Here is a 72,089-nt window from a genome sequence, read left to right as displayed (position 1 = left end):
AATTAGGTATCAGTAGAGTTAATTAACTTTCCAATGTCAAACTGATAAGTGTCAAAACAGAGATTTGAATTTTGGTCTTCTGACTTCAGATGTTAGAAACAGACTTTTAAAAGAGCCAAGGTTTAGAAATCTAAGTGGTTACCTATTAAGTAAGTGAGATTAATTTCAGTTTTTCCATCTGTTATATCTAAAGAGTGGATATATGTATGTGTGTGTGTGTATATATACATATACATGTATATGTATATATACACACACACACATACATATACTTACAAGCATATCTACATCTGCATATATACATCTACGTACTTGGTTTTGTGTGTGTATATATGTATATATATATATATGTATATATATATGTGAATATGTGTGTGTATGTATATATATATATATGTATCTCCTTTTTTTTTTTTACTTTCTTTGTAGTCTCATCATTAGAACAGTGCCTGGCACAGAGTAGGCACTTAATAACTAGAGAGTTTGAAGATCCACCAATAGAGATCATCTCATTCAGTTCCCTTCATTTACCAGGTGAGGAAAACAGAAGCAGCAGAGAGTTATGACTTGACCAAAGTCACATAGCTAGTAATTGGGAGAGATGACTTTCAAACCTCTACCACTATATCAAGTTCCTCTTGGTATTTAAACTCTAAACAATTTCAATCCAAAATAAAGATAGATAAATATAAAGAGACACATTAAGTAATTTCAGTTATTCCAAAGACAAAGTTATTCTTTTTTTAGCAATAGAAATGTCAGCATATTTCTTTGATATGAAATGCTTATAATAAACACAATTTAGTCAGAATGATGGACTAAATGAACTAAATAGCTAATGAGCTAAAAGGCTCAGTGACTATATGTTGAATTTTTGTCTCTGAGGAAACACTATTATGGTATCATAGGATTTCAATTAACATTCAAAATAGATTCTGTATTTTGCCTCATTGCAAGATTCTTTTAGTTTATTGTACACTTATGTAAAAAGAAATTGATTTTAGACAATTGATTATTTAAATGTAGGATATAACCTAAAGATTAAAAGATTTAGAAGACTCAAATAGAACAACTTTGTTGTGAATACATTAAATGTATCCAATGCTTCAAATTTTAAATTAAATAGATAATTAAGGTATTGATTAAATTGGAATTAAAATTGGATGGCATTCCCACAATTATTTACTTCACATAATGTTTCAGAATAGACATGTATATGCATATATATATATATATATATATATATATATATACATATATATATGTATATACATACATACATATATTAAAAAGATTTAACTTTAAAGAAAATATATTGATGCAGGGTGTGGGGTAAGACTCTAGGGGTGAGGAGTCTGCGGCCTTGAGGCCACATGTGTTCCTCTAAGTCTTCAGATACAGTCCTTTAACTGAATGCTAACTTCATAGAACAAATCCCCTAATAAAATGATATGTTGCATGAAATTTGGATTCAAAGGGCCACACTTGAGGACCTAATAGGCCACAAAGGATATGGGACACATTTGAGGATCTAGAGGGCTGTATGTTGCCTCAAGGCCACAGGTTCCCCACCCTTAAACCATGAATTCAGAAGTTCAGATATTCTTGCTTCTTTGGGAGAACAGAAATAGTAGCCTGTATAGTACTACAGTGAACATTAAGTTAAATAGAATAATAGACTATGTGAGTTACAAATCAAGAACACTGTATTAGATATGACAGCTTTTTTTTTTTGCTTGTGAAACTTAGAGTAAATGTTAATCTGTTCTCTGCATCTATGTTTTAACCTCCCAAAGTACCTTGGCTTCAAACCATGAGGCAGTGTGGTCCAAGGAAGGAGCCCTGCATTTGGAATCACAAGACCCCAACTTGGACTACTTGCCCCACTACTTATTACCTACAAGACTTGGGCAAGTTACTTAACCACTAAGGAAGTAGTTGGACTAGGTAATTTGTGAGGTCCTTTCTAGCTTCAAGTCTATGATACTACTTTAGCCATTTGCAATGGGGATCACATCTTAGACCTTACTATCACTTGGAATTTCTTTACTGTCTAGATGAAAGGGAATGTGATATAAAGTGAAAAAAGATTTTTTTTTCAGTAAAGTACACTGAATCTGAAGGATAAAGTCCTGACTGGAATTCCTACTATGACAGTTTTCTTAGATTTTTCTCCTATATACTTTTTGAGCCACAACATTTTTTCTTGTTTTTCCTTGCATTTGACACTTCATCACTCCTCTTAGGGAGGGCTTTCCTGGTTCTTATCCTCTTCCTTAATCTTTCTACCATTACTACATTTCCTCTGAAGTTATTTTCCATCTTTTCATCTACTATAACTATATACTTGTGATAAATATGTTTCTGTATATCTGTATCTACATCTGTATCTCTGTATCTCTATCTATCTATCTATCTATCTATCTATCTATCTATCTATCTATCTATCTATATATCTGCGTGTATAATATATGTATATGTGTGTATACACACCCACAATTGTTGTTCAGTCATTTTCTGTTGTGTTTGACTCTCCATGACCCCATTTGTGGTTTTCTTGGCAAAGATACTGGAGTGGTTACCCATTTCCTTCTCCAGCTCATTTTATAGATGAGAAAATGGAGGCAAACAGGATTAAGTGACTTTCCCAGGGTTGTACAGCTAGTAAGTGTCTCAAGAAAGATTTGAGTTCAGGAAGATGAGTCTTTCTAATTCTAGGCCCAGAACTCTATCCAATTAGCCACCTAGCTGCTGGATATGTGTGTATGTGTGTATGTATGTATATATGACATACATGTATACATATATTCATACATATATACATACACACATATAGCTATATAGTTCACCGGATGAATATTTAGTATGTGTATATATGTATATATGGGTATGTATATATGTACAGATGTGTATGTGTGCGTGTGTGTGTGTGTGTGTGTGTGTGTGTGTGTGTGTGTGTGTGACACTAAATATCCATCTAGACTAGTGAACTATCTGGTGAGCTCCTAAAGGACAGGGACCATATTTTTGTCTTTCTTTGTATTCTGAACACTTAATACCATGGCTGGCACAGAATAAGCTCTTAATAAATGCTTATTGATTGTTTGCTCAGTGATTGGCAAGTAATTTAACCCCTTTAAGCCTCAGTTTACATATCTATAACATGAAAATCTTTGACCCTATGATCTCCACAGCCCTTTACTTCTCTAAATCCTATGGTTTTAAACTATGTAATGTCCTCTCACCTCAATATCTGGTCCTTCTATCCCTGTCCTCTCACTCATCCTTTACCTAGAGTGAGACAATATCCACTATAATTTGTTATGGTCAAATCACATCTACAGTATAACATCCAATTTTGGGTATCACATTTTTGAAGACATATTTATAATACACAGAAAAGCTACCATAATGCCATAGTATAAGGATTAGTTGAAGAAATTAGGGACAATTAAACTGTAGAAGAAGAGTTTTAAAGGAGTTGAAGTATCTGATTTACACATTTGTTATAATTTCAGTAAAGGCTTCTATAGAATTAGAACTATTTTAAATGGATAAATGGACTTTGGGGGGAGTAAATTCTTTAAATTGAGGCAAAATATTAAGTTATTGTGGATAAGATATAGGATTTAAGATTCTGTAATTCTTCATTTGTTATCCTGATCTCCAAATATTTTATTCCTCTTTGTTATAATAGTTCATCATCCTTGAATGATGTCTTGGCCCTATCGTTAGCCATTTTAACAGTTTAGTTTTCTGTGATCTTGATTCCTACTTCTCTGTCACCTGCTATTCTTGCTCTTCTAACCTTGGCTAACCCTCCAACACCAATCTTCTATGTGCTTACTCTTAAACTGACAAATACTGCTAGAGTATTACACAGATTTCTAATGAGTAAGTTCAGCTCAAGTCAAGGCTGGCTCACTGAGCCCTCACTTCTTCAACAATACTGTAGTCCTTTAATTAATCTTCTTATGGACTCACCAAATTAAACATGGTGGATGTTTTATTTTTCTTCTCAAAGCCCCAAACACACTTTCTTCATCCTCAGAAGCTGATATCCTAAAATATTTAACTGAGAAAAGTGAGACTTCATGTGACCTATTTCAAGTATTCTCTACACTTTAAATCATTGGTTTTTTCATAATCATTCTATCTGAGAAAAAGATGAACTACCCTATTGCCAGCTTGGAACCTTTACTTGTGATCCTATCCTTATTCCATTTGTCATCTGTTTATTCCCTCTAATTTTCAATGCTTCCCTCTCTATAACCGTCTAAATTTCTTATCAAAATTCTCAGTTCTCTCCTGGTCAAAAACAAATGCAAAAAATTACCTTCTTTCCACTCTGCTGCTACCATAAATATGCATCCTATCTTTTGCCTTTTTTGCTGCTAAATTTTGGAAAAGAGTAATCTATACTTGCCTTTCCATTTCCTCACTTTCTGGCAAAATTCATCTGAAACCTAGTCTCAGTTATCATTCTACTCTAATTGTCATATATATGTTCATCAGTGACATTCTTTGAACATTCATTGAATAGCCAAATTCAATCACTTCTATGTCATCATTCTGATCAAACTTTCTGCAGCATTTGACAACAAATTCATCCCCTTCTTTTTAATGTCTCCTCCTTAAATTCATGAAACTGATGTTTCCTGGGTTTCCTCATTCCCACTGCAGGGACAGAGACTAGGATTATATCTATGTTTTCATTCGTACAGGGAACTCCAGATTAAGAAATTCACTTCACCAATTCAGGTCAGCAACTTCTCTACAATTTATATAAACTTCTAGAAATAACTAGAATACTGAGAGGTTAAGTAATTTACCCAGTTTCACCTAGCCTGTGTTTGTCAGAGATGAAACTTGATGTAAAGTCTTCACGATTTAAAGATCAACTCTATAATCACTATGCCACATTGATCCTCATTCTCACTCTAATTTTGACACTCATCACCTCTTGTGTTCTGCCTGGACTGCTAGAGCATGCTCTTATCATGACGTAACAGAGTCCCTAAATAAGCATTTTATCCCAGAACATTGTCTCTTAATAACCTTCCTGCTGCGTTTCTGTAATCACCAGAATATTAGCCTCCCATGATGTAAAAAGGATTCTAAGTTCTGCCAGAATACAGTAGACATCTAGAGAACAGACATTTAAATACAAGCATCTTCCTGAGTTGCCTTCTTGTACACTGGAACTAAACAAGACATGTTCATAGCATGTTCTACCTTAGGAAACTGTCTAAAGGAAGTGTTATCCTAATCAATAATCAGAGGTTCTAGATTTGCGACCACAATTCAAACTATTTCTACCTATCTATCTATCTATCATATAACTGTATCTATATACACCAAAGACAGTTAGGTGGCAGGTGGCACAATGGATAGAATGTCAGATTTAGAGTCACGAAGAGCTGAGTTCAAATACAACCTCAAACACTTACTAGCTATGTGACCCTGGAGAAGTCTTACTTAATGTTGTTTGTCTCAGTTCTCATCTAAAATGAGCTGGAGCCCCAAACTTGTCTAAATACCTGTAAAAAAATGGCTCTAAATAAATTCTAAAGCAGCAGAACCAACAAAAAGAGAGAGTGAAATAATTTTTGCTCAAGACAGCCTGGATGGTTGATCAGAAAGGTATATTGTGCAGGGTGGGAAGAGGAGCACAGTTCAATGAGAGCATACATGCAAAATAGGCCTCAGTGAACCTGGACCAAGCCTCAGAGGACTGAGTTGCTTGCAGCTGAGTCAGTTTCCAGACTTCTCAACCCATGGACATCAAAAACAACTAAGAAGGTCAGTGGGAAAAGTCTGTGACTGAGGTGAGAGAGAAGCTCAATCCCAGCCCCAGTTTCCAAGCATGGCCCCAGGGCTGCAGCTGCCTCCAGAACTTTCAGCCTACATACTGAGGGGGAATCTGCTGGCCGGCTGATCAGAGAGGGATTTCAGGGGCCTCTGTGCTGGTGCTGAGGTAGGAATCTCTTGCTTTGCCCGTGCTTAGATCTGAGTCACAGTTCTGGGTGGTGGTCTTGGGGCAAGGAGGAGCACTGGTGTGATGTGGTGGAGCTTGTAGTGGTGGGAAAGAGAAAATCCTCCTCGCAATTCCAAGGCAGAAAAAGAATAGTTGAGGTCACTCATAGACCACAGCACAGGCCAGGACAGGAATAAACACCTCACCCCTTATTATACCACTTTGGAAGAACTGAAAATTTACAGGTCCCTAGAAGTATTTCTGAAAACAGCTACACAAAACCTTAACAAGGAGTTTAAAACTCAAGTAATTGGCCGAGATCATGAGCAAGCAGTGCAAAAAGAGTTAGACTATATTATCTTATTTTGGTGAAAAAGAAGATCAAAATATACAACCAGAAGAAGACAACAAAGTCAAAGCTCCTACATCTTAAAGCCTCCAAGAAAAATATGAATTAGTCCCAGGCCATGGAAGAGCTCAAATACTATTTTGAGAAACAAGGAAGAGAAGTAGAGGAAAAACTGGGAAGAGAAATGAGAGTGATGCAAGAAAGTCATGGAAAACAAGTCAACAGCTTGCTAAAGGAGACCCAAAAAAAAATATAGAAGAAAATAACAACCTCAAAAATAAACTAACTCAAATGGCAAAAGAGATCCAAAAAGCCATGGAGGAGAAAAATGTCTTCAAAAGCAAAATTTGCCAAATAGAAAAGGAAGTCTAAATGTTTACTGAAGTAAATACTTCCTTAAAAATTAGAATAGAGCAATTGGAAGCTAGTGACTTTATGAGAAATAAAGACACTGTAAAACAAATCCAAAAGAACAAAAAAATAGAAAACAATGTGAAATATCTCATTGGAGAAACAACTGACCTGGAAAATAGATCCAGGAGAGAGAATTTAAAAATTATTGGACTCTCTGAAAGACATGATCAAAAAAAGAGCTTAGACTTCATCTTTTAAGAAATTATCAAGGAAAACTGCCCTGATATCTTAGAACCAGAGAGCAAAATAGAATTTGAAAGAATCCACTGATCACCTCCTGAAAGAGATCCCCAAAGGAAAACTCCTAGGAATATTGTAGCCAAATTTCAGAGTTCCCAGGTCAAAGAGAAAATATTGGAAGCAGAGAGAAGGAAACAATTCAAGTATTGTGGAAACACAATCAGGATAACACAAGATTTAACAGCTTCTATGTTAAGGGACTGCATGGCATGGAATATAATATTCTGGAGGGCAAAGGAGATAGGACTACAACCAAGAATCACCTACCCAGCAAAACTGAGTATAATCCTTCAGGGGAAAAAAATGGTTATTCAATGAAGTAAAGGACTTTCAAGTATTCCTGATGAAAAGACCAGAGCTAAACAGAAAATTTGACTTTCAAATATAGGACTCCAGTGGAACATGAAGAGGTAAACAGGAAAGAGAAATCATAAGAGACTTATTAAGGTTTAACTCTTTACATTCCTGCATGGAACGATGATATTTGTATCTTATGAGACCTTTGTCAGTATTAGGGTAGTTGTAGGGAAAGAAATTATATGTATGTATATATAGATAAATATATGGATACAGGGCATAGGGTGAGTTGAAGATGATATCTGGAGAATAAAATTAAGGGATGAGAGTTAAAGGGAGAGGTAGAATGGGGTAAATTATGTCACATAAAACAGACAAGAAAAGACTTTTACAGTGGAGGGGAAATGGGGGAAGGTGAGAGAGAATGAGTGAATCTTATTCTCCTAAGATTTGGCTTAAGGAAGGAATGACATACATACTCAATTGGGTATGGAAAATAGAGGGGGAAGGGGACAAGAGAGCAGGGTGATGATAGAGGGGAGGGCAGATTAGGGGAGGAGGTAATCAGAAGCAAACACTTCTAAGGAGGGACAGGGTCAAAAGAGAGAATAGAATAAATCAAGGGTGGGATAGGATTAAGGGAAATATAGTTAGTTTTTCACAACATGACTACTTTGAAAGTGTTTTGCATAACTACACATGTATAACCTGTATCGAGTTATTTGCCTTTTCAATGAGGGTGGGTGGAGAGGGAGAAAGGGAGACAATTTGGAACCCAAAGTTTTAAAAACACATGTTTAAAAAAATTGCTTTCACATGCAACTGGGAAATAAGAAATACAGGAAATGAGGTATAGAAATCTATCCTGCCTACAGGAAAATAGAAGGGGAAGGGGATAAGAGAAGGGAGCAGAAGAGAGAAGGGTGGGCTGATTAGGGGAAGGGGTATTCAGAATGCATGCCATCTTGGTGTGGGGGGAGGGGGGAGATGGGGAAAAATGTGGAACTCAAAATCTTGTGTAAGTGAATGTTGAAAACTAAAAATAAATAACTTTAAAGAAAAAAAAATAAAATGAGCTGGAGAGGGAAATGGCAAACCACTGCAGAATCTTTGCCACTCAAATCCTAGTAAGATCACAAAGAGTCAGAAACAACTGAAAAAACTGAACAACAATAAAATATACACATAACTTAAGTATATAATGTATTCATATACCATATTTATCATATGAAGTATATACAATGTATTTAAATATACATTTCTATTTATAAACCTATTTTATTTTAAAGTTTTAAAAGTTTCTTAAAAAGGGTACACAGTTTTGCCAGAGAGTCATAGGGGTCCACAATACCAAAAAAAAAAAAGTTTATAAGAACCCCTGACCTAAAGGAGCAAAGTTTGATGATCTAATTCATTCATTTATTCATTCATTTACTTTTAGGTTTCAACATTTGCTTTCATAAGATTTGATTTCTAAAAAATTTTCCCCCATTCTTTCCCTATTTCCTCCTCAAGATGGCATGCAATCAGACACAGGTTATGCATGTCATATTAAACATATTTCCACATTAGTCATGTTGTGAAAGGAGAATCAGAACAAAAGGGAAAAACAACGAGAAAGAAAAAAAGAAAAAATAATACGCTTCAATCTGCATTCAGACTTCATATTTCTTTCCCTGGTTGTGGATATCATTTTCTATCATGGCTCTTTTGGAATTGTCTTATATCATTGCATTGCTGAGAAGAGCTAAGTCTATGAAAGTTGGTCATCGCACAATGTTGTTGTTACTGTAATATTATACTATAATGTTAATATTTTACACCATAATACTATATATACTATAATATTTTGGTTTTGCTCATTTCACTCAGCATCATTTCATATAAGTCTTTCCAGATATTTTTGAAATCTACCTGTTTATCATTTCCTATGAAACAGTAGTATTCCATTACATCCATATACTACAACTTGTTCAGCCTTCCCCAATTGATGGGCATACTGTCAATTTCCAATTCTTTGCCACCACAGAAGGAGCTGCTACAAATTTTTTTTTTTGTATGTGGGTAAAGGTTGGTGATCTTAATTACATTTATGAACTCTGGAAACTTAAACATTTCTTTATCACTGTCTTTATATTTTTGTAATTGCATCTAAGTGCAGTCCATATTTAGAGGCTACTTTTATGTACTGATGAATCATCCATTTGCCCTCAGCTTCACAATCAATGTAGACCATAGTTCTTACTACTTTAATTATAATCACACATCCTTGCTTTTGGGGTAGGCTAGCCTACCTGAAACATCATAACACCCTGGGACAAAGACATATTGTTGGAAGCAACATATTCTGGGCAGGCTAGGCTACCACCACTACCTTGAAAACCATCTCCTTTATCATGGCAAAAGCAAGTTTCAAAACTGGATTCTGTGATTCCAAGTTCAACTTTCATTTTATTACATATTCAGTGTGTATGAAATTGATTAGGACTGGGTGACATAAACTGGGAAATGACCTGAGGAAGTTTCAAATATCTCTCAAATTGCCATATTAATTTGTTTTTTTCATAACCTGACAATGAATATGAGATCATTTTGTGTGCTTAAGTTTGTTTTTTAAAATATTTTAAACTATTAATTACTTCATTACATAATAAATTACAATTCTTGGTGCTAAACTACTTCATATGACAGAAAGTACACATTACTGTTATTATCATTATTATTATTTTTGATTACTCCCATGCTTGATTTAGTGGAATCTTATGACAAATTCACAAGCTATTATCTATTATGTTGAAAAAGAATGAATTTTTCTTTCAGATTTATTATTTTTTTAAATTCAGTTGAACCTTCTCCTGCTTCTACATTATAGAACAGAATGAGTCATGGCTGTCATTTTACTCCTCTATGGTATTCATTATTTTATATAACATTTCATCTCATTACAGCCTTCCTCATAAGCCATTTTTAAAAAAAAGGGGGGAAAGAAATCTTACATTTGTCTATAAGTGCTTTTTGTTCTAGTTTACTTTTAGCAGCCTTCTACTTTCTTCTGGCAGAAACCTTGCTGAGATTAATTGGGAACATAGTACTTAAAAGCTGTCGCTTTCTGAGCCCATTAAAGCTCAATACTCATAGACATTTTATTTTGAAAGAATACATACATCTGGAAGAGGCTCAAGAGATTGATTAGTCTATTTTTCAGTTGCCAGGATGGTTCACTTTTATATATCAATATTTAGCTCATTCATAATGAGCTCTTGTTTGTTAAAAAAATATTCATTCACATTGGTAAAACTATATAGCACACAACTGCTTATTTCCAACTCCACTTTGCATTTGCTGTTCTGCCTGGCTTCAACTCTGCAGAACAAGATATCCCTCCTTGAATAAACTCATCACCTCTAATCTAACTACTATGAAGCTAATTTAAGGGTCTATTGATATAAATTCCCTCAGCTTTCTCTTTACTCTAATTGTAGACTGGACGGCAGAATGCCTAACTCCTCCCAATGCCTTCCTTTATAAAGGGCAGGAATTGGACAAGCTATCTTTCTTTTTATTAGTTGTATCCCCAGCAGTGAACACAGTGCCTGGAACACAGTAGACTCTTAATAAATGTTTATTGGATTGGATTGGATTTTTGACATCTTGCAAGAAATCACCATTATTTATATGAAGTAGAAAATTAAAGATGAGAATGAAAAAGAGAATGAAGTCACCATAAGAGAACAAGAAATGGCACCCAGAATTGAATAGGACAAGAATAAAAGTCTGGTTTGTTCTGGAGAAATTTAGATGTTTTTGTTTGTGTGTTTGTTTTTAATGACCCCAAGCTTCTCACTGAATCAAGCCTCATTAAAAAAATAGTAATATATTCTTCTGGTATAATTGTATGGTTGCAAATCATAGAATATTACAGTCATTGAAGAACTAAAATATGGGAAAATCATCCAAATGGAAATGAAATAGTGTGCAACATTGTAACCCTTCACAAAGAAGGCATTCCAAAACTATTGGTGTAAAGGATACCATCAAAGAAACATTGGAGCATACACATAGGTTGTTCACATGCCAAGATAAAGAAATAACAAATTAATAGCCCTTATGAAACATCAAGAGAATGTGAGGGAGGGATGGTGATGATGTTAAGAAAAAGTGAGCAAGGCCCAGAGTTTGCTGTGGTGAATTCACAGGAGTTTGGGAAGTCCCACAGTCAGGGGATGGATGGACTCTGAGCTGCAATGTTGAAGATAATATCCACATCCATGAGAACACAAATTAATTTTTTCATTTGAGTATTTTAGTGAATGAATGATTGCATGCATGAAAAGCATTTATTAAGTCCTTCTTATTTTCCAGGCTCTATGCTGTGCGCTGAGGATGCACACACAAAAGGGAGACTATCCCTTCCTCAGGGAACTTGCATTGCAATGGGGTGGGGGATGGGGAGAAAAGGAAGAGTGGTAGCTAAGGTGTAAATTTTGATTGACAAGACCTTTCCAGAAACAATAGCACTGTTAATTTGGTTGCTGTTCCCAGAGGGGAAAAAAGGAAGTGTATGTAGAGTGTGAAGAGTGCTACCTTCAGAGTTAGAAAACTTGAGCTCAAGGTTAAGCTCTATTGTTTGTGAGCGTGGGCAAGCCAGCCTACTTTGGGGTGGGGTGACGTCTAAGTTCATTTACTGGTAAAATAATGGGTTTCAAGATATGAGTGTTACATCCCTTTCAACTCTAAATCCAGTGATTAATTGAACTGTAATATAAATACTCATATATAGGGGCTAAGTGAAGGATTATTTCTGCACAATCAGTAGGCTCTGATAATTATAAATAAAGAAAAATATACTGTGGTAGCTAATGATAATTTATTCAATAATTAATATTAAGGTGCCTAATTTCTCCTTCATACTGTGTGTAGAGGAAACCTGTGCTCATGAAGGCTATGTCAGAAGAGAATAAGTAATTCTATGTACTTCTAAGTTGGAAAAAAAATCTTATTATAGTCCAGCAACATATATGTGTTATATGCATGTTTGCATACATGCATGTGCATGTGTTCATTATACAAATATAGGGGGAGCTAGATGACTCAGTAGATAGAACTCTGGGAATCAGAAGGACCTGAGTTCAAATCAGACCTCAGACACTCAATAACTAAGTGACCTTAGTCACTTAACCTCTGTTTGCCTTAATTCATTGGAGAAGGAAATGGCAACCTACTCCAGTGTACTTTCCAAGAAAATCTCATGGGCAATAGGGTCCACAGGATCACAAACAGTTGGAGATTACTGAGTGACTGAACAGCAGAAAATGTATGCGTGGTTATTTTTTAACATGATCAATTTTTTTTTCCTGAAAATTGGCAAAAGTTTGTTATGTTCTGATATGGTATTTAAAAGCCAAATTTTTTGTTTGTGTGTGTGTGTGTGTGTGTGTGTGTGTGTGTGTGTGTGTGTGTGTGTATGTGTAGGAGAAATGGAGAGAGAGACAGAGACAAGGAGAGAGAGAGAGAGAGAGAGAGAGAGAGAGAGAGAGAGAGAGAGAGAGAGAAATGAGTTTGAAGAGTTTGTCCATGTTTGTGTATAGTGACTAGAGAGCTCTCCTTAGAATCAGGAAAAGAAAGGTCCAGTTTCTGACTGGGTGCCTACTGATTGTATGCATGCACAGATGTATGTATGTACACATAGATGTCCACATATGCACATATATACACACATGCACACATGCATGCTTCTGTTCACACAGAAGTTGGGCTATGTCAGAAAAGAATAAATTCCTATTTGTTGAAGTCAGGAAAAATACTGTAGTACCATTAATGATAATACACATAATGACAACATACATATATGCATATATGCATGTACTTTATTTATATATCTGTGTGATAATGCATCTGGACCTATGATTTCATTGGAACTAACTCCTAATGGTAAAAATGCATATATTAAAGGAGTTCAGCAACTTCTGAAACCTAGAGCTCTTAAGATTGGCTTGGTGCACTGAGAATTTAAATGACATACTCATTATCAAGCAGCCAACGAACATACCAGTTATGAACCTTGCTCTCCCTATCTACAGAAACATCTCTCTAACCGCTATACCATGCTACCAATCACATACACGTATATACGTGTATACATACATACGTACACGGACAGGCACATGCATTCTTTCATTACATGTATGCATGTATTTCTGTCATCTTTCTATATGTATATATGTCAGTTTCCTTCACTATAAAATGAAGATAATAACAGCACCTACCTACCAGGGTTGTTGTGAGGATCAAATGAGATTTTGTAAAATGCCTAGCATAAGGCTTGGCAAACACTAGGTGCTTAGTAAATGCATTTCTTTCTTTCTCATTTTACAGATAAGGAAACTGAGGGATTGAAAGGCTCCATGACTTTCTCATGTCTACACACTCAATTTCAGAATCAAAATATTGACATCACTGGATGTACTTGATGAACTTCAAGAGCCCTTCCAGATCTAAATCTTTACCCTGGTATCCAGTCGGGTTCTCAAATAAAAATCTGGTCCCCTCCCCACTGTATAATTTTATCACTCCATGTAGGCTCCTGGTCAGGAGACATTCATCGTTAGCTCCTTGGTCATTAGGTAATGAGTTCTTTCATTGTAGGGGTCCATAAGCATTTCGTCTACTCCATGCTGTAGTTTAAACCTGCTTCACATAGTCTTCAGTGGAAATGGAAGAAAGCTTCTAATCAGAATGCTTGGAAAAATCAAACAAGTTAATAGTGGCATCTACAATATTTCCTCTCAATGTTATAATATAGTTATAGTAACAAATATGAAGAATATATGGAATTATGAAAAATAAACTTTATAAATGCAGAGCAAAACAAGAAGGAGAGAGCACATGGGAATTACAGCCACTTAAGAAGAAAAATTAATATAAATTAATAGACAAATCACCTAACTGAATCTTATATGAAGTGAGTAAAAAGTTGTTATGATACATTATAGGTTGAATTTCATTCATGCAAATAATTTAGTTTCAAAAGAAGTTTATTTGATTGTATTGATATACAATATTATAGTTAACCATATTTTGAAATTTATAAATTAAATTAGAAAAGCATAAAGTGTAGGCAAAACTGTGTAATATACCTGGTTGGAACTTTAAAGATGATCTAAAACCAAACATTTTCTTTATATTTAATTTGACTGAGGCCCACTGTATTTAAAAAAGCAAAACAAACAAACAAACAAAAAACCAAGCAAAATCCTTTCCTAAGTAAATAGTAGAATAGTAGAGCTCAGAGTCTTCTATTCTCCAGTCTACTCCTTTAACCTTCCTTCATAACTCTCCTTTATAATTCTTTAATATAGCTCATAGCTCACTAGGGAACACCTTTCTTCCTTGTTTTCAACAACTCTTTAGGCTTTGCCTAGAACTCTGTAAAACTAGAACATCATTCTGAAGAAAAGTATTTCAGTTCCTCAAATGTACTATCAAGAGAAATGTTTATAATAAAATGAGAAGTTTTATTTGGCTGATAAGATGACAATCCAGTTCTCCTTCTAGAAGGTTCACAGTTTTCAAAAGCCCTTAGGTCTTATCTGGTAAATGTCCAATGTAGTTATTATAACTTCAACAGCTTTAATAATTTGAATTTTAGAGACAAATTGTGCTTTTTCCTTAAATTTGTCTAAAGTGGGTAGGTCTACACTAGGAATGAAAAAATGAAGACGTTAGCTACAGAACAGAGGCGAATCACATAATACCCGAATAACCAGTCTAGCCCCTTACCTCACTCTAAGGCTTCTTGAAGTTTTGGTGTCTCATCCTGCCATCTCCACACCTCCATGCATTTCACATGTTCCATGTCTAACATGGAATACTCCCGCAACTCTTATCATGAGTGTTTATTGAAAATATTTTTCTTTCTCTTTCTTTCTTTCTTTCTTTCTTTCTTTCTTTCTTTCTTTCTTTCTTTCTTTCTTTCTTTCTTTCTTTCTTTCTTTCTTTCTTTTTTTTTTTTTTATAAAAGGTTTATTCGCTCTAGGATCAGGGTGGGTGCTCAGTCTAAGAGACCAAAGCGCATGTCGCCATCAGACTCCTCAGACGGCTTTCTTCTCTTCTTCTCCTCCTCCGCAGCAGGGCCAGCACAGCCAGCATTGGCATTGGCATTGACAGCGATGGCACCACAGGCGGCCATGGAGGCCAGCTTGCTGCTCCCCTGGGTGATCACGTCTCCTATGTTCTTGCCACTCGGCCTCACTGATGACCTTCTTCAGCCGCTCGTAGTCCGTCTCGATGCCCACGCTGTCTGAGATCTTTTCCAGGGCCTTGGAGTCGGGGGAGTCGTTGCCTCCGAGGACGGCCAGGAGGCAGGCCGCCGCGAAGCGCACTTCGGGGTTCTGGGCTCCACTCTGGTCCGCTCCAGAGGTCGCGGCCCAGCGCTGCGAAAACGGCGGGAGCGGTGCTGGCTCAGCAGGTCAAGGACCGGAAAAGGCTATTTCCTTTCTTTAAGGCCCAGCCTAAATACCCTTCTCCATGAAATCTTCCTTGAAGTTCCATAACTAACTCCCAACTGGAAAAAAAGAAAAAATCGCTCTACCTCATATCTCTTAAGTGATTCAGGTTCTCCCCATGGATATACTTAATCACATTCTGACATTATACTAGTTATTTTTGTGCATGACAAGTTTCTGTTACCCTTTAAAAACAAAAACTATTATTTTCTTCCTATTGCACACATGGTTCTTTGCGGGTATCAAATGTTTAATAAAGCATTTAAAAAATAACCAATCTGTTCTAATTTCATAGGCATGTATTAATATGTACTTAAATTTAATATTGGTAGTCATTTGCTATGAATGAATTTTAGACTCAATTTCTTTGGGACAGGCATTATATTTACTAAGAAATGACAAAAATCTCATTTTGCATAAAAGATTGTGAACAACATTTTGTGATAATATTTTAAACAAAATAATTCAAATCAAACAAGCACTTACTTTTCTTAGGAATATGTGAATCTTTCACAAACAAAACACTCTGTGCTATTCTATTTCACACTTCAAGGGGATTCAAAAATTGTCCCAATACTTGCCCTAAGTATGCACTTTTTTTATTACTACATATTTTGTTACAGAAAGGGTAATTATTTGTAAATCTTATCTATTGGGGAAAATAATTCAATACTTCAGGAGTCTGTGGTGTCACTGATCCAGAATACAGATCAATAACTGTTTACTAAGTACCTACTATCTTCCAGGCACTGGGGATACAAAAAGAGGCAAAGACAATCCTGTATTATGGCTCAATGTCATTATTTTTATAGTCAACAAGATTATGGTTTCCTCCAAATTTATCTAGCTTGGTGTGCAGACAACAGGCCTACATTTTGTTACTATGTCTCCCACTATGTGCCAGGCATTGTTGGGGCAAATTATAAAGTCCTTTGAAAGCCAACCAGATGGTTTTAGATTTGATCCTGTAGGTTATAGGGAGAAAATGGAGCTTATTAAATAGTGGGGGTGAGGAAGACATAGTAAACCTATATTTCAGGAAAAGCAATTTACAGCCATGTAGTGGAAAGATTAAAGTGGAGAGAGAATCAAGGTAGCAGAACATTGTAATCATGCAGCTGTGATGTAATGAGGTCCTACTCCAAGGGAATGGCAATGTCAGAGAAGAAAAGAGGGTATACCTGAGACATAGAGTGAAGACAAAATTGACATTACAGGACATCACAACATACATATGTATATATACATACATACACAGTATACATATATATACACACACATATGTAGTATGTGTGTGTGTGTGTGAGATAGACAGAGAAAGAGACAGAGACAAAGACAGAGACAGTAAGAAAAGAGTTGAGGATGCTATCCAGTATCCAGGTTAAGAATGTGGATGATGCCCTCAACTGTTATAGGGAAGTTAGGGAGAGAAGAGGTTTGGTTTTGTTTCGATTTTTAACCTTGGTGGGACCTACTAAAGCTTGTGTTCCATTGACATACTATATCAATATCATCTTCATACTATGATGAAAATATGTTGGACCATACTGACAGAGAAAAGAAATTAAAGATGATAAATTTTCATTAATGTAAAATAAACTTTCTTTAAATTAGTGAGAGATTGGTTACACATTGGTTATTTCATGCTTCTGTGCATATTGCAAAATCCTTTATGCTTTGCTGTCCTGAATAATATCCATATCCTCTCATAAATCCTCTGTGGAGGATCTACCCAATGCATGAGAGAATATCCTTTAGTTTAGTTTCGTTTTTAATGTTTTAATGTTCATGTTATTCCTCACTCTCTCCACATGACTGATCCATTTCCTTTTCTGATCACATTATTTTGTGAATGATATATTTTATACTATTTCTTAAATGTAACACCCTGTTAAAATTTACTTGCTCATTTTAAGCTCAGGAGGAACAATTTTATTCTTTCTAAAGTCCTTTTTCTTCCCTCCTTTCTGGCGTTAGGGAGTTTATTGTATGAGTTTAGTTACTCATTTAATTACTCAAAGCTCCCAGCGGAGGTTGCACCGTCTGCCTAACTTTATATTTATACTATCTCCAGCTAATGTCTGACTTCTTTGGTTGAGGATAAATTCATGTCACTGAAAATATATTGGTAATGAAACTGCAGATTGCATTAGAATGAAGGAATGAATGGTAGAATGAATGAATGGATGAAAAACTATTGAGCACTATCTGCAAAGCGCTCTGTTAATTGTTGAGACTACAAACAGGAAACTTAGTCTCTATTCTTAAAGAGATGAAACTTTGATGGGAGAGATGAAACATAGGTTTAAGCTACCAGTAAGATGGGAAGATCTCATTGTTCTTAGGGCACAATAGCACATTTTCATTAATAATATCTTCAATACAAGTGCATTTACTTCTCATTAAAATTTTAGAAAGATGAGGAATAATGGTCAACAATTACCAATGATCTCAATCCAGAAGAGGAGGAACAACACCAGCTCTAGCTTGGAGTAGGTGAAGAATCTTGAATAAGAAACCACTGACAGAAATTCTCTTAAAAAGCCACAAGGACATATATGAGGCAAAAGTTTTAGAATGCAAAAATAGAACTTTTAACAATCTTGAAATCTTTGTTACATTACTTAAATCATATCTTCCCTTCCTCTAAGCCTGTAAAAGTGTGTGCCTCTGTCATTTCAAAAAGGAAAACTGTTCAAAGCAATTAGACACTGTTTTCCCTTTTTTAACAGGTAAAAATCTCTTTTGACTTATGCAACTGTTTTTGATTTTGTTCTTTTACTTTTTTAAGGAAATAATATCACCCCCCCCCATTTGTTTGGTATCTCTCCTTAAGATAGCTTCCAAAATTATTCCATGGTACTTTTAGTCTTTTATGATGTCTAATTCATTTTTTCAATGTTTTGTCCAGACATTCTTTTTAACTTCCTGTTCTTAACTACTCTTTTTATTTCTTTAGATAGCGCCTTCAGTACTGGAATCTTAGGAACTGAATGTGATGGTTCTACTTATGTCTGGGATGAAAAGAAGTCATTACAGAAATATTGAAAAATCTTCTCTGTTTTTCCTTTATTTTGGTCCCCTAACAACTCAATTATTGTGCAAAATTCTTTATTTACAAAATTTCAAATATTACAAACTCTCTTTCAAGACATAAAATATACTTTATAATATATTAAAAACTATGCAAAAAAGAGAAATTTGTGTAATAAGTTTTTGTGTTGCTGTTGTTTTTAATTTTAAGGGACAAAAATGTCTAGTCTTCTTTTTCAGTTCTTTAATCTTTTTATTTCCTTTTCACTTTTAGTTGTTAACTTCAAAAATATTACATCTAAGTCTATGAACTCTGAATTATCTTTGAAATATCATATGGAAAAGGCATATCACTCATCTGGACCTTGATTTTCTCATCTGTAAAGTTGAGATGTTAGACTATACCATCTGAGGACCTTCTAGCATTAATATTTTTCATTTTCTGTTCTCTACTGGTAATCACTGTGTTTTACTGGCACCTAAGAGAATGATGGATTATTAGCACCATTCTGGGTATGAAAAGTCTTTAAAATTGAATTGTGTAAATCTAAGGTTATGTCCTTGCTGGATATCTCAGGAAAACAGCAAGGGAATTTGCTGAGCAAATTTCAACAAAATTTAATGAGGGCAAATGTACCAAAATAACTAGACTCTCTGAAATTGTGAATTCAAACTCTCTGTGTGTGTATGTATGTATGTGTGTGTGCGTGTGTGCGTGTGTGTATGTGTGTATGTGTGCGTGAGAGACACAGAGACAGAGACAGAGAGAGAGACAATAAGAGAGGTGTATCTGTATCTGATATCAGTAGTTTAGTTTTTATCTAGATTCAATTATTTAGTAAGATGTTTAATAATAAATTTACAAGTTAATTGTACTCTTTAAAATATTTGGTGGTATAAACCAGGGGCAATGACATACAGTTAAAGAAAAAGTTATATGTCAAGAAAAACTCCCTTAACAAAGGGAGTACTTTGAAAACACTAGTAGGAGGAGCCTTGTACTTCTGCCAGGGTGTTAAAAGACAGGACAGTAAAAAGAACAAGCAACATATGATGACAGGGAATACATTTATTATCTGATATGACTTTACCATTAGGTCTCTTCATTCACCTAATTTCATTTTGGCAAAATTCTATTAAGTGCTAGCAATAAAAGACTTATTAAAGATTTGCTAACATCTAATTTTTATTAAATATCAATAGGCATGTTATAACCTATGATCAGGGATTTAATAATTTGGTAAATGTAATGGTTTTAGATCCACAGAATTGTTTATTCAAGGCCAACCTATTCAGAAAGGCAGGGTTGTGATTTTGGTGAAAAGAAAAACCCTGTTTAAACAAAAGTAAAGAGAATCAAGTTTTATGATTTCTACAGACAATAATTATTGTCTAAAAAGTCCTTTCTTGCTGCCACTGCTCTTGTCAAATTATTCTAATAAAACTCTATCATTTCAGGTGGAGAAAGGCATTTTCAAGGAAGTAATTGTCACCTAACTCTATTACTGACTAAGATTTAGAAGATCATAGTTAGTATATTATAACTCTGGCCTAAGACTAATGACTACATTTATTTCCTCAGCACCTCAACCCTGTGCTACAAAATAAAGACCCTATGCCCTAAAAATACTTCAGATGGCAAAACTAAGCAATTGCTGGTTTAGATTTTTTTTTCCTGAATAAGATGCTGATTTTTGCTTTTCTTCTATGTGGCTTCAAACACATAATTAACCTGTTCGACTCTACATTTCTTTTCCTTTCAAGTCCCTTTGTTCTATCACTCTTTATAACTTTTCATCTCACTCCAACTCTTTTGCTCCTATGTGCTACTGGAAAAAATGGAGGCAATCTCATTACTTATCTCAAAGAATACATTACAACTTTATGTCACCTAATGTTGACTTTTCCCTCAATTTATCAAGAAAATCCATTGCTCCTCCATAACTGATTCCCTGTCTCACTTCTCAAAAGACTATTCCTAATAGTCTTTTCTTTCTTCCCTCATACTTTCATCTTCTACTCTCTGAGATAAGGATTTTATGTCTTACTTCACTGAGAAAATTGAGCTCTCTTCATTTCAAAACCATTTAAAATTATCCTTGATTCTTTCTTTTTCTCCCCAACACTGACAATAAAGTGATCCTTCTCCTCACTAATACTAGCTCCTTTTTATATGCCCTTGTTCCCATCTCTTCTATTTTTCCCCAGCAAATTTAGTACTCAATCATTCTTTCCATCCTCTATGGATTTATCTGTGTCTCTATCTGTGTTCATGTCACTCTTTCTCAATCAATCTATCAGTGAACATTTATTAGGTGACTCCTATGTGCCAGGCATTGTGCTAAGTAATGAGAATATAAATACAAGCAAAAAAGAAAGACAGATGGTTCCCTCAGGGAGCTTTTAGGCTAATGGAGGAAGATAACACATAGAAGGAAGCTGAAAGGAAGAGGGTTAGGAATGGCGGAAAAGTCCTTAGTCAGGAATAGACTCTGGAGAATAATGAAGACTTGGGTGGACGTGAGTCTTTTTCTTAAAATGGAGGTTCTGGAAAGAACTGGAAAATCAAAATGAAGGGCCTCAGGTACTTCTATCCTACGTGTGGATGATCCTGTGGCATGGTTTCTCCATGATATTTTAAAACATGTATGTCTCCACCATCATTATCCTAAATCTTCCCTTCCTTTCTCAGAAAAGCTATTTGCTCTCTTTACCCTTGTATCTTTCTTTTGCTCTTCAACCCGTTGCAGTTAGACTTCCAACCTCAACTTGACAGAAAATTATTAAAGTTCTTTTAATAGTCAAATCTATTTTTTTAATCCTATCTTTCTTTATGCCTGCCTCTGATATATCTGACACTATTGCCCACTCTTTCCTTCTACATAGTCTTTTCTCTTTGGGTTTTAAAAAAATACTCTCCCCTGTTTCTACTTCTAACTTAAAATTTCTTTGCAGTCTTCTTTGCTAGATTATGATTCAAATTTATACCAAATTTAATAAATATTTCCAGACTCATCAGCTATTAAAGGATGAGCTAATATAATATGCAAAGTCTGTGGACTTTCTTTTTTTTTATTTTTAAAAACTGGTTCTATTCCAGGTACTTGTTACTCTCTACACACTCTCTTTGTATCATTTGAGTTTTATCATGATCTGTTTATATAGTCCTAGAATCTCTCCTAAGTTCATTCTCTAAATTACCATGTGATTTATAATCTAAGTCTTAGGGAATTTTCCCTTTGAAATTCTATCTGCATTACAAAGACTACTAAAACCTAGATGATATGCACAGGTCAGGCCAAGTCCTCCCACATTCTGTCCCTTGACTGAGATGAGGAACTATGTCATTATTCCAATTAAGGGAACAATTATTTACAATAATGCGGGTAGTGGATGGAATTTCATGTTAAGGAGAGGAGTTAACAATATAGTATGTGCATGAAAGAAAATTATAAGAAAGAAAGACTGGAAAGGTAGGTTAGAACTAGGTAGCTGAGGCCTTAAATACCACACTAAGTGGTATATATTTATTGTAGAAGCAATAGAAATCCACTGAAGATTTTGAGTTAGGGAGTGACGTGGCAATATCTATGTTTTAGTAATAAAAACAATTTGAAAACTATGTGGAACAACTATAAACTCGGGACAGTAGAGAGTTGGAAGTAGAGAGACCAATTAGGAGGCTCTTACAGGAGGTCAGGAAAAGGTGATGATGGCCATAACTGAAATAGTAAGCATTCTTCCTCTGAGACAAGAAAGGGGAAAAAAAAAGAGTATATATTAAAAAACAAAGTGCATTGGAGTTTAGAGCATGGAAGTTAATAGAATTCACGGTCTTAAAATTTTCAATAAATTAATAGATAAGGTCATCCACAAAATTTGAGGGATGTAGAACTAAAGATGAGGTCATAAGGCATACAAAAAACTTGAATAACTGATTTTGGGTATTCACTGGAAGAGGAGGATAAAAGGAATGCAAATCAACAATGGTAGAGCAGTTCAATTGCTCAATAGTTCGACTAACTGACAAATGTGTATTGGGTTTGTAAGTGCTAGGTATACCAGTACAAAGAAGGAAACATTCCTACTTACTAAGAACTTCTATTTGAATGCAGGAGATAAGTATATGTAAAAAAACCTCTATTAATCCACACATGTATACACAGACATATATGTATATAATACAGATATAAATATGTTTATATATAGTATATAACTTAGGTTGAAATATTATATATATGCATACTTTTGTCTCCTATATCCTAATGTAAACTTGAATACATATATGTATATGTACATATATAATATTTAGATCTACATTTGTTATATGTATTTATTTAAGTTATAAGAATATATGCATATGCATATGTTGTTATATATATACTCCATTTATGCGTATTTACATGTATATTCAATATAAATATAAAGCCAATAAGTAAAAATAAATGTTGAATAGTTAAGCATAAGATAGTTTAGAAGGAAGTCATTCATATTTGGAGAAATCACGAAAGCCTGCATACTGAACATGTTGCTTCAACTCTATCTTAAAAGAAGACAGGGATTTTAAAAGGTAGAGTTGAGGAGGAACCCTCCAGGCATGTGGGATAGAAAGTGAAAAGACACTGAAACTTCTCAGGGATTCCTGCAGCAGCCTTAATCTAGGTCATAATTCAGAGCAGCTCCACTTCCAGATCTTGAGCTATGCACAACCTTTGTATCTTCCTTTAACAGTGGCAATTTAGGCCACTGGTTTCTTGCTTACAGAAATTTCCCCAAAGGCCTTCCCAGGTCCTTACGTTTCTTGAACTATGAATTCCCATTTCCTGACCTGATTCCCTCAGGCCATACCTTGCCTGGGCTTGCCTATTATAAGACAGGTCTCCTAGGCTTCACAGAAAACAATGTGACTAGCTGCTATGAAGTTGGATGTTGAGAGAGTTCCTTAAATGGTTGGTTTACCAACTTCCTGAACTAGACCTCTCTTCTGCCAAGGATACTTTGCATGGACTTATTCCTCAAGGTTTAGCATGCCTCTATCCCATTATTCTCTCCCCATCTCAGAGATTTTAAATCCCCAGACTACTAAAGTTCAAACTATTCCTCATACCTGTCTACCTGCTGTCTTACTACAAAAGTTCTTCAACCCTATACCTCCAAATGTCTTACTCCAAATCTACCTACCTCTTCCACTGTGTTCTGTTGTAAACCTAATTAATAATTACTAAACTTGTTTTAATCTTAGTTTTTTTTTCCCTCTTATCTTCTAGTGTTCACTGAGATGTGACCCATTTCTGATGACATTATTTCTTGCCCTACCCTTGTATTTCTGGTATTGTATTACTTGTACTTTCACTCATAGTTCTTGGTGAGAAAGTCAGAATATGCTTTGCTTCTCATCACCACTTCTAGATTCTGTTCTCCCAGATCTACTTTAGCAACATAAGTAATGCTAGCTTTACCTAGGATACAACAAAGCTTGCTTTAGAACCCAACTGCCCCCTTTGCCTCCCTTGACAAGAAATATTTTTAGCCTGTGATATCTTTTTCTGGCATCCTATGGGCACATGAAGACCTACTGTCATGAAGTTGGATCTCAGAAGTCCAGGTGTTTTAGACTTGGCGGATGTCTTGAGATCACATGAGTCCCTACACCCTGTACTGCTGACCAGATAATGTTTCATTAAAGGGGTGGCAGGAGAGTTGCATCTGCCAAAAGTAAGTGCTACTGAAATCTTACTAATAGCTCTTCTATGAATGAATTATTTAGCATCACACAAATGAATCCATAAAGCTGTCTGGTATAGGGAGAGAGAATAGGAATGATACCAAAGGCTAAATATCATTTCAAGGATATTTATGTTCAAAAGGGGCTGGAGATAAGAGACTTGGAGATAAGCAGGTCTGTGATTAGAGAAGTAAGGTTCATAGTTCAAGATCTGGAAGTGGAGCTGCTCTGAATTATGATTTTAGTAGGGAGTAGATACATTTGATAAATTGGATTTTTCTATCCCAGTTGACATAATAACATATATCCATAATAAATGGACAAGTAAGAGAGAAAATAAAATGTTATGGTCCTGAGTGATGTGTAAAGATGAGTTTACATTTATTTCCCAGAATTTAGAAGACAGCTAGCCATTATCAGGTCAAAGTTCAGGCACAAGTTCATTTAAAAATTGAGATACTCTCAGAACAATCACTTATTTCAAGAGAGAGAGAGAAAGTCTGCAGAATATTACTACTGGCAGTAAAAAAGAGAATCATCCACAAAGGAAGAACTCACTACCTGAGAGGGAATCTTTCTTCTAATCTTAGTATGGAGAAAGTGAGACAGATGATGATTTCCAAGGTGTGGCTGTGTGAAAACATGGCTAAAATTGAATGGAAATTAAATTAAGACACTGAGGATATAAGAGGATTGTAGATTAGGGCAATCAGTAAAAACATTAATGTGAATATTCAAGACACAAGGTGAATAAAAAAGAAATCTGTGGGCTAGGTTTTTAAATCATTGAGGAAGTTGAATGTGTATTGGAAATCCATAGATCTTGCTGAGGACACAGAAGAACATGGTGGAAACAGTTGACAGAGACTTCAAAAGATTGTCAAATGATGGTGGTAGAAAAATTGGTATGAAATGTCTCTACAAAATAAAGGGTATACCAATCCATCATCATTTACCAGCGATCAAGAGACTTCATTGGAGCAGCAATGGGGCAAGTAATGTCACATGGGAAAAGTCAGTATTCTATTAATATGACAAGATGAGGTATATGTGAAAGTGACCCTGAATCCAGTGCACTTTGTTTTGAATTGGGTAGGCATTCCATAGAACAGAAAAACAGCATCTGAAAAGTTGCTAACCTTTAAAAAATGAACCTGTATATGACATGTACCATAGAAGATGATCATCCATTCAAAACAGAATGGTAAATAATCTAATAATCTGAGTGCAGCACATCACAAAGGCTTTCAAAGAAGGTCAGAACATGGACTTTAGAAAGATAAACACACGTGTTACTTTAATCAGACATTCTGACATGTCAGGAAGGCAAGACAAAATTTTATCTTTCAAAACAGATGTTCTTGCAAAGTTCAAAGCTTCCAGAACTTTGTATTAATTACCTGTAGTTTCAAAGCCCCTAGCATCTTTTTTGAAGGCTGAAGCAAAAAATAATTACAGAATATCAATACAATCTTTCAAAGAGTTACACGGAATGCAAGAACCATGTACTGTTAAAAGGTTTTTAGGATTTTAAGAGATTTCCATGACTTATTCTGCATTAAGACTTTGGATAGAATATCAAATAGAATAGGAGGATACAGTTTATGAAAGATTGAGGAGGGTTATAAAAGGTGATTTACTGTAAATAATTCATGATGCCCCTCTTTACAACACTAAGAAATCCTTTTCTACAGTTTTTGCTTTTGGACAGAAATAGATGTGTAGTGAAAACAGAATTTTAGAACTTAAAGCAGTTGAGAGGTTTAGTATGTGTGTATAAGTTTGTATATGTGTCTGCATATTTGTGCATAATAAATATGTATGTCATATATCATTAATACTATCATGACTATAACAATAGAATATCTATCCAGCAAAAAGAAAGGTTTTTGAAGTGAAATTGATAGCTTGCTAGAATATCATGATTTGTCTATTAACATTTCAAATAATTATTTTTATTGTTTTCTGACAAATTTTTGGTATACCTAATGGAATGCCAATGCAAAGCATATGTGTGAGATAGTTAAGAATGATGTGGAATTATAATTAGCTAGTAAACAATTATCAGATGGACATCTAGCATTCAGGTATGCATGCATTTGAACCAGCCAATATTATTTGGGTACTTTTATGGTGTTTTGGGTGATATATACAGAAATTTGAAGCTAAGAAATAGTGTGGATGAGTTCATGAAATAACACTCTGTATGGGGACATTTAGTCAAATTCTAGTCTAAAGCATGAATCTCTTTACATCATTCCCATGAAGATGTATGTAGCCTAGCTACCTCTACTGACAAGGAATTCCCTACCTCTCCCAAACCCATCAGTTCCATTTGGACACAATTCAAATCATTAGCAAAATTTCCCCCATATTAAGCAAAAATCTGACTGGTCATGTTTTTTACTCGTGGATCTTCTGGTTGACCAAAACTTGGGGCCCAGCAAAATAATACAATAAGCCTTTAAAATATTTTAATATCAACTTTTCTAGGAGGGAATTGGAGTTTATTTAACCTAGGGAAGAGATAGCTGTCTTTAACTATTTGTAGGGATGTCATGAAGAACAGGGGAAAGATTTATTATGTGCCCATGAAATTAGAACTAGGAATAATTAGTGTATGTCACAAAAAAAAATGTTAGTTATTATGGGAGACAAAGGCACACATGAGATGATAATAATGGTAAGAAAGACATTGTGAATGCCAGCAAGTTATTGGGTTAAACACTGTTTTTATTCCCTTTGAGCTGTTAGAATTTTCATAGATTGCAAAGCATTTCAGAGGTAGAAAGCACCCTAGAAGTAATTTAGTATTACATACTCATTTTACTGAAAAGAAAATTAAGGTCCCTTTGAGTGTTTGAAGTTATATGCATATGTGATCTGGGAATATAGTTTTCATAAAACAGATTTGGGAACAATGAGTAATTATATCTTCTCAATTTCTGTCTATTTCATTGATATTAGGCAAAACAAAATGACTTGTAAGCTGTGACTCTCAACCTAACTAGATTGTGCACTCCATTAGGATCTATGTCCTAGTTTTATTAATAAAAAATATTTTAGTGAAGGTAAGGAAAAAGTCCCATATTGTCAAAGCTATGATTTTTACAGTAATAATGTGTGTGAGAGTTGAACTTTAAAGAAAAATGACTTCCACAGAATCAACACTTTTGAATTGTGGTGCTAGAGAAGACTTTTGGACAGCAAGGAGATCAATTCAGTCAAAGGAAATTGATTCAGACCACTCATTGGAAGGGCAAATACTGAATCTGAAGCTTAGTGGTCACACAATGAGAAAAGAGTACTCACTGGTAAAGACCCTAGTGCTTGGAAGTGTGGAAGGCAAAAGGAGAAGAGGACAGCAGAGGATGAGATGTCTAGATAGTGTCATGGAAGCCATAAATATGAACTTGAATAAACTTTGGGAGATAGTGGAGAATAGGACCTAATGTGCTATGAGCCACAAAAAGTAGAACACAACTGAAGGAGATAGCTCTTTAGTAGATAGTGCTCTAAGCAATGATTCAATAATATTCATAACTAATTTAATCCAAGGGTTTTGAAATGAAAAGAGTGTGGCTATATTGAGTAATAACATTAAGATATCTATTTTGGATGAATTGATGAATGAATGGGTGAATTAATTTTTAAAAGAACATTTATTAAGTATTTAATATGTGCTAATTTTTTTTTTCTGAAATGTTACATGTACAAATGCAAAAGCAAATAAAGCTCCTGTTCTCTAGGAACTTATATTCTACAAAAGAGGAAAACATATGTATATCCTTGGAATGGTGGCCAGAAAATGGTGACTACAAGACACAAAACTTAATGTAGACATTTTTGGGATGATGAGTGAGGTCTTAGGGAAGTAGCTTAAGATAACCCCTTCCGTAATAACAACAAAGTTGATTTGATCATAGTCCCATAACTGGCAAGGGTTTAATATAATTTCTAGCCTTGAGGATTAACTTTTCCTTTTACTACTAGTTATAGAGATTAATGAAGAAAATAATTGTAACAGAGTCTAGTTTCTCACATAAGGAAGAGGCCCCACTCACTTTTGGGGGAAGTTCCAGAATGTTTTAGATATTGACATACAAATCATTTTGAGAAAGAACAAAAAAATAGGGTTGAAAATCTTTGTTATCTCCCTGCCTGCACAGATCTCTGCCCTTAATATGTGGGTTAGTAGGCTCTCGGTCTCTACAGGATTTTAGCTGAGTTTTATAAAAAGTAAAAATTAAAAAAAAATAATTCCTTTAGGTTTTTATATTAGGTAGAATAGGTGTGCCCAGGATTGCCTTGAAGGCATGGCAATTGCCCAGGCTAATGATGGGTATAGTCTTCACCTCTGAAGATCAGCCCATGCCTATAGGTTGTTTTGCTATTATTTTAGTTGTTAACCATTAACCATGTTGACAAGCCATTCTGCTATTATTTTTTACTGTTTTTATCTCTCTCTACTAGCATGAGGAAATAAATTCTTAGTAAATATTTCTGTGAGAATGCTTAACAATGAAGTTTCATTTGAAAAACATTAAGTTGGTTGCCAAACAGCAGCAACAAAATTCCCCCTAAAGCTAAAGAAAACTTTTAGGATAACTTTAACATAACTTTTGAAATATGTATATATGTGCATACACATATATGTACATGCATATGTTTTCATGTATATACATATATGCTTATGTATATACATTAGTGGGCATATGTGTATGTGTACCCACCCAGACTAAATAGTTTCATAAAAAAGTTAAATAATTTCTGATCAGAATGAGTACAGTAGGCAAAAACAATGGAAGATTAACATAGTTGTTAGAAATATTGGCTGTCTATCAGGCTAGGAGGAAGTGTGAATAACATCATATTACTTTCCCTAATATTTGTATAATCAATTATATAGTCCAATTCATTTAAGCCTTAAGGGAAGGACTGATATTCTTGATTATCAATATTACTTTGACTACTCTGTATTCTGAGCTAGGTTGCCTATATAAAATGATTTATGGTCAATTTAATGAGATTATGTTGTGATCCTATGATTTGTATAATAGGTAATGGAAATTTGTGCTTTTCTGAACAAAGTATAAAATTTAATAAAGAATGAAAATTGCAAAAAGTTCTTTTAAATTTCTGTTAAGGTAGTCTCTCATGTTTTTCTTTTCTTTTATGTTCCTTTTTTCCCTCTTTTATTTTCTCTTCAAAAGGCAGCTAGAACCACAAAATTTTACTTAAAGAAAGATCAGTTTTACAAAGTCCTGCCTTTATATAATTATTTCACTAGATTATCCAAAACAGATAGGTCTTTGTTCTTCACCATCTATAGCATCACTGGAATCTAAAATCTCCCATCTTTCTTTAGTAGCTCATCTCAGTGTTCTATACAATTAACAATCAAGGAGTTATTCATGTTCAACACAACTTTCCCCTATTTTTCTCCCATTTTCAGTTAAGTCCATTGACTTGATCAGTCTCAGGACAATATCAGCAGCCCTCCTCCTTATTAGAAAACTGTGTGTGTGTGTGTGTGTGTGTCTGTGTGTGCACGCGCGCGCCTAGCCATTTCTTCTTTAAATTTTAAAATCTCATTATTTAAAAATACATTTTTAAAAATTTTATTAATAGTTTCACTATGAGGAATAAATATTACATAATGTAACCTATTCCACAAACTGCAAAGAAACATTAGATATAATCAAGAGAAATGAAAAGTCAGAGATTTAGGTAGATCAGTATTGATTTAGAAGTTCCATATCATCTGACAGCATTTTCAATACATTTGAGATTATGATGTTTTTGATAATTTAAACATGAACCAATTAATTTCTTAAATTAAACAATTAAAACTATAAATCACATTGTAGCTAATTATCTATTTTGAGGGGGAACAGACTTTTCTCCAAAGACTATTTCTAGGACTTACATGATTAGCAGCAGATTGCATTTTAACTCACAAAAGGCTGCAAATGTCTTAAACATGGTGAATGATGTTTATTCAGTGTTCTCACCGCTGGATACAATATGAGAAGAGGGTCAGAAGAGAATAATAATCGGATGCATCTTGGGGTTTTTCTTGTTGATTTGTTTCTTTTCATAGCAAAAAAACCCGATAGGGCCTGATACATTAATGTTGAAGATAATAATATAACGTATCATTGGAATTTCAATAGTTTCATCTGGGAAATGAAGTTTTGAATTTCAGCATTCTTTCAACATAGTTGTAGTTTATAGAAACAGTCATCAAGTTCTTAAAACTTCAAAAAAAAAGCAAACTGTAATATTTAATTGATGCATATGTGCCGTTTATTGACACCTAAAGAATAAAAAAAATCAGTTTCTTAAAAGAATAATATGCATCACTATTGTGACTACTTTGCTCAGATTGCATACTTTAAAATTAGATGCTCTTTGTTTTAAATCAAATTTTAGATTAAATAGTGTCAAAAAACACCTTTATGACATGGAACAAATGGACTATAAAAACCCTTATTGAGAAGTAATGAAAATGACTATTGAATTAATTAAATGAAACTTAATTTATTAAAATCAAAATTGCTACTTCTCAACTCTTCTTGCTTTATAATGGAAGCAGTTACCAATCTAAGTGAAACAACTGCATGAGACACACTTACCCAAATTTCAGGGTAGGAAATTGAAGGCTAATCTCATTTGTTACTTGCCTGCATGTCCTTAAATGACAATTTTATTATTTTAGCTACTTTTGACTTTAATGAGTAGATAATATATACCAAATGTATTGCACTTACATTCTACAAATATTTGAATTTCCAAATGATGAATTAATGATGTAGATTCATTAACAAGGTGCTCCAGGAAGATGACTCAATAGCAATTTGATTTACAACGTGAGAACTGAGCATGGCTTCTTATTTTTGACTTCTTAAAGGTTTGGTTAGATGTCAACTTGCGAGTAATGCCACAAAATTTAATGACCCATGCACAATATTTCTTTTTGTTTTGGTAAATATTAGCTATTGACTACCTGATATTCACCTGCCTAAAAACAGCTCTTAATAAAACAAAATACCACTAATAGTAGGCTGGGTATGAGATATTTTCCTCAAAGTCAAGTTCTGCAATTATTTCCAATAAATGCAACATTTGGAAAGCAAAACCAAATAAATTGTTTCTGTATCAAAATCTTCATGATAGACTAAAAATTTGAGCTGGAAGATGTAGTGGAAGCTATTGTGCAAAGAGAAGTGAGTCATTCTTATTCTTTGATGTGCAACATACAGAATGTATCACATGAAATTTAAAAAAAAACTTGGTGAAATGAAGAAACAATATAGGGGCAAGTAGAAGACTGCTGGTATTCCATCTGTCAAAGGTAAATGTTTAACAACCAGCTCTCAAAAAATGTATATACAACACACATTTAAGTTACATATGCATTATTAATATTTCCATCACTTCTACATCATTTTCTTAAATCTATGCAATCCACAAATCAACCTCTGATTTGTAACATTTACTGATTTTCCAAGGTATAAATTAGCATACTAAAAATTTAACAATTAGATATTTCAAATTAGTAACAACTTATCCTAGCACTAGTTTTCTCTTTATCATTTAAAAATTCAGACAAAAATACTTTAAACTGATTTGAACATAAAACACACTATCACCAATTTAATTTGGGGTGTGTGTGTGTGTGTGTGTGTGTGTAAACAGCCTGAAATTCAAACCTCAGCCGCAATATATATTGACTCAAAATATAACAAGTATATTTTCAACTTATAAACTTATACAAATTATAAGTGTAATGTGTTTAACACTTTCACAGTTTTAAAAGTAAAAAAAAGTTTAGAATAAAATATGATTATTGTAAAATGACCACAAATTCATTTTCAAAAAATAACTTCATATTCTCATTTGGATTTCTGAAAATCTTCAAAAGGTGTACCTTTTTTCCTCCCCCCCTCTATGGCTGTCTCTTTTGCATTTTTGCTCTGACCTGTGAACAACTCACTATGACAATGATATCTTGGATCCTTAATGAGTTCTACTATTCCTTAGTGCTGGGATAGGTCACAAGTGGTAATGATGAGTTTGCCCCTTGTTCCACTTGTGCTCTTGTCTCTGGATGCTTAGACATAATTACAAATTTAACTAAAATAGTTGAGGTTTCACCTCCAGTGATATGCTTTTGTATAGACAGGTCACCTTCTTGCTTGCTGACATTTTCATTAATAACATGAAATCTCTCAGCTGGGTGACATAGCCACTCTGCAGTATAACACTTCCATCTTTCCTGTGTTATACCAAAAAGAATAATTTTTAAATTTCAACATGATTCAAAAGACTTTATAAGGTATAAGACTAAATGCCAGATAAAATCACCATATAATGACAGTATTACCCAGGTATCATTCCTGTACAATCCCAAATACTTGTATGTTAGAAAATATACAGATAATCAAAATTTCTTATTTTTTACTTGGAGCATATAGGTACAAGTTCTCTTCTCTAAATTAACATTTGCTTTACAATGAATATAAGATTAAGCAGTGATTTTTTTAACCTAAAGATAGAGCTTTCATACATACATATATTCATATATATGTGTATGTATGTATATGTGTACGTATATGTACATATGTGCATATGTGAAATTTACCCAGTTTTCATAGTATACAGACCCATGGACATATATGCACATGCTTGTTTATATAGAAATGAATATTCATGTGTCTGCTTAAAACCCAGTCTCTTACTTATGTGAACTTTGGCCACTCATTTGACTTCCCTGGGACTCAGTTTCCTCATTTATAAAATGAAAACATTTAAAAGCAGACTAAATGAACCTCAAGTACTCTTTTAATTCCTAAAATTAAGAAATTTACTATGCATGTTCTCATTTGCATAACTCAATATTTGAAAGAAGGGTGACTATTCCTCTACTGACCCTGATCATTATCTGTATACACTTTAAAAGATAATCTTCATAGGTGCTAGGAAATATTAATCACCAGTCAATGTGTTGATGATTCACAGATACAGATGGAAGGAGGGAAAATCAGTGTTTTTCATATATTATATCAGATTTTCACAACAATAGAGTGAGCTAAGTACTATTTTTATGTGAAAACTGAAGCTAAGAAAAGTTATATAACATGCTTAGGGTTACAGAGTTAGTGGGTAATAGCTATGACTTCTAGATTTAGATAAGCTATTAAAGCTTAAAATTATACTAAGGCTTTTTTGCTACCCTACTCCTATTCCTTTAGAGGATGTTCAGCCACCAACCCTCAGAGCCCACATAAATATTTTCTGCTATTAATAGAACTCAAGGGAATTCTTTTATCAACTTTATGGCCATGTATGAATTACCTCTAAGAATTTCTTGATTAGCTGCTGAGCCAGAGAAATTTAAAACTCAGTTGTGTTTTTGTTGTTGTTGTCATTTTTGTTTTTTAGAGCTTTCTCTTTTGCTCTTATTCTTTAGGCAGCAAGATAGGATATCAGTGAGGAACAGAGAAAATGTGGAGTTCTTTCTCTACCCTTAAATAATGATGATGCCTCTTACCTTGTAGCATAGTGCCTTGGGCATAAAGCCAGGCTATCCAGTCCTGAGTATTCCTGGTTGTCCTGACTTTTTGTGTTTTCTTCCTTCTTGTAAGTAACCTCATGATATTAATACAGTCAAGGTAGCATCTTCCAACTTGTATCAGCAGCAGGAGAAGGTAGGCACCCAGGAAATTACTTACGTCAGAGAGAGAGACCACAAGTATGAGCAAGGTTCCTCAGGGAACAGGTGAAATACAAAATGTCTAATTAACAGCCTTGCAAAAAATTCTTTATACCCCCTTAGCCAGTCAACTATACTCCATTGTTCTAATTTACCAAATCCTGTTTAAATCATTCCAATAATACATTCCAGTAAGATTCTTCCAGGTTAGGATAGATTTATGCAAGATGGAATCATCTATTTTAGTCCCAATTCATATATATATATTATGGATTGGGTAGTATCCTTCTCCCCTTCCTAGTGAAGCCTTTTGATTTTTGAACCATACTCAAACTATGGTTATCTAGGGTTTTACTACAATTTCTTAGAAGATGAGGAGGTGATAATAAGCTACTGAAGGTGAGAATGGGAAGCTCAATTTCCTAAACAGAAATCAGTCTTCTTCTAGAACTGTACTTGCTATGCAACATGACTGGATGTAAGTCATAGATGGATGGGTACCTTAGCCCTGTGAATGTCAGCAGCAGTTCCTATTTGTTGCAACACATAGATATATTGAGATATAGATATATAGATATATGATGTCCTGGGTCTTCTCTTCTCCCTATACTACTTCGGTTCATCAGCTCCCATGGATTTAATTACCAACTCTATGCTAATGATTCTCAAATATACTTATTCTGTCCCAACTTCTCTGCAGAGTTCCAATCTCACATTTCTAACTGCCTTTCAGATATATCAAACTGGAGGTTAAATAGATATCTTAAACTAAACATGGACAAAACAACTGTTTTTCACTCAAATTACTCAGATTAATGGTTTACAACAATAAAATCAACAAGATAATGATCATATTTCTACTTCACTTTATATTTGCCACAGTGCTAGGTACACACACATAATTCATGGAAGTTTCAAAGGTAAATTTTACTGTACTGTTGTGAAGGGCAATTTCCTAATAATTATGCCTTGATCTTTGATGGTCTATTAGTAGGAGTTCTTAAAAGGAAGATTACATGTAGGTAAATTATAGGGAAATTTGCCATCAAATATACATTATTCCAAATGATCTCTGAAGCCTCCTTCAATTCTGAGAATCTGTTGTTGACTTAATCACACATAAAGTTAGTTTGGGGAGGACTAGGGTGCATTTTGTTTTTTACTTAAGGAGAGACATTTCTCAAGTACCTTAAAATATAGCTTATTTGTGCATTTCACTTGACCACTAAATAATCACACACCAGAAATAGTATAAAAAGATAGAATCTAGAAAATGTAGATAAGGAAAAGGAGGCAGAATTTTAAATTCATAACATTACAATTGGTATGGGTAGATAGATCAGAAATATATTATTTGTTAATTAGAATGTAAACTGAATTCCTAGATGAAGTTATAACAGATAACCAGCCAAAATCCTGAGTTGGTAACCATATTATGTTGAAATTACTGGACAAAGCCCTTCCATGAACAAATGAATGAACTAAACTATTTATCAATTTCTTTCTTTATGCTAGATACTTTATACAGTACTGAGAATACAAATACAAAATCCAGATAATTTTTTAACTAATTAAGGAGCTTAGATTCTCACAATGGGATGAAAACACACTTAGGGAAGCGGGGGCCCAGTCAAGACATTTGGCCTAGGGTATCCCAGGCTTGTTCATCCCTCACGCAACTGCTTGGCATGGCTTTCCCAAAAACAGGCTGTTTTGATTTGATTATTATGCTCAGAGATTGAAATGGATGGGATATAAAATATAGAATTTCCTGGGGCCTGTTAGATATAGTGTACTGAATTGATCAATTAAGGAATTGCATAGGATTTAAGAATTTAAGAAAAGATAATATGGACAAGAATATACAGGTTAAGATGACTTGAATAAGTTGAAACTTGAACCATTAGTGGGGTTGGTTTCATTGATAAAGTACTAGATCCATTTACTTAATAAAAACAAAAGTATTTTATTTTAAATGTACTGAAGAAGCTTGCTATTTAAAATCATTCATTATTAATTCTTTTACAAAATATAGACTCTTTTATTCCTACTAATTCTTATTCTTTAATTCCATTTTTAAAATCTAGATTTCTTTCATATAGGTAATTATTTTCTTATACCCATTTTTTTTTATACTAAGCATGATCTTCTGTGTCAGAAATTTGTCTGGATCCTGTGCAGTTGAGAAATAACTTCCTAGTCTACCACAAAGACCTCTGGTATGTCTACCCTCCTGACTGGTGACACATAGACTGGAGTTTCATTCATATCCATCACACTCATTGCTGTGGTGGTTAGCAGACTTATAACAAAAACAAATATGTTCACTACAGTCACAGGACTTCAGTTCAAAGAAACCTGAGAAGCCATCTAGTGCAGTCCATATATATATACATATATATATATATATATATATATATATAAAGTAACAAAATAAGATCCATATATATATATATATATATATATATATATATATATATATATAAGTAACAAAATAAGATTTCTTTTACAACATACATAACAAGTGGCCATCCAGTCTTTGAGTCCTGCAATTAGAAAACTCTATCACAAATCTAAGCAACCCATTCTACTTTATGAAGCTCTGCTATTAGAGAATTTTTCCTAATTTCACAACTAATTTGCCTTTTGGCACCTTCTGTCCATTGCTTTCAGTTTGCCCCTGTGGAGTCAAGAAAATAAATCTTCCTCTATGTGACATTTTTTTTCAAATATTTGATGAAAAAATATAAGTGCCTCCATATTTTCTCTTCTCCAGGATAAATCTCTTTAGTGCATTCAACTTGTCTTCATATGGTGTGAGCTGGAGACATTTCACCATCTTGGTTGTTCTCTATGGAGGCTTTCAAGCTCATCAACATAATTCTGAAGACCTGGCAACTGAGAATTGATGTTTTCATGAAGTCGTAAAATACTTGATGTCTTCTGACTAGATCAGAATATAGATTGACAATAATCTCCTTATTTCTGCATACTTTGACTCTCTTAATTTAACACATTTACATTGGCTTAATTGACTGCCCTATAATACATTTGATTCAAATTGGACTTCTAGTACATTAAAATGTCAGTATCTTTTTCAGACGTGGAGTTACCCAGGCGTGCCTCCTTTGTTTGTTTACTGTGTTATTTTTTTTTAACCCAAGTTTAAGACTTCACTTTTATCACTTTTCTATTTCAATTTACTTTATTTTATACACAAAGAGTATTTACACAGCATAAAGGTAAAAAGTATAGTTTATCATTATCTGACTAATTTATACTATGTAGAAAGACAAATTTATATTTAAATCAATTCATGTTAAATTATAGGAATTGTTATTAGTGATTTATGGGTAATGTTAATCAGATATTCATCAAATATGCTTTTTTGTCTACTACTTTGTTTTTTTTTTAAGAAAAATTCAATTCAGTTCACAATAATTAAATTCCTATAATGGACATGGTATTGTACTGGGTATTAGGGATACAAAGATGACATATAAGAGAGACTCTTTGGGGCAGCTAGGTGACGCAGTGGATAGAGCGCCGGCCCTGGAATCAGGAGGACCTGAGTTCAAATCCAGCCTCAGACACATAACACTTACTATCTGTGTGACCCTGGGCAAGTCACTTAACCCCATTGCCTAACCAAAAAAAAAAAAAAGGGAGACAGACAGACTCTTCCCTTGAGAAATTATCAATCCACACATAAATGAGTAAGCAACAAAGCAGAGTGTGATAAGAACAAAGAAGCTAGACCAAGTGTTGTGATCAAGTTGAAAAAGGAGAGAAAATTTTCTTTTGAAGCTTTTGAAAACTAGTTTCTAGAGGACATGATACCAGAGTTGCCAATGAAGGAAGGGATGGATTTTAACATAGAAAAAAAAAAGAGAACTAATAAAGTCTGAAGTAAAATGTCAATATGAGCACAATCTACTACTTGGTGCTGGTTAATGAATTACACACATATAGACATAACACAGACTCATTTAAGGGTGTTTATTTCCATTTTTCATAGTTAAATATTGCAAAAGTTGAAAATAGTTATTTTGGTACATGTCAAATCCTTCTGACAGAAAACAAATCAGTATTATTATTTTTTAGTCTGACTTACCAGAGTTTCTGAGATTGCTTTACCTATCCCTCCCTAAACCTGTCACAATATTGCATGGTCTCTGTTGATATATTTTTAACTAGCCACTAATGTGGCATGAGCATTTCCCAACAACAGTGATTTTCCTTGGCATTAACATTACTCAATTTTTACCTTTCCATACATACATTTGGGAAATTTCATCTTGACCAATTTCAATGTTTCTTTAGTTGAACAGATAAGCAGTATATATACACATATGAAAAGAGACATTGTCAAAATTACAAGGGCTACTACTTCCATCTAGTGGCAAAGCAAGGCAATTTAAATAAAATTTCCAATAATGAAGGTGGTGGAAAGATTGCTATGAGGAATTATGATACTTCTAAAAATAATTTTCATAAACATGATGAAAATCTCAATCTGAAAAATAAATACTGAAAGGTTTTATTGGTCTACAAATGTTTTACTTCTTTTTTCTTTAAAATAAGAGAGTTTATTATTCTTGAATGTTACTTTAAGAATGAAAAGTAAGTGAATTAGGATCTACTTGCTATTTAAAACTTACTACTTTGTCAATTTGTTTTCCATAAGCATAAAATATCCTGTTGCTTGAAATGTTCACTGATTTTTATCCATTCAGCTCTTATGACATTCATAAGCATGTTATAATAATTAAATAATGTCAAAAATTGGCTAAATTTTCTAGATAATTGTATGTCAGTTGATCAGATTTCTTCTTGGGGCACCTCTTCTGTCTTTCTGGGCAAACATAGTAATGTACCAAATGGGAATAGACACTCTTCACTGCCCCCAGTTTTCTGAAACTCAATTAGATCAACTACAAAATTCTTTCGTTCCCTGAAAAAAAAAAACCACAGGGTTCACACATAAGAGGTATCAAAATGGCATTATGATTCATAAAATATAATACATTGAGCATTCTCCTTAAATTTGCCATATTAGACTTAGATTCTTCCCAATGGGTTTGTCATCAGAAAGCAATATGAGGAAATGTATGATATACCCGTTTGGGTTCAGACCAACTTGAAAATAGATTTTTTGGCTCCTGTGTAAAAAGTTATAAGATATCTGACATGGCAAATGCTTTTTTCCCCTAGCATCAATAGAAACAAGAATGCTACTAAGAAGTATATTTTTCTTTTACAACCAAACTTATTTTTATTCTCTCTTTAATGTCTGCAGAAATTTAAACTGTACACAGCCTATATCTCTTATTGCAGGAAAAAAATAATCTGCCAGGTTTGGTTATGACAGAACAAGTTTTATATGATGTGTGAAACTCCCTGGTCTGTATGCTAAACATTCTGCTGAAATAAAGACAACATCCATGGGAGGCTGAATATCATCAGTCAACCCTTCAGATATTTTAAGTTTTGTTTCTTTCTTTTTTCTTTCCTTTATACATCATGGCCAAATGTTTTTATTTCAGAAAGGAAGAGCATGCTGCATTAGAGAAAAGGAGTCAAAAACCTCATCATGTCAACATGTAAGCTTACTTGTTTAATTAATTTCACAAATAAAAGTAAATGACTTCAGGACTAATTTATGACAGCAAATGACTTTACCTTTTCAGCTGACTACAGATAAGCTGCCCTCATCATATCCCAGCTGAATTCCCTCTTAGTGTTACAATTGCTATAGTAAGGTAGCTTTAAGTAGTCTTTTCAGCATATTCTTATCACAAGGCATAAGTAGTTGTGTATCATCACAAATGGCATTGTTAGGTCAGAAATGGCTTATTCAATTAATAAGGATATTAATCCAATCTCTAAATAAATATATTGATTACTTTTATATATTGACACAAATATAACATCCCTTTCAAACTCATTTTCTAAAATCCTATTTTGGTCTTTAAAGAAAATCATTAATGTAATTATCCTTACATCCAATTAGGTGCATCGAATCGTATTTATACCAGTGTGGATAAGTGCAAATGTAACACATTAAAATCAAAACATACATACCTCAGATTTTCCTGTTCAACAAAAGATTTTCCTTGAACACTCCCAAGCCTCGAGAGACTGCGGTTCTATATACAAGTAGGTAGTAATCCATCAGGAAGCAATCCAGGTCCCAGTTAAAGTGAATATACATACATACATGCATGCATGCATGCATGCATACATGCATGCATACACACACATACATGCATACACACATACATGCATGCATACGCACATGCATGCATACATACACACATGCATACATACATGCATACATACATACACACATGCATACATACATATATATATATATATATTTGCTGAGAACTTACAGGAAATACATATTCAAGCACATTGTAAATAATAAATATAGCCCCACCAGTCAAAAAGCTTATAATCCACAACTCATCAACAGGCACATGAGTAAGTAATACAAATATACGTGATAACTGGAAAGGACTCACAAAGAAAGTCTGTTTCTGCGAACACATTTTGTTAAGAGTGATAGATAAAGTTGGTTTTATGGAACAGTGTGTAAATTGATTTTGTTAAATGAAATCATGGTAAAAATCATGAGAGGAGATCACCATATAATTGAATCCTACTTCTATAATGAATCATTTCATAATGCAAAATTAATTTACCTGTGTTTTGCATTTAGATTTTTATTTATTGCATTTCTTAAAGTAGGGCATGTCTTTGGGCCTTTATGTCTACGACTAGAGTTACATCTTATGAGTCTCTGATGTTTTTTCCATAGCTACCCTTGATAAGGATTCAGAGTACTGAGACACTCAATGCTTATTAAGCTGTGAAAGAATTGTGTTTTTGCCTTGCTTTCCATCCCCAGAATGTGTACAGTATCTGGCACATAACTGATACTTAATAAATTGTTAACTGACTATTCTCCAAAAGTAATGATATGTTTTAATGATGAGAATAACACTTCTCCTCTCCCTAAAAGTCTTATATAATGTTTCACGTCAGTCAATCAAGACGCTAACCAGTGTATAATAATTATCTACTAAATGCTAAGTTCTAGAATATAAATTAAAAGTGAGATAGGGCCTGACCTCAAAGTTCTTATGTTCTCCTGGTCAGATAAAGCATGTTCACATAAATCTAAGTACAAGATACATGCAAAATAAATACGCAGTGATACTGTAGTATGGGTGTAACTAACAAGTGGAAAAATCAGGAAATGCTTCTTGAAGGAAGGGGCACTTGAACTGAACTTTGAGAAGGATTGAGGGTTCCAAGAGGCACAGGTGGAGAGGGATAACATTCTAAGCATAGGGAATTGCCTGGGTAGAGGCACTGAGAAGGGGGATTGAATGCTATTCAAATAGACTAGTGTAGTTGGACTGTAGAGTACATTTAGTCCGCAAATATTCATAAAGCTCCTGCTCTGTCAAGCAATATAGTAAAGGCCTGGGATACAAATAGAAGAATAAAAAAAAAATAAAACGAAAGCTGTCCCTACTCTTAAGGAGTTCACAGTCTAATAGGGGAGATACAATGTTAAACACACACACATACAATCTATATACAATCTATATACATGCATGTTACATATTATTATACATGTTATATTATACATGTTACATATGTATGGCACATTGGAGATAATCAATAGAGGAAACTCACTAATATTAAGGAGAACTGGGAAAAGCTTCTTGTAGAAAGTGGGATTTCAGCTAACCCTTAAAAAGCCAAGGAAGCTTGAAGTCAGGGATGAGGAAGAAGAGCATTCCAGGGATAGCAGATACACAAGTGCAAGTGACAGTTGTCAAGAAATAGGTTGTTTTGTACAAAAAAAAAGTCTAGTCTCATTGGATTACAGAATTATGGAGAGAAATAAGTTGTAGGGTGATTATAAATGTAGGAAGAAGACAGATTATGAAGGGATTTAAAAGCAAAACAAGAAATTTTACATTTGATCCTAAAGGTAATAGGATAAATGAGCATGGGAGGAGAAGTAAGGTGTAGTCAACCATTAGATGTAGGTGCTATTGTTAGTTCCATTTTACAGTTAAGGAAATTCAGGCAGGTAGAAATTAAATGACTTGCCTAATATTACACTTTTAAGTGTCTCACGTCAAATTTGAATTCATGCCCTTTTTACTTTAGACACAGTGCTCTTTCTTCTTCAGGACCTGATTATGGGTAGATATAATCCCATCATACTCAACTCACACCTGTACCCTCTGTCTATGTATACTCCTAACTGTCCATAAACAAGTATCATCTTCCCATGTAAGAATATAAACAGTTTAACCTTATTGAATCTCTTATGATTTCTTTTTTCTGTTTACCTTTTTATACCTGCCTTGAGTCTTACATTTGAAAGTCAGACCTTCTATTCAGCTCTGGTCCTTTCACCAGGAATGCATGAAAGTTCTCTATTTCATCAAATACCTATTTTTTCCCTAAAGAATAATACTTAGTTTTTGTTGGATAGATTATTGTTGGTTGTAATCCTAGTTCCTTCTGTCTCCCAAATTATAATATTCTAAGCCCTCTTCTCCTGTAACATGGAAGTTGTTAAATCTTGAGTGATCCTGACAGTGGGCTACATAATATCTGACTAGTTTCTTTCTAGCTACTTGCAATATTTTGTTCCTTGACCCGGGAAATCTGGAATTTGGCCATAATGTTGCTGGGAGTTTTCATTTTTGGATCTCTTTTTCAGGAGTTGATTGGTATATTTAATCAATTTCTATTTAATCCTCTAGATCTAAGATGTTTGGGAAGTTTTCATTTACAATTTAGTGAAATATGATGTATAGGCTCTTTTTTTTATTCATGGCTTTCAGGTAGTCCAACAATTTAAAATTTATCTCTCCTCACTCTGTTTTCAGGTTGATTGTTTTTTCAGATGAGATATTTCACATTTCTTCTCCTTTTTTCATTCTTTTGATTTTATTGTATTGTTTCTTGATGTCTCATAGAGTCATTATCTTCCACTTGTCCAATTCTAATTTTAAAGGGATTATTTTTTCCCTGGTGGGCTTTTGTACTTTTTAAAAAAAAAATTGTCCAATCCTACTTTTTAAAGAATTATTCTTTAAAAAAAGGAGGTTCTTTTCAGTGAATTTTTGTATATCTTTTTCTATTTGTCCAATTCTGTCTTTTTAAGGAGTTCCTCTATTCAGTAGATTCTTTGTGCCTCTTCTACCATTTGGCTTATTCTGTTTTTTAACATGTCCTTTTCTTCATTTTTTTTTGTGCCTCCTTTACCAAACTGTTGACACTTTTAAAAATTATTTTCTTGTATCACTCTCATTTCTTTCCCCAATTTTTCCTCTACTTCTCTCATTTGATATTTAAAATCCATTTGAGCTGTTCCAGGAATTCTATTTTTTTAACTTAAGACCAATTCACATTTTTCTTTGAGGCTTTGGGTTTAGGAGTTTTGACTTTGTTGTCTTCTTCTGAGTTTGTGTTTTGATCTTTCCTGTCACCAAAATAACTTTCTATGGTCAGTTTATTTTTGTTGCTGTTTGCTCATCTTCCCAGTCTATTTCTTGACTTTTAACTTTATGTTGAACTTGGGCTTTGCTCCTGGAGTAGAGGGGACACTGTCCAGAGTTTCAGGTTTTGTTTGTTTTTGTTTTTTAGGCAATTGCGATTAAGTGACTTTCCCAGGGTCACACAGCTAGTAAGTGTCAAGTGTTTGGGCTGAGGTCGGATTTGAACTCAGATACTCCTGACTTCTAGGCCGGTGCTCTATCCACTGCACCACCTAGCTGCCCCTGGAGTTTCAGGTTTTGTGTGCAGTTGTTTTCAGAGCTAGTTCTCGGAGTCTATTAGTTTTTAGTTCTTCAAGAGTGGTATAATCTAACATTTTACATTTACATTTACTATTCTCATGGCTTATGCTCTTTTCCATGTGCTAGTACCCCTCCTCACCTTGAGACTGCAAGCTAGGACTGCAATCTGCACCCAGATATAGGAAATGCAACAGAATTGTGCAGCCAGTGGAAGCAAAGAAACCCTTGAAATCTCATTCTTACCAGTTGTCTAATCCCCTTACCCTTAGTGGACTAAAACCTGTGGGAAACACTATTGCCTGCTAATTCAATTGACTCCAAGATCTGCTGCTCTCATGGAAGATCTTCGCCTGAGATCACTCTACTCTGACCCTGGTGTGATAGGTATTTCCTAGAAACTTTCTACGTTCTCTTGGAATGGAAAAAATGTTTCTCTCTGTACTTTTGTAGGTTCTGCCTTTCTAGAATTCATTTTGTGGCATCATTTTAAGTTGTTTGGAGGGAAATTTGAGGGTTCTGGAAAATCCCTTCCTTTTCTTTGCCTCCTTGTCTCTCCCCCCCCACCCCCATCCCCATTAACTCTAGGTAGAATGCCTAGTTTCTTTCAAAATACAAGTAAGGTGTCACATCCTCTCTGGTCCACCTTTTCTAATCTTCCAAGCTTTTATTGACCATCCATTTCTAGCCACACCAAAAAATGCTAATTTTTTGTTTTGTGACCAATGTGTATTGGTCACATACCTTTCATTATATATGTTGTTTCCTTTAATAGAATATAATATTCTTTAAAGCAAGAGCTATTTTTAATTTTTGTCTTTGTATGCTCCCTATCTAGTACAATGCTTGACAAATAGTAGGTAATCAATAAATGTTTTGGACATTAATTGAATTTAGTAAATTTTTGCTATTATGTCTACTTCTTTATCAATTTATTCCATGGCTTCTGGTAAGTTAACCTCTTTGAACTCAGTTGCATGAAGGGGGTGAATTATATGACCTCTATAGTTCTAAGACCTTTAATCCAATGTCCCTAATCTTATTTAAATTTCCAAACATAACGTTGTTTCTAGAGAAGAGCTGTGGCAATGATGTCAAAGCTTAATAGAAAAAATAAATCTAGTTTTACAATTTGACAGAGCATATATAAATGGTCCTTTCTTTTATGGAATATGAGAGACAAACAAAATTATTTGATAACAAACTAAAGAAAAGACTAATTCATCATGAAAATATCTATGCTTCTTCCAAGAAACAAAAACATGGGGAAAGATTGCATGTACCTTTGGTATTGGTGGAATGCAGAGTTGGGCCAAACATGCTGGAGAGATTATCCAGTGCAATTTAGCCAAGTGAAAATATTGACCACTTTTTCATCCAAGGGCAATGTTAACTTTGATTGTTGGTTAAATGAACTCTGAAAGAGAACATAGAATTTCTACAGGAGCTAGTTTAATTTCTACCTGTATTTTATCAAGATTTGTTCTTTAAGTGTGATTATCTTTCTTCAGATATGTTATCTGTCCCTCATTTTTTCTATTTTAAACATGACATCAAGATTCATCTTTTTTTCTGGTTTCTTTCATTGGCACTTTCCTTTTCATATCTTATTATTGCAACCTAATTGAGTTAGTCAAATAATTCACCTGCTAAGACGTGTTTCCAAAGAGCCTAACAATTCATTTTAAATGAATGAATGAGAAATTGAAGTTTAAGAGACAAAGATAGAAAGGTAGGTAAGAGCCCAGATCCAGGGAGGACATTGAATGCTAGTCTAAAGAGTCTGGACCTAATACTGACAGTTTTCAAGCATGAGATGGTAAAATGAGAAGGATTGATTAGGAATCACACAATGATTCCTAATAATAAGCATAGAGTTTGTATTGTAGTGGAAAAAAACTAGAGTTTGAAAGACAAGTTAACATCCTAGTATAGTAATTAAAATAAGAGATGATGAAGGTCTGAACCAGAGTGGTAGCTGTAGGGGTGGAATGAACTTGAAAATTAAATATTAGGAGTTGTTAACAAGTTGTATATACAATCTGGGAATAATTCAAATTGAATACCAGTTTTTTACATCTGGGAATTAGGGAATTGTATTTATATTCACAACAAAAGGGAAGGAGTAGGATAAAATGTTGAGGTAAGATTTTGAGTTTGCCTTTGGAAATATATGAAGATCCATTAAGTAAGCAGAATTGTGGACTTAAATCTATAAAGAAGATCTGGTGACCGTGTATTCCCTTTGATCCAGCAATACCACTACCAGGTCTGTGTACCAAAGAGATCATATAAAAGGAAAAAAGACCTACATGTGCAAAAATATTTATAGCAGCAAAATATTGGAAATTGAGGGGATACCCATCAATTGGGGAATGGCTGAATAAGCTGTGGTATATGAATGTAATTGAACACTACTGTACAATAAGAAATGATGAACAGGAAGATTTCAGAAAAACCTGGAATGACTTGTATGAACTGATGCAATCTGAAATGAGCAGAACCAGGAAAACATTATACACAGTATTAGCAACAATGTGTGATGATAAACTATAAATGACTCAGCTCCCCTCAGAAACACAAACATCCAAGACAAGTACAAAAACTCACAGACGAAAATGCTATCCACATCCAGATAAAGAACTGATGGACTCTGAATGAAGATAGAAAAATATTCTTTTCACTTACTTTATTCTTTTTCATGATTTTTTTTCCTTTTGATCTGTTTCTTCTTTCATAACTGTGACTAATGCGGAAATATGTTTTATATGAAAGCGCATGTATAACCTATATCAAATTGTCTACCACTTAGGAAGAAGGGAGAGAAGGAGGGAGAAAATTTTGAAGCTCAAAAATCTTGCAAAAATGAATGCTAAAAGATGTCCTGATGTAATTGGAAAAATGCTAAATTGAAAAAAAAGAAGAGATCTGGTGATAGAATTGTAACCCTAGGAGTTAAATCAGTAATGATAGTTGAAGCCATGGAAATGGTTGTAATTATCAAGGAAGATTAAAGCAGAGTGTGTAGGATAGAAACTTGAGGAAATACTTCTATTTGGAGTATGTAAAAACAACCAGTAAACGAGAACTATAGATTCTGATCATAAATGCAGAAAATCCAAAAAAAAAAATGTACTGAGTTCTGAAAACCAATGAAGGTGAGAGACACTGAATGACATCAAATGCTAGAGATCTGTCAAGGAAGTTGAACACTGAGAAAAGCCATTGTAAGCCAAGCTTCATAAAAATTAGCTTTTGATGCTAATTAAACTTATTAATTATACACTAACCACACCCTTTACAACTCAGATAAACATGTTGAGGGGCACAATGATATCTAATGATCCATCTGGAGATCTAAACAAGTTGTCTGGTCCTGGATAAATTATTGCAGCTCCAGTGCCTCAGGAAATTAGCCAAATTTAAATACAAAGATAATGGAGAGAAATACATTAAATAATTGCAAGAGGTCATCCCAGGTAGATAGATAGATAGATAGAGCAAGCATTTATTAAGAGAATAATATGTGCAATGTACTGATTTTGGGGATTATAAATAAAAAGAAGATAGCCCTACCTTCAAAGAACTTATATTCTAATGGGGGAAGGTAACCCACAAAGAGAGCTGGAATATGATAGAGGAAAAAGAAAATAAGAAACACAAAAATGAAAAGAGCCATGAATAAAGTGAAACAAATATAGAGTTCCTCCTGCAAAATCCTGCAAAAACACCTCTGGTCAAATACACATCAGACTCCTACCCCAACTGCTTCATTGTAGTCTGAAAGGAGATGAAGTCAAGCATAGCTTGATATAAAGCCTATGTCTTGGGACCCAAATTTGACAGAGATAGTGAATCTAAGTGGTTTCTCAAGAAAGAAAGTCTAAAAATATAAACTCCCATAACTCCAGTGAGGAAAAAAGAAGAAAGACATATAATGAGAATTACATAGATATTTAGATTTTAAAAGGATATGTTTAGAAGATGGAAGTCAGATTTATCATATAAAATGTATTATCATCCTATAAGAATAGCATTATAACCAGTAATGTTCAGGGAAAAAAAGGCTTTGGGTGACAAGGAATGCTAAGGAAAATAACAACATTAACACTGACAGTAACAACAATAAGAATAGCAACAACAAAACACATTTCAGGTATGGCTAGAAAAAGGTGATCAAAGCAGAGATAGGACCACTATTTGAGATTAATGATAAATTAATAATAAAAGGATAGTAAGGATGAAAGAGAATGATGCAACTCTGTTTTGACTTCTGTTTCTTTCAAGTAGGAGAAATTTTTGGACTTTCAAGGACAGAAAAAATGAATAGTAAGCAATCTGAAACCTTATATTAATAAAAGGTTTGACTAGTCAAATTAACAACTAGTCAAGTTAAGTAAACATTTATTAAGTGCCCATTATGTGCCAGGTAATATGCTGAGACCCTCACCCATAATATACATGAAGGTAAAAATAATCCTTGCCCTCAAGTAGCTCACAATCTAATGGAGAAAATGTTCAAACAACTAAAAAAAATAATACTTTTGGGGAAAATTGAAGGTATTCTTAGAGGGGAAGGCACTGGCATTAAGGAGGGCTGAGGTCTTGTAGAAAGGATTTATCTGTGACTTGAAGGAAGCCAGGAAAGCCTACAAGTAAAGATAAAAAGTAAGAACACTTCAGGCATTGTTGATCAGGCAACGAAAATACACAATTGGGAGATAAAATGTTATTTAGGAGGAATAGCAAGGAGGCCAGGGCTGCTGATTGGCAAAATACTTAAAGGAGCATAAGGTACAAGAAGACTGGAAAAGTAAAAAGGGGCCAGTTTATGAAAATCTTTAAAAGCTAAATGGAGGATTTTGTATTTAATATTGGATGTGTTAGGGAACAGCTGGAAATTATCAAGTAGTCATAAACATAGTCAGAACTGTTCTTTAGGAATACTCTTAGATAATTTATTGGGGCCTGGATTGGAGTGGAGACTCAGGGACCAGGGAGATCAACCAGTAGACTGTTGGAATAGTCCAGGCAAGAGGTGATGAGGATTTGCACTAAGGTGCTGACAGTGTTAGAGAAGGAGGCATATAGAAGACAAAGGCAAAATCAATAGGCTTTGGCAACAGCTTAGATATGGGTAATAAGAAAAAATGAGGAGTCGAGAATGACAACAAGATTGTGAGCCTGGGTGACTGGGAGGATAGTGGTACCCATTACTTTAATATGGAAAGAAGAAAACAAAAGGGAATCATTTGGAGGGAGAGATAATGAGTTTGGTTTTTGTACATGTTGAGTTTAAGATATCTGTGGGGCTTCTGGTTTGCAGTGTCTAAGAGAATCTTTTATATGTGAGCCTAGAGGTTAAAAGAAAGGTTAGGGCTGGATAAAGGGATTGAAGAATCAATAATAACAAAATTAATAACTACTATTTATGTAGCATCTAGTATGTTCTAGGCATCATGCTAAAGTTGCAGTATTATCTCATTTGAACATCATAACAGCCTTGGGAGGTATATGCTATTATTATGTTCATTTTACAGTTGAAGAAACTGAGGCAAAGGTTTTTTTTTTTAAGGCCCCACAGTTGATAAATTTCTAACTCTGGATTTGAACCCAGTGTTCTATGCATTGCACCACCATGCTTTCAAAGAGATGAAAATTGAAACATTGATAGCTAAGGAGATCACCAAGAGAAATATTACAGAGGGAGAAGAGAAAAAAGTACAGTTTGGAGATTTGGGGGAAATCCAAAGTTAGTGGATATGATCTAGATGAAGATCCAAAAAGGGAAACTGAAAAGGAAGTCAGACTTACAGAAGAAGGACCAAGAGAAAACAGTATCACAAAAAAAAAAACCCTAAGAAGAAGAAGAATAGATAAGAAGTTGATAGTGTCAAAAACTAAACAGAGGTCAAAAAGAATGAGAATTTAGAAAAAGTCATTAGATTTGGCAATTAAAAGGTCATTGGTTGCTTTGGAGGGGACAGTTTTAGTTGAATTATTAGATTGGAAGCCAAAACATGAAGGGTTTCAAAGAGAGTAAGAAAAGAACAAGTTAGGATAACAATTAAGGAGAGTTTTCTCAAGGAGTTTTGTGGGGAATAATTGTATCAATAAAGGATTTTTGAAGTTGAGGATTCAAGAGCATGTTGATAAAGCACTACAAAACCACAAATAAGTAGATAGGAACATATTAAAAATTAGTGAAAGTAGGAATGATAGAAGGGGACATCTGCTGGAGAAGACAGTAGGGAATAAGGACAGTTATACATGTAAAAATGTTTGCATTGGTAAAAAGAAGGGTCACCTCTTCATAAAAGACACATAAAGGAAGAGAAAGCGATGGAAGGCATCAGAAAATTGAAAGATGGTGTATGAGAGAGAGAAGAATAGGGAACCATGTTTTTTTTTTTAAAAGAATGAAAAGATTGGAGAAGCCATGAGTAAATAATATAAGTAACCAAATAAGGAGGTGGAAAAGAATTGCTTTGCCATAGCTAAGAACCAATTGATATTTTCTAACATGGATTTCTAGTGGACCTAGTCAACATGGTTTCATGAGGTTCTCCATCTTCAGCAAGTGAATGAGAGTGAAAGCAGTGGCTGTCTATTAAGAGCACGAAGCAGTTAGGTGGTATAGTGGATAGAGTGTTGAGACTGGAGTCAGGAAGACTTGGCATTTACAAGCTGACACTAGACAAGCTATTTAACCTTTGTCTGCCTCAATTTCCTATAATAATAGTACCTATCTCATAGGGTCATTGTGAGGATCAAATGAGATATTTGTAAAAGCAGTTTACATAATATTTAGCACACAGTAGGCACTTCATAAATGTTTTTTTTTTCCCTTCTCCTTTTCAAAATTTAAGACATTAAACCCAGGTGGACTCCCTCCCAGGAAAATAAAGGAATTGAAGATGTTATTGTGGCAGTCAGCTTGTATTAATGGATAGATACTAGGGTTGATATTAGGAAGATCTGTGTTCAACACTACTTTGATGCTTACTAGATGGCTATGGGCAAATCATTTAACTCTCTGAGCCATAGTTTACTTATATGTAAAATAGGAGGAATAATATCTATAGTACCAAACTCATAGATTTTGTATAAGGATCAAATGAAGTAATATGTTTGTAGGTCTTTGAAAACTTGGAAATGCAATATAAATACCACTTATCATCATCATTGTGGTCATCATCATCATTATCATCATCATCACCATCATAATCATCATTATTGAGTAACTATCAGAGAACTTCAAAAAGTAATGAGAGGACATCTATTGGAGAAGACAGCAGAGAGAAAATAGCTATATATGTAGAGGTGTTTGCAATGGTAAAGAGAAGCATCACCTCTTCATGAGTGACAGGTGTAAAGGAGGAGAAAGTAATGGAAGGCATCTGAGTGATGTGAGATTGTGGCAGTGGGGAGGGCAGGTGCTATAGGATTTTTTTTAAGAATTGGATAAAGTTTTCAAAATATAGGTCTCCTACTTTGACTTTGATTCTTGTCAGTACTTCAGAATGTATTTTCAGAGTGTTAATATTTTCAAAGAGAATCAGGGATAACTTAGATCAAATATATTATCATCAAGAACAGGTCATGCCAGACTAAACTAATTTCCTTTTTTTTTTCTTATAGCATTACTAGAATGGTAGGTTATTGATAGTTGAATAAAATAACTATAATTTACCTAGATATTTTTCAAGATCCTCATGAAGAGAGAGGGATATCTTCTAGAAATATTAGGTGAATTCAGAAGTAGTTGAACGGACAAGAAGAGTAGTCATTAATAATAGATGTTAATGGTGAACTAATTATCCCAGGGGATATGACCTTGGTCCCATGTTGTTCAACAAAGTTATTAATTAATTCCTTAATTAATCTCATGAATATATTCATGGACACAATATTTTTGAAATTTGTAGGTGACTTCCTGTTAAGATGGTATCATAAAAGGTCACAGAGAATCACAGCTTGCTTCTATAAATTCCATTGAGTAGTTTAAAATGATCCAACAAATTTAAATGATAAATCTAGGAAAAAAAAGTTTTAAATAAAGAAGAACAAGTCCTCTGTCAAGTCTAGAATTGCATAAAAAATAACCAAAAGCAGGAAAGGGAGTCAAATTTGGAAACTAACAGCAGCTCAGGTAAATCGAGAAGCTTTGAAACCTAGGAGAAGATTATGCTTTGGAAATTTGCATACCTGTGCTGGAAACTAGCAGAATCAGGCAAAAAGAAGAGATTTAGAACTATAATACAGAGTTGATGGGGGGCCAGATAAATGACAAATTAAGACCAGTATGATCAGAGCTAGACTAAAGTCTTTAGTGAGCTGAGTTCTTGTAGTGAGGCCAAGACTTTAAAATGGGAAGATGCTATGTCTTCTATGGTGAGGGGAAAGTGCAGCTCTTAAAACTTGAATTAATTTTCTCCTCTTATTCATGCTTTTCAGGTTGGAGAATAATTTAGTGGGCCTAGAGAGAGAAATTAAATATTTTTATTATTTGAATAAATGAATAATAGTTAAGTTTAACCTCGTTATTGCTTGTAGGTTATTGTGTTTTATGACTTAGATAAGCATTTGTTCTATCTATTCATAAAAATTGAAGTAATTAGAAAATATTGTAAGGACCAAAACAGTGAAGTTTTCTGAAGTAGAATGGGGTCTCAAGCAATATGATCTGCCAAGAGAATTTGCAATACAAACCTTTGTACAGTAGGATAAGGAAATTCTATCCGCAAATCCATTCATAAGTAAGGGAAGAGAGCTAGTTGGACCTCTGAGAGCCTAAAAGAGCTGGAGTACATATGAATGGTACTGATGAGTTTTTGGTTGTGAGGACCTGGTTCTTATTAATCAGAACATTAGTTATTGGTGTTAGTACCCTGCAGTTGCTACAAAAAAAGTTTTTTGGCTTATCAATTCTGTAGGTCACAAACACTCCATCTAGGCAGCTATCTGTAGTACACACACACACACACACACACACACACACACACACACACACACACAGAAAGAAAGAGAGAAAGACAGATACAGAGAGACAGAGGAGAATCATCCACAGGAATGGAAAGTGAGACAAATGCCCTATAGCATATTAGGTATTTTTTAACAGCATATTATAGGTATAAACTAAGATATATTTGGAGGCAGTATAAAAGGGATGGAAGGCCAATGGGTTTGGATCCAGAAGACTTGGGTTAAATCTTATCTCTCCTACTTCACATGTGATTTCTCCTCACCTCTGGCCGTGGACTGATACATCTGCTCCCCAGTATATCTGCAGTTCTGTAGAAAACTGGCAGAAGTGTGAGCCAAGGGAATTACGAAAGAAACTACTAAATGCAGGTATACTGAAACTCTTCCAATGAGTTACAAACTGTAATTCCTTTTCTTTCATAAGTATTTATTTTGCTCAATGGAACTTAAAAAGAAGATGAAGAAAAGGAGCCATTTTGGACAATTGGATTGCAAGGTGATAACTTGTAGCTATATATTTGTAAGTGACTTTTTGTTCTTGTTTTAGGAGCACAGACTTAGAGTTAGAAAAGATCTTAGAGAGTGATTTTTTTATGAAATAGGAAGCAATTGCCTCCAACTTATTATAAATTACTTAAAGTAGAAGTAGGATCAATATTCTGAAATAATGTCTCTTTTTCTTCTAAGCTCCCTCTTTAAAGTGCCAATGACTCCTTGAAGACTTCCCTTACCTCCATGGATGGTCTTGGGAAAGTAATTTCATTTCTATGGACTCTGTTTCTTTCTTTGTAAAAATGAGAGTATTGTACTAGATGATCATCCAGGTCCTTTCTGTCTTTGATCTTGTTTTAATTTATGACGTAATTGTAAGTCTTCAAAAACCCCACTCTTCTCAAAATTCTCCATTCCTTACAAATTAGCATTTGAGTATATGAGTCTACATATACTAAATTTTCCTTCCCAACTAAATCTTTTTGGGATAGTGACCATGTAGTATATTTATATCATCCTTCACAGTGTCTAACACATAGTAGGCTCTCAATGAATATTGATTGATTGAATAGAAAACATTATTTTTTGAATCAAAAATGTGTAAATTCGTGATTTTTATTGATCTTTTCACATGTCCAAACTGTACTTTAAAAAAAACCTCAAAATTCCACCTTAATTTTTAAGTATTTAATTATGATAAAACATGCATAATAACAGTTGCTTAAAGAAAGAAAAATCAGTTAAATTATACATTTTTGAATTCTAAATAGGTAAGAATTTATCATACTTAAGAATGTTATATATAGTTGTTTTTAAAAAGCCACTGAAAGGAATCAGAAATTTATTTGGAATAGAAAAATTTCTTTAAAATATCATTGCTTACTTGGTGAAATAGAGCTCTGGCCTCGGAGTCAGGAGGACCTGAGTTTAAATCCAGCTTGAACACTTGAAACTTACTAGATGTGTGGCCCTGGACAAGTCATTTAACCCCAATTGCCTCACCTTCCCCCAAAAATATCATTGCTTAATGTTAAATTTTGAAATGCAGAGGAAAATGATAGTGAATCATATTGAAAGGTACATAAGTTTGTTTTATTTTTATTTTATTTTTGTCACAAATTAAAGTAACTAAGGTAATTGAAGCACACAGTGGGGAAATGGACAACAAAGTTTAGAAAAAGGAAAATCTTAGAATGATAAAACACAAAACTGGACTCAAATGTACTCTTGCTAATATAATTCATCAGGAAATAGATATTTATATGTTTGAATTACAAAGTAACTTATTTGATGGTGTTTTTAGAATAAAATACCAAACTTTTTTTGTTTATGGAGGAAATAAACATATGAAGTGAAAATATAAAACATGAAAATATTTTTAAATTAAATTTAAAAATACAAGAAAACCATATGGTCAAATCAGTGACAGCCCAGCTCCTTTCCCCTCACCCCAAATGAGAATAGCTACTTCTTACAATAGTTAAGTAATTCAATATTGTCCCAGAAATTCCTTAGTATCACAGACAGTTGATGAAAGAAATCAGTTTCATTATGTTATTTTTAATTCCATATTGTATTACCTAGTTGTAATACCTGATTATTTGATGCTTTTTTTAAACCCAAATTGCATTTCTCAATTTGTCTAGCCACTTAACGTTTCATATTTGACTCTGAAAAAATCTATCCATTCTCAGAGATTGAATATCTGCCACCACTAAAAATGTACCACAGCCTGATTTTGAATAGACTGAATTTTGACTTTAGATTTCATAAAAAAGAAATTTGTGGTGGGCACATGGGTGAAGTAGGAATATCATAGAGTATCAGAATAACAGTGTGTAGAGACTTGGAGTAAGAAAAACCTGTTTGCAAGTCCCACTTCCAATATATATTGGCTATGTGACCCTGGGCAGGACATTTAACCTTAGAAGGACCAGTCAACTATTGGAGTCTATCAATTATAGAGAAAGTGCTGACTCACCTTGATGGAAAGAAATTCCTTATTCAGGATTTCACTATAGGAAGGAAATCACAGGTTCATTGTCTATCCCTATCTCATAGAAGTAAACCAAATGAAGTCTGAGATTCAAATAATATAATTTGGCAAATGTATGGCTATAAAACAGGTGAATAAAACAATTAATCCTGATTTTTAAGAAAATTATTTTAATTTCATGATAGCTTCTAAAAACATACTATAACATTATAATAATAATTATAATACATTATGATTATTATAATTACAATATAATATATAATTATAATAATAATGCCTGACATTTATATAAGGCTTTAAAGTTTACAAAGCATATTACCTCATTTAAACATTGCAATAACTCTGTGTGATAGATACTACAGAAATTATTGACTTTACTGATGAGGAAATTAAGGCTTTGGTAGAAAATTTAAGCTTAGGTAGCATAAAGACTTAACTACTGTCCTCAGAGCTAAAGAGAGACAGGATCTGAACCCAAATCTTGTGAACCTCAAGTTTAGTGCTCAACTATGCCACACCTACTCTTCATAAATAGACAGACCTAAATCAAAAGGAAAAATAAAAAAGGTTTGTATTATTTTTTACTATAAACTATATTGTCTAGGTTTATTTTATATCTTTGACTTAGTTTTATGGGGATAACTTTTCTTCAAAAACTTTAAAGCAATTTATCACAATTTTAAAGTTATGAGCAAATTTAGAAAACTGACATTCTGAAAAAGCAAATGTCATAAGGCCATACACTCATAGGATCATAGATTTTGAGCTAGAAGGGACCTTAGTCATGTAATCCCATCTCTCTTTCTTTACAAATAAAGAAACTGAGGCCCAGAGAAATTGTATTAATTGACCAGACCACACTTCTAGTAAGTGGCAGAGTCATGATCACTATTCTATTATCTGTAGAATAAGTAGGTTCATGCTGATTGTATTTTTTCCTAAACAAAGGTCTATTTTTTTTAAAAAAAGAAATAATTCATTAATTATTGTTGTTTGCATAGGTATGCACAAAAAAAGATGGGGAGAAAGGTAAAGTAAGATAAATATTAATAATTCAAACATGCATTTGAGTAGGATTTTATCGGAGGAGACAATCTTGGCTGAAAGTGGAATTCAGAAGATTATATTGGTAAAAAATAGGTAAAAACTGATGAAGTCATTAAATTTTCAAAAGTTATAAATTATCCTGCAAAGCTTCACTGGCTGCAAATTAGCCTTTGCTGTAGCCCTCTGCTAACAATCTATAGATCATTTTATTATTCATGAATTTTAGTAATTTCAGGACACCACAGGTCATCTTATGCTCATTTATTTGCTAAACACCTTGTGCTAGTATGCCTATGCTGAAAAATTGCTACTATTTACTTCCTATGAGACAAGCAAGCAACAAAGTGCCGAGTTTGGCCCTAGACATCCAGTATGCCAGGCAGCATATACATCTTGCTGTCAGCAAAATAAATGAGGCCTTAAATTGGCTGGAAAGCTTTAAGAACTGAAATTTATATGTCTAGTTATCAAAGAGAAAGTTCAGAACACCTGCCAATATGAAACATAATTGTGACAAACTGTTACATTTTACCTTTAACTTTTCAGCTTTAAAGCCACACCTTCATTATAAAACACACACACACACACACACACACACACACACACACACACCCATGTCAAAGGCAAAACAATTATGCCTCAATTCATATTATTCTTTTATATATTGTAAACATTATATTATAATTTAAACATCAGCCATACATAGATCAAGACATGAGTAACATGTCAGAAAATAACTAGAAAACCAGAATTTACTGCAAGCAGGAAGATAAAACCCAGTGCATTTCTAGAGCCCTTAGTACAATTTAGATGTCTTTCCAGCTCCATATCTTCTTGACTCTGCTCTTTTCAGAATGTTAATGTTGGGGACATAAAAGGTCACAACACTCAACACTCTGGCAGATTACAGAGTTTGCAAATGACTTTAGTGATTATCTAATCCTTGGGTTCTTAGCTTAAATATCTGTGAATTTAAACACACACACACACACCTATGTAGTTATCAATACTTCAGCATACTTGGTTTCCTCTATAATTTGCAAATTTTATTTTATTTATTTAAAAATGTTATTCTGAAAAGAGATCCATAGATTGCACCAGGGTACTTAAGAATCCATGACAAAAAAAAAAAAGAACCTTCCATCTAATACAACCCTCTTAATTTTAAAGGACATTGTGGAATTCCACATTCAGAGCTAGATGGCCCTTAGGCATCTTCTATCTCAGAGCCTTCATTTTATAGAGCAGGAAATAGAGGGATTAAATCACTTGCTTCAAGGTCAAATAGGTAGCAAGTAGCAAGCCCAGTATCTGAACATGGTTTCTCTGACTCTAAGACAAGTAATCTTTCAATTGAAATTGGGATCCTTGCAAGTGATGCATTTTTCTAAAGTTATATAGCTAACCATGATACAGCTGTCACTAGATTCCAAATCTCCTGACTCCCCATTGATGATTATTGCCTGTATACTACACTGTCTCCTGACCCAGGAAGTCTGAGTTTCCTAATTGACATATTTTCAAAAGCAACGTTATACTCAATTGTGAATCCTATTTTGACATTAACAGAAACAGGACAAACCATTTCAAATGATAAAAAATCTAAATTAGATTTGTATTATTCCTTGAAAATAACTCTAGCAAACAGTGTAAGAATGCCTGTGTGCTTAGGGTGATATTAGAGGAAAAGACTTTCCCCCCCCTCTAATTCATATTTCTAGCTCAGTCTGATTTAAGAATTTTTCCTCATCAGTATGTCCAGATCATTTATATCTCCAAGAATATCATATTTTAAATAGCATGAAGTAGTTTTCTAGTAAAGATATATTTAAATATTTGATTCTCTTTTTAAATGCTAACTGGAAGATTTGTAAAATAATGCAATCTCACAGAAACCACATTTTCCTCATCAATAATACTTACAAAAGAAGCCAAAAATTAAATTTTCCTTCTTTTATGTATTGAAGTCCTTGGATTCTCAGGGCATTTGGAGATCTTTAATAATTCCAGTGGAGGAGGACTACAATTAGAAAAAAAAAGACAGAACATGGTAAATTGATTAAATTCTTTTTCTGACTATAATATGCCTGCTGTCAGACTGATAATAGCTGGCAGTTATTCCTCTTGCTAAGGGGGAAGAAACTTTGAGTCACTGGATACTATTAGTGAAAGCACCCAATATTTTCCCCTATTTTAAAATTTTTTTCTTTGACAACCATTATTATGTGCTCAATACATTCTTATCTGCTCTGTCTTGCTAAAAAGGGAACTGAGGTATATTTATAGTCAATGTACCTGGATTTGAATCCTAACTGATCTCTTTGATCTCCATGACCTGGAGCAAGTCTCTTACTCTCTCTGGGCCCAATTACCATCCTGACTCACTGAATCTAAGTTGGGAGATCTTAGAGAGGTCATCTAGTCTAACTAGAACCAGAAAAGGTATCTTTTCTATAATGTATCTAAAAACTAGCCATCCAACTCCTCTCTGAGGACCACTAATGAGAGAAAATCTATGACTCCTCAAAGCTCCCAATTACATTTTTTTAAACAATAGATTGTTAGGAGGGTAAAATGTGTCCACCTGCAACTTTCAAATTTTACTTGGTTTTGTCTTCTAGACTCAAGAAGAAAAGTTTTTTTTTATTATTATTAGTCTACATAGCAGTCCTATAAATACTTGAAGAAAACCATTATTCCTACTTTCAAGTATGCACCATTCCTTGCTAAACAACTGTACTACCTTCAAGTTGATCCTTAGATGGCATGACTGTCCCTTACCATTCTGGATACCCTCTTTTATGTTTGTTCCACTTGCCAGTATCTTCCTAAATATATAAAGTGAGGAAATAAGTCCTAAGTACTGTCCTAACTCCTTATATCCAAACAACACATATTATAATAATTATAATTTCTCCCCACCCCCGACATCAGTTGAATTCCACTTTCTCCAGTTGCTTAAATATCCACCTTCTCAGTATCTTTTCATGTCTGGGATTCATGCTTTCAACTGTTTTCCATAGTTACTTGGTCAAGTCATTAAGTTTCTTTACTCCTCAATTTCCTCAGTCTGTAAGGAGGAGAAGCTGATCTAAGCTGTCTCTAAGGTCCCATCCAGTCCTAAAAACATTTCTATCTACTAGTCTTTCTATGCTTTCTTGATACACATTCCTTATGAGACCCTTAGGACATACGGGTAGCAAATTACAGAATGAAAAGAAAGTGATTTGTCATTAAAAGGACTACTAAAATAAGATAACAAAGAGAAGGATTCATGGAGAAATTTAAATAATTACTTTGGTATACAAGGTTTTTGATCTTTTTCGTGTTCAAAGGCAGTGAAATACACATGTACTTGGTATATTTGCAACACTATTTAAAGATTTTATTGATGGAGAAACATATGCATAAGTTATAGAGATAAAATTGTATTATAAGAAATTTGTTAGACTCTTACCCTTAGGGGAACATAACACCCAATACGTGTTTTAAATTTGTGTGCCATATTGTATACACTAAAAGAATCATAAATCTTAAATGTCACTTGTTAGCTAAATTTCCTATGTGAATTCCGTACCTCAAACTGATTATTTTTCCCTTGAAGTAGCAGTCTTCATAACTATACTTATAAATGTATAGTTACAAATTTAATTATTATTGCAGTGCACCTTTTTTGGTTTAATGTTTTCAATTTCATTGAGCTAACCATTAAAATTAGTGTGCTTTACAATATTCTATTGAATAGAGTACATACTTAGATTTCAAATTTGATCTTGCATGTAAACATCTTGGATAATCTTAAATTGTTTTTAGTTTTCAGTACCTTTTATATATAATACACCTTTAGCTGGCTTGGTAAGTAAACAACATTATGCTATTTCAGTATTTGAATAGCAGTTCCCAAGGACATCATCTTATGTTATCTGACAAAGATCAATAACTTTTTCTTTTTTCTGTTTGTTTTGGTTGTTGTGTGCCCCTAAACATGCATCACTGCCTACTGAAGATTTCCAGCTTTCATTGTAACAAATATGACTTGAAATCTCTTTCTCTCACACACACACACACACACACACACACTAGTGCCTCCAAAAGAGTGGAATTTCCTGGCATTAGTAGAAATAAGTAAATTGATAAAACAAAAAGTATTATAAAATGCATACTCTACAATATCTTCACCCCAAACTGCAAAAATAGACATCTGTGTGTTATTTGTCATAGATCTACTCCATTCTATTATGTGTATCTTCATTTAACAGTTGGGACCAGTAGAATCATAGTCAACAAATTTACAACCTAAGGGAGACTTTAAAAATAAATTCATCCAATCAATCCTTTCATTTTATATGAGTAAAATAAGTCCCTGAAAGGTTAAGTTATTTTTCCGTTGTGATAAAATAGAGTTTAAAAAGATATATGTAGTGTCAGCTTTGTAGCATAGTAGATAGAACTGAGACCAGAGTAAAGAAGACTTGAGTTCAAATCAGAGACCTCACCTAAAATATTTACTAGTTGTGTGACTCTGGGCAAGTCAGAGTCTGTCTGTTGCCGCAGTTTCCTCTGCTGTGAAATGGGGATAGTAATAGAACCTACCTCTCAGGGTTGTGGTGAGGATCAAATGAGATAATAAAGGGCTATAGGGCCTGGCATATTACATAAATGTATATTCTATTCCTTCGCCTTCCCTTATTATTTCCTTGGCAATGTCTGACAATGATCACATCATAAAGATCTAAAGAAATCCATTTGTACTTTTGTATTATTTTTCAAAAGGATTGATTGTTGTTGGAATATTATATAGAAAGAACCGATAATACATAAAGAAAGTAAGTCATAAATGTGATTCTTAAAAGGTAACTCCCAATTACAAAATCCTAAGTGTGAAGGAAATCTTAATTAAGAGCACAATTAGTTTCAATTTAGGAATCACAAATAAATCATTTTGGAAAGTCATCAGTCTACCTTTAAAATATAGAAGGCAGCTGTGCATTTTCTCTTGGAAATGCATTTCAATGTCTTACTAGAAATTTTCCTTGTCTCAGTATGACCCATCTCTCCAAAAAGAGATTTTCTTCATTTCTCTGCAACTTAGATCACTGTTCTCACTTTTGCTATCTCACTCCATTATTTTCTTCTGTTTGCTTTGTACTATATTAACCAATCTTTAAATGGTCAAAATGATAGCTTTTAAAACAGACTTCCCTTTCTATCAAAGAAACGCATCAAATTTGTTATGCGGATATTGATCATATAATCTTGATAGTCACCATCTAAAAAATTCCCATAATTTTCATTTTCATTTCTGTGGCACAGTAGTGGAAAGTGATATCATAGAAGCAGGAAGTTAGATAAGAATGCAGTTTTCTCTTGAGCTTTATGATTTTCATAGATGACATTTACATTATGAGAAATGAAAGTGTACTAATAGGTATTGCTGTTTTTAATGCCTTTGCTGTGAATGTTTCCATTATCTTGGGGTTGGGAGGAAGACAGGAAGCAAGCATTAGAAATTAATAATCACGCTGAACAAATGTTATTTTCCATGTTACGTTTTTTTTAAATTTTTCCAAAAGGCAAAATTGCCTTAATGGTTTGATGACACCCCTTCTCATCTAAATCGGAATGGCTTTAACCTTCTAGTTATGTATATCATCACAAATATTTCAACTATGAGAAACTCATATTATAAAAAAAGAGTTGTGAGGGAAAATTAATTTCCTGATATATTTTATGAAATGTTATAGCAAAAATTTATGATCAACAAAAAACACAGAAGGAGAATCCTAAATACATTAATGCTTTGGTAATATGGGGATATCTGAATTCTACAAACTCGTTGATTGTATTCCACATTTTATTTCGGAGGAGCATCTTAAAATTATGATGAACAAATTAGAAACACCATAGAAACTTTAAAATTTATTGAAATTTTTTTCAAATTGTTCAGAAATGTAAGAAGGAAGGGGAAAAAATCCCATCAGAGCAAATCATCCTCTTCTATCAAGTAAATGCAGTTATTGACAATCAGTTGGATATCTGCAAAGTTTTTGAAGCTGTGACTTGTGGCCAGATGGGATCAAGTTCATGTGGTCTAGACAAAAGTAGCCTAAGTCTAATGGTATACAATTTGTATTACTGTTTCTGGGTAAGGAGGTGATACGTTTCATTTGCATTCTAACAAAACTTGAATTGGAAGGGAAAGTTGGGGAAAGACAGTCATTAAAATATAAATGGGAAGCTGTTAAAAACTGGAAGAAAGCTCTACAGACTCTAGAAAGGTGGAACATTGATGCACTCAACAATATGTAGAAATGCTGATAGAGACAGTGTCTTTAGAGTGCAGACAGCATTCATACATTTGTCCCTGGCTATTCTGTATTGGGAGATGTAACTTTCCAGATTAAACCAAAGCTAGAGTCCATTTTTTTGTGGGAGCTTGCTCTGAAATTGGAAGAGCTGCAAAACAGGAAAGGCATGGCCACTTCCACACATTGTCTGAAGAGAATGTGTCCTCAGAGCTTCAGCTCAAAATCAAAGAAGGGAGGCTTCTGCTTATCCTAGGTATGGATTCCTTCCTGAATGAAAAGAGCACTGTTATATTCCAATTAAAGAGAATCCATGATACCCAGTCAAGCTAATAGTTGAAGGTAGAAAAGACTGAAGCTGCTTATAGAAGAGTGAACACTGACAAATCAGTCCATGCAAAAGAGATATTGTGCCCTGAGAAGAGCATGGCAGCTAAGTGAGCTATGTGATCTAGGTCAATAGTGCCAAGCACAGTGAAGGGTCAACTCAGTAAACAAGAACCTGCTTGACCCACCTCAGAAGCAGATTGATCTGATTGGCTGAGATGTCAGTCATACAGTCAGTCACCAAATAAACATTTGTTAAGCACCTACTGTGTTCCAGGCATTCTACTAAGTGCTAGGGAGATGAAGAAAGGTTTAAAAAACACAGATTCTGCTGACAGGGAGCTTATAGTCTAAAAATAAAATATACATCTAAACAAGTATGTACAAACATGCTATGTACAGGACAGATGGGAAATAATTGATAGAAGGAAGGCATTACAATTAAGAAGGATTACGAAAGATTTCCCACAAAAAATGAGATTTTAGTTGGGATGTGGAAGAAGCCAGAAAAGCCAGGAGGTGAGGAGGGAGAGCATTCCATGCATGGGAAACAGCTAGTTAAAATGCCTGGACTCACGACATTGTGTGTATTGTGTGAGGAACAGGAAGGAGGACACTGTTACTGGATTGAAAAATTCATGTGTAGGGGAATGTTAGATGTAAGAAGATTGTAAAGGGGTGTGTGTACTTTAAATTGCAAATAAAGTATTTTATATTTGATCCTGATATGATAGGGAATCACTGGAGCTTACTCTGTGTGTGTGTGTGTGTGTGTGTGTGTGTGTGTGTGTGATGGGGAAAGAGAGGTGCTTTGGTCACACCTATGCTTTAGGAAGATCACTTTGACAGCTGAGTGGAGGACTGGAGTGGGGAGGAACTTGTGACAAGCAGACCAACCAGCAATCTATTGCTATAGTCTGGGGATTATATGATGAGCCCCAGAACCAGAGTGGTTATTCAAGAAATGTTAAGAAGATAAAAGATACAGGCAAAGGCAGCAGATTGGTTATTGGAGGTGTTAGAATGAAGAATCAAGGATAACATCTCGATTGCAAGCTTGGATGGCTAAGGAATAAGTCCAGCTCGCCAGTCTGTCCAGGGGAAACATTATTTCCTCATAGCAGTCATCCCCATTGAACTGTGCCATAACTGACTAACCACCAAAGGTATTGTTCATAGAAAACTTCATGAACTACCTCTGAAGAAAGTAAGGATACCAAGATTCTATGATTTCAGAATTCTGAATTGCTTTGCCCACCTGTGTTGCCTATCTTATTATGATTCTTTTCCCCATGGACTCTGTATAGTTGTTGGGAGATTGTACCAAGTTCTTGTGGTGCTTTTTAATTACTGTTTTTTGCTATGCCATATTAATGGATGATTTTGCTAAAGATATGAGCCATACTTCTAGTGGTGGCTCATGAACTATAGTTAATGCACTGTTAAGAAAATAAGCTTTTTCCCCCCACCCCAAACCTCCAGTGTAGTACTATCTACTTCTCTGGGGACCTCTTCTTTCAGTGCTGGTATGGATTGGAAGAGTAATTCAGAGAATATACTATATCTATAAGATAACTAATGTGTGGCCAACTTCTCTCCTGTCTATAGCTTCTTTAGAGAGATCTTGAAAAATAGGTGGTAAGTCTTGTTTTTATATGGTCATGTTATACTCTAGAAAGAGGGAGGATCAGGTGAACTCATTGCCTTAAATCATTTTGGGGGATATCTTTACCTGGTACACTGATTGTTCCCAGAGCTTTATCATGCTGAGGTGGTGTAGTCCCATTAGAAGCATTGCAGGGAGATCCATTTCTCCCTGAAATATGTTAGTACATCAGAAATTTATTAATGTAATCTTCCTTAAGTTTTATTAACAAGTAGACTCAGAATATTTATAACTCTTATGTGCTTGATCTTTTATATGGTTGTTGCCATTCTGCCCTCTTCTGTGATTTTTGTAGTGATTCCAATCAATAATAAACACATAACAATTGCCTTTGTGACCCCTTCATCTGAGTTAGTGACGGGAGAATTATCAGAACTCCTCCAGGAATTTGTATTATCAGCAATTCTACCACCACCCCATCAATAACTTGTACTATTAATACTTCTCTCCCCTCCAAAAAAAAAAAAATATCAGTGACTTCACTGTCAGAGTTTTCTTCCTTCACAATTCACAGAGTCTCCTTCCTGCCACAATTGGTACATTCATGAGATCATAACATCTGCACTCCAAAGACATCAAAGAAAGAAAAGAAAAGAAAAGGAAGTCCAAAGAAAATAAGAGAAAGATCCATATATACAAAATATTTAAAGTAGCTTTTCTTGGTTGCAAAGAACTGGAAACTGAGGTGCTGCTTATAAATCTGGGAATAACTGAATGAGTTACGATACATAAATATGATGGAATGCTGTTGTGTGGTAAGAAATGATAAAGGGTATGGTTTCAGAGAAACCTGGGAAGATTTGTTTCAAAGTAAAGTGAGTAGAACCAGGAAGGCAATTTATGCAATGACAACAATATTGTAAAGACAATCAACTTTGAAAGACTTAGAAACTCTGATCAACACAATGACTAACCAGATTTCCAAGGTACCCATGATGTAATATGCCATTTACCTCCTGAAAGAGAGTTCATGGACTCAGAGTACAAATAGAAGCATATTTTATTTTTAGAAGCATTTTATGGATTATAATTATAATTTTAGAAGCCTATTACCTTTTTAAAAGACAAGTATTTGTTTTGTACAAGTATACATATTCGTACAGAGTTTTTGTTTCTTGACCTCTCAATGGTAGGATAGAGGGAGGAGAAAGAAAATTTGTAACTGAATTTGCTAAATAAAATCAATTTTAAAAAGGTCATATGGCCTTCTTCAGCAGGCAGTGGGTGTTCACTTAATAGAGATCTTACAATAAATGCTGACTGACCACTTACTGAGCATAGTGTGAAGGGAATTTTAATTTAAGTGTACATTGAACTAGAAGTCATCTGAGATTTCTTCCAGTTCTAAATGTCTATGATTACTTTACCTCCCGTATCCCCATAACTCAAGAAATCATAAAACTTTGGCAGAAAGTGAATCAATTTTGATAAAAAGCTAGACTCCTAATAGGGTTCATCTCTATGCATAGACTAATCTTTTCATTAAACTAAATTACAAATCAAATTACAGGTTTTTGTTTGTTTGTTTATTTGTTTTGATGAAGCTAAGATCACAGTCACACATGATTAAAATAAGCATATGCCCTTTCAAAATTAGATTTTGTTTATCCAGGCCTCATAATATGAATTCCTTGAAAAATATTTTGCCCCTTTCTTTGAGGTAAATCGTAGTTTTAAGTCTATCATATTCTTCAACAAAGATTTCAAAATATTCATTTCTGTTTGGTACTATAAAAAGTAAATTGGTTTCATAAAGATCTTCTCTTGTAGGAAGTCTGTGAGCACAAAAGCAACAACAACAGCAACAACAACAATGAACTAAAAAATGAATTATTTTGGAACTTCTCTTTAACTCCAATGATAAGAAATACTATCTCTAATTTACATAGTTATCAAGGGGAACAGAATGAAAAGTTATCCCTTAGGCTCATCATATCCATTCTGGCTCTAAAGCTGTGTTTCTATATCCGGTTTTTATACAATATAATTAGATTGAGAGGGACGTTGTCCTTCAATATTTTAAAGAACATCACAATGGGGTCCAAAACATTAATACATTAGACTAAAAGAGGATTTGGACTAATTTTTGAAAGAGACATGAGACTGACAAAGTGGAAGTGGAATTGAAAAAGTTCACTCTCCTACAACGAGATGAACATTTTTTTGCACATTAACCATAAAATTGTAGCTTTTTTTAGTTTATACTTAATATTGATCATTACATAAAGAGATGAAACTTTATCAGAAATGTCACAAAATGTTTCCATTTTGTTTTGGAAAACAATAAATACTTCACTGAGAGAATTAACATTCACATATGCACTTTACTTTACAAATTTACCTTATGCATCAAGAACTTTTAAAACATTTTTCAGCTCTTCCTGGAGCCAAGACGGCGGAATGAAAAGGTAGTCGCTCTCACTCTCCCCTATCAACCTCTGAAAACCCAGAAAATATCACCCCAGAAAAAAAAACCCTGGAACACCTGAACTAGTAGAAAGACGGGGAGCAGCCGTGCAGTAGCACAGCAAACGGGTCTCCCAGTGCCTCAGCAAAAATAAGGGAAGCAGAACTACAAGGGGCCCCAGGCAGACAAGTACCCTGCGGCATTCATCTGAAAGGAGGTGAAGAAAACAACTAAAGGCTTCCTAAAGCCCCGCCTTGCTGATTCCAACCCAACACCAGGTGAACTGTAGGAGCCCTGAAGCCTCCAATTGTGAAGAAATCCTGAAGCCCAGGTGGTAGAGCAGGCAAACACCAACACCTGGACCTCCTAGTGCCTCAGTGAGGGTGGGGGGAAAACCACCAGGAGCCTCGGCACTCCACAAAGGAATCTCCCCTGTGCATTAGCAGAAAGAGGGAGACAACACTGCAGGGGCCCCAGGCAGATAAACACCTGCAGCACCCATCTAAAAGGAGCTGAAGAAAGCTAAAGGAAAGGAAAAGCAGGCAACCTAGAATTGCCTGAAAGTTCCAGCCTTGCTGATTCCAGCCCAACACAGGTAAGCTGCCAGAAACCTACAGCCTCCAATTCCAGCATAAGAGGCCCCAGCACACAAAGCCAGTGACCAAGACCTAGGCTCCCAACACAAGAAGCTTGGGTCAGTACCCTCTGTTCCCCAGCAGGAGAGCTCAATCTCTTTAAAGGCCAGGGAATAAAGAAACACCATGAGTAAAAAGAAACCTACCATAGATTCATATTATGAGAAGAGTGAAGATCAAGACAGAAATTCTGAAGAGGACAACATTGTCAACAAACCCACATCTGCAACAACAAAAGGGAATATGAACTGGTCTGAAGCCCAAAAAGCCTTCTTAGAAGAGCTCAAGAAGGATTTTAATAGTCAAATGAGAGAGGTAGAAAGTCCTTCAAAAATACAATTGGCCAATTGGAAAAAAAATACACTGAAGAAAACAAGTCCCTAAAAAACAAAATTGGCCAATTGAAGAAGGAAGTACAAAAACTAACAGAAGAAAACAATCTGTTAAAAACTAGAATTGGACAAATGGAAACTAATGTCTCTATGAGAGAGCAAGAATCAGTCAAACAGAAACAAAAAGAAAAAAAGATGAAAATGTAAAATACCTCATCAGTAAAACAACCACCTGGAAAATCGACTCAGGAGAGACAATTTAAAAATTATTGGACTACCTGAAAATCATGATGAAAAAAAGAGCCTGGACAGTATCTTTCAGGAAATCATAAAGGAAAACTGCCCGAAGTCCTAGAACCAGAAGGGAAAATAACCATAGAAAGAATCCACCTATTACCACCTGAAAGAGATCCCAAATTGACAACGCCAAGAAACATAATAGCAAAATTCCAAAATTACCAGATGAAAGAGAAGGTGCTGCAAGCAGCCAGAAAGAAACAATTTAAATATCATGGAACCACAGTCAGGATTACACAGGACCTTGCAGCTTCTACATTAAAAGACCACAGGGCATGGAACATGATATTCCTAAGGCAAAGGAGCTTGGAATGCAGCCAAGGATCAATTACCCAGCAAAAATGAGCATCATTTTTCAAGGGAGGAGGTGGATATTCAATGAAACAGGAGACTTCCAAACTTTCCTGATAAAAAGACCAGAGCTCAACAAAAAATATTGATATTCAAGAAGGACTTAAAAAGGTAAATGTGACAGAAGGATACATTTTGTTGTTAATAAGGGGAGGGGCTGTTTGAACTCCTACAAGGGAATATAAGACTTGCAACCCTTGAGAACTGTATTGCTATTACACCTTGTTAAAGGAGTATACATAAAGAGGGTGGATATTAGTTGACTTTGATGTAATGATAAAAAAAAATTCTAATCAAGTGGGTTAAATGGATCCAAATAAGTGGATCAATCTGATCTTAGAAAATGTACTGAGAAAGGAGGAGGCAGACAAGGGTAAATTACATTACAGGAAAAGACACAAAATCCTATTACAGCAGAGGGAAAGAAGGGAGGGGGAGCATTGTTTGAACCTTACTCTCATCAGATTTGGCTCAAGAAGGGCATAATATAATCAGTTAGGTATAGAAATCTAACTTGCCCTATAGGCAGTAGGAGGGAAGGGAAAGAAAAGGGAGGGGGAAAGAAAGGGAGGGGGGAAAGAAGGGAGGGAAGCAGCAGTAAGACTAAAGGGAAGAAAAGGGAAAGGGATAATAAAAGGGGGAAGGGACTGAAGGAGGCGGTGGTCAAAAGCAAAACACTAGTGAAGGGGAGAAAGGAAAAAGGAGAAAGAAAAGCATAAATAGGGGGAAAAGGATGGAGAAAAAGACACAGATAGTAATCATAACTGTGAATGTGAATGGGATGAACTCTCCCATAAAACGCAAATGGATTGCAGAATGGATTAAAAACCATAATCCTACAATATGTTGTTTACAGGAAACACATTTGAAAAAGAGTGACACATACAGGGTAAAGGTAAAAGGCTGGAGCAGAATATATTATGTGTCAGCTGAAGTAAAAAAAGCAGGGGTAGCAATCCTGATCTCAGACAAAGCAAAAGCAAAAATAGATCTAATCAAAAGAGATAAGGAAGGAAACTACATCCTGCTAAAAGGCACCATAGACAATGAAGTAATATCATTACTAAACATATATGCACCAAATGGTATAGCATCCAAATTCTTACAGGAGAAGTTCAGGGAGTTACAGGAAGAAATAGACAGCAAAACTATACTAGTGGGGGACCTGAACCTCCCCTCTCGGCACTAGATAAGTCTAACCACAAAATAAACAAGAAAGAAGTTAAGGAGGTGAATAGAACATTAGAAAAGTTAGGTATGATAGACCTCTGGAGAAAACTGAATGGGGATAGAAAGGAATATACTTTTTTCTCGGCAGTACATGGCACATACACAAAAATTGACCATGTACTAGGGCATAAAAACCTCACAATCCAATGCAGAAAGGCAGAAATATTAAATGCATCCTTTTCAGATCATGATGCAATAAAAATTATATGTAATAAAGGGCCATGGAAAGATAGACTAAAAAATAATTGGAAACTAAATAATCTAATCCTAAAAAATGATTGGGTCAAACAACAAATCATAGAAACAATCAATAATTTCATTCAAGAGAATGACAATAATGAGACAACATACCAAAACCTATGGGATGCAGCGAAAGCAGTTCTTAGGGGAAGTTTTATATCTCTAAATGCTTACATAAATAAAATAGAAAAAGAGGAGATTAATGAATTGGGCATACAACTAAAAAAACTAGAAAAAGAACAAATTAAAAATCCTCAACTAAACACCAAATTAGAAATATTGAAAACCAAAGGAAAAATTAATAAAATTGAAATTAAGAAAACTATTGAACTAATAAATAAAACTAAGAGCTGGTTTTATGAAAAAACCAATAAAATAGATAAGCCTTTGGTTAATTTAATTAAAAAAAAGAAAGAAAAAACCAAATTACTAGTATCAAGAATGAAAAGGGTGAAGCTACCACCAAGGAAGAGGAAATTAAAACAATAATTAGGAATTATTTTGCCCAACTATATGCCAACAAATTTGACAATCTTAGTGAAATGGATACATATTTACAAAAATATAAATTGCCCAGATTAACGAAGAGGAAGTAAAATACTTAAATAACCCCATCTCAGAAAAAGAAATTGAACAAGCCATTGATGAACTCCCTAGGAAAAAATCTCCAGGGCCAGATGGATTTACATGCGAATTCTATCAAACATTTAAAGAACAATTAATTCCAATACTATATAGACTATTTGGGAAAATAGGTGAAGAAGGAGTCTTACCAAATTCTTTTTATGATACAAATATGGTGTTGATACCTAAACCAGGAAGAGTCAAAATAGAGAAAGAAAATTATAGACCAATTTCTCTAATGAATATAGATGCAAAAATTTTAAACAAAATACTAGCAAGTAGATTGCAGCAACTTATCACAAGAATAATACACTATGACCAGGTAGGATTTATACCAGGAATGCAGGGTTGGTTCAATATTAGGAAAACTATCAGCATCATTGAGCATATCAACAACAAAACCAACAGAAACCACATGATCATCTCAATAGATGCAGAAAAAGCTTTTGATAAAATACAACACCCATTCCTATTAAAAACACTAGAAAGCATAGGTATAAATGGAGTCTTCCTTAAAATAATAAATAGCATCTATCTAAAACCTTCAGCAAGCATTATATGTAATGGGGACAGGCTAGAAGCATTTCCAATAAGATCGGGGTGAAACAAGGATGTCCATTATCACCACTGTTATTCAATATTGTACTGGAAACCTTAGCTTTAGCAATAAGAGAAGAAAAAGAAATTGAAGGCATTAGAATAGGCAAAGAAGAAACAAAGCTATCACTCTTTGCAGATGACATGATGATATACTTAGAGAATCCTAGAGAATCAAGTAAAAAACTACTTGAAATAATAAACAACTTTAGCAAAGTTGCAGGCTATAAAATAAACCCACATAAATCATCAGCATTTCTATATATTACCAACAAAGCCCAACAGCAAGAGATAGAAAGAGAAATCCCATTTAAACTTACTGTAGACATTATAAAATATTTAGGAGTCTACCTCCTGAAACAAACCCAGGAACTCTATGAACACAATTACAAAACACTTTTCACACAAATAAAATCAGATCTAAATAATTGGAAAAACATCAGTTGCTCATGGGTAGGCCGAGCTAAT

General features: G+C 34.3%; 1 pseudogene; it reads right to left on the bottom strand.

Annotated features, from left to right (window-relative positions):
- Nucleotides 1-15,062: 15,062 nt before the first annotated feature.
- Nucleotides 15,063-65,880, bottom strand: LOC110212463 (large ribosomal subunit protein P2 pseudogene; annotated as a pseudogene).
- Between the last annotated feature and the right edge of the window lie 6,209 nt (nucleotides 65,881-72,089).

The sequence above is a fragment of the Phascolarctos cinereus genome, unplaced genomic scaffold, assembly GCF_003287225.1.
Source record: "Phascolarctos cinereus isolate Bilbo 61053 unplaced genomic scaffold, phaCin_HiC Scaffold_7;HRSCAF=346, whole genome shotgun sequence".
Classification (NCBI taxonomy): domain Eukaryota; kingdom Metazoa; phylum Chordata; class Mammalia; order Diprotodontia; family Phascolarctidae; genus Phascolarctos; species Phascolarctos cinereus.
This window is presented reverse-complemented; position numbering and strand designations above follow the sequence as displayed.